At 45.9% G+C, this 70,271-nt stretch overlaps 5 protein-coding genes across 7 annotated transcripts in view; 3 read left to right on the top strand and 2 right to left on the bottom strand.

Moving 5' to 3' along the window:
• The window catches only part of NIPAL4 (NIPA like domain containing 4), an 8,654-nt gene extending 4,971 nt beyond the window's left edge, over positions 1 to 3,683 (top strand). The window contains exons 4-7 of one of the 2 annotated variants that reach the window (XM_057379407.1): positions 312 to 402; positions 1,541 to 1,701; positions 1,799 to 2,382; positions 2,807 to 3,683. In XM_057379407.1, the coding sequence (XP_057235390.1) occupies positions 312 to 402; positions 1,541 to 1,701; positions 1,799 to 2,382; positions 2,807 to 2,818 (848 nt within the window). In that variant the 3' untranslated portion in view covers positions 2,819 to 3,683. The other variant, XM_057379406.1, reaches the window with a different exon arrangement.
• Positions 3,684 to 5,169: 1,486 nt separating this feature from the next.
• Positions 5,170 to 35,581, bottom strand: ADAM19 (ADAM metallopeptidase domain 19). The gene is made up of 23 exons (XM_057379408.1): positions 35,507 to 35,581; positions 34,898 to 34,977; positions 31,705 to 31,775; positions 22,581 to 22,659; positions 21,507 to 21,583; positions 19,758 to 19,950; positions 19,255 to 19,320; positions 17,863 to 17,934; positions 17,112 to 17,278; positions 16,200 to 16,284; positions 15,814 to 15,953; positions 14,521 to 14,698; positions 13,751 to 13,840; positions 12,388 to 12,583; positions 12,040 to 12,148; positions 11,309 to 11,501; positions 10,671 to 10,751; positions 9,824 to 9,932; positions 9,587 to 9,722; positions 9,283 to 9,349; positions 8,589 to 8,792; positions 7,008 to 7,139; positions 5,170 to 6,267 (listed from the first exon to the last, which is right to left on the bottom strand). The coding sequence occupies exons 1-23, from the start codon at positions 35,565 to 35,567 to the stop codon at positions 6,193 to 6,195; spliced, it is 2,661 nt and encodes an 886-aa protein (XP_057235391.1). The 5' UTR covers positions 35,568 to 35,581; the 3' UTR covers positions 5,170 to 6,192.
• A 6,927-nt stretch (positions 35,582 to 42,508) lies between these two features.
• On the bottom strand, positions 42,509 to 49,420 carry SOX30 (SRY-box transcription factor 30). Its single transcript, XM_057379413.1, has 5 exons — positions 48,780 to 49,420; positions 47,367 to 47,606; positions 45,925 to 46,098; positions 44,377 to 44,848; positions 42,509 to 42,936 (listed from the first exon to the last, which is right to left on the bottom strand). The coding sequence occupies exons 1-5, from the start codon at positions 49,381 to 49,383 to the stop codon at positions 42,567 to 42,569; spliced, it is 1,860 nt and encodes a 619-aa protein (XP_057235396.1). The 5' UTR covers positions 49,384 to 49,420; the 3' UTR covers positions 42,509 to 42,566.
• A 343-nt stretch (positions 49,421 to 49,763) lies between these two features.
• On the top strand, positions 49,764 to 54,316 carry THG1L (tRNA-histidine guanylyltransferase 1 like). 2 transcript variants are annotated; one of them, XM_057379414.1, is made up of 6 exons: positions 49,764 to 49,972; positions 50,575 to 50,751; positions 51,194 to 51,363; positions 52,066 to 52,154; positions 52,755 to 52,862; positions 53,442 to 54,316. In XM_057379414.1, the coding sequence occupies exons 1-6, from the start codon at positions 49,788 to 49,790 to the stop codon at positions 53,601 to 53,603; spliced, it is 891 nt and encodes a 296-aa protein (XP_057235397.1). In that variant the 5' UTR covers positions 49,764 to 49,787; the 3' UTR covers positions 53,604 to 54,316. The 2 variants fall into 2 exon arrangements, with proteins under 2 accessions (XP_057235397.1, XP_057235398.1); XM_057379415.1 differs by lacking the exon at positions 49,764 to 49,972 and having other exon boundaries at positions 50,685 to 50,751; positions 51,289 to 51,363.
• Positions 54,317 to 55,870: 1,554 nt separating this feature from the next.
• On the top strand, positions 55,871 to 65,134 carry LSM11 (LSM11, U7 small nuclear RNA associated). The gene is made up of 4 exons (XM_057379410.1): positions 55,871 to 56,314; positions 60,290 to 60,429; positions 61,185 to 61,268; positions 62,707 to 65,134. Exons 1-4 carry the CDS (start codon positions 55,900 to 55,902, stop codon positions 63,091 to 63,093), a joined length of 1,026 nt encoding a protein of 341 aa, XP_057235393.1. The 5' UTR covers positions 55,871 to 55,899; the 3' UTR covers positions 63,094 to 65,134.
• Positions 65,135 to 70,271: the final 5,137 nt, after the last annotated feature.

Raw genomic sequence — 70,271 nt, 5'->3', positions numbered from 1 at the left:
GGGTCCCACAGCTGCCCCTCCCTCATTTCCACCCACAGCAGCTCCCTGGCCGGACTGGGGGTTCATGGGCCATGGGTCAGCCCTGACATGGCCAAGCCCTGGCACCCCCAGCCCTTCCCGTGGGAGGGTTTCCTCCTGCAGTGGTGCCTCTCTTAATCTGGAATAGATTTTCACCCGCTCTCTGCCCCTGTTAGCAGCCCCAGTGTAAAACCCACTCTCCAAGTGACTCCTGACTGGTTTGCAAGCCCCCAGAGAAATCACAGAAAGTGCACTGGGACTCACTGGTATTTATTTTTCTTGTGTTTGTTTAGTGGGTGGAGGGGAAGCTGCCAACTTCGCTGCCTATGCCTTTGCTCCTGCAACTATTGTCACACCTCTGGGGGCTCTGAGCGTGCTCATAAGGTGATTTTTGTGTCTATATTTTGCAATTTGCCTTTTTTTTTTTTTCTTGTTTGCCTGTTTGACTTGTAAAAATAGACTTGAAGGGATGCTAATATGATTTATTCTGCCCAAAGCAAAAAATGTCTGTGTTTTCTGAAAAACACTTTAACCACTGCTGTCCTTTTGGGGGATCATTTGGGAACCATTGAATTAGGTATCATGTCCTTCTGGAAGTGCTGCATGTGGAGGGCAGCCATAATTTAACATATTTTTGCCATAATTTACACTGCAGGTTAAATTATTGCAAATATTTGCATGGCATCATTCCTTATTCCAGCTCTTTAGCCAAGTCAAGATTGGAGGGGTTTTATTGTTTGTTTGTTTTTCTAGTTTTGTTTTTGTAGTCAAGAGTACTAAAAATTTAAAAGGGTCAAAAATACCAGGCTTGCTTTCAAACTACCTGCCTTTTGTTTTATGGGCTTTTAGGGTCCTCTGAAGTTGTAGGGTTTTATGCTTCTGGCTGTTGCCAAAAGGGCTGAAACCCTATTTTATTGCTTTATTTTTAAACAGGAGACTCCTACCTAAATACCTGACTCTGAGTACTTAAGTTTTTAAAGAAACTCTGTTATTGTGAAATGAATAAGCAAACTGAGAGTTMGGACTGCTCTGGTGTCTTGCCCCAWWTTTTTTKGGACAAAAACTAGATATTTTTGCAGATATATCTGTAGCCCTAGTACCTTCAGAGTTTCTGTGATGATTTAGTTAAAATTAACATWACTCTTCTGTTGTTAGGGTCAGKTTTTTTCTCTATACTGATCCTTGARGTAATTTCCCTGARTATTAAAAGCTTCATAGTGCCCAGCAGCTCCTGAGTGATTCTTCAGACACCRAAAGAACATTTCTGAGGATGTGCTAAAACATTCAGCATTTTTACACCTTGCTGACACAAGAGCTGTGATCTACAGGTCACACCTGCACCCCTGCAGGTTCAGCTGTCGGTGGATGCCATGTGATTGTGTATTAACACACTGGAATCCTATTAATTTATACCGAATTTGTGTCCTTGTGTGATATAGAAGCATTTTTAAGTTTATTTGAGGTGCTGTTTCTTTTTGAGAGGACTGAAAAGTGCCGGATGATGTTTTTCTGTCCCGTGCAGTGCCATTCTGTCCTCGTATCTGCTCGGAGAACGGCTCAACCTGCTGGGGAAGCTGGGCTGCCTGCTGAGCCTGGTGGGCAGCACGGTGATGGTGATCCACGCCCCGGAGGACGAGGAGGTCACCACCCTGGAGGAGATGACTTCYAAGCTGAAGGAGCCAGGTACAGGGGCTGCTGGGTTTTCCCTGCCAGGGCTATGAATCTCAACAGTTCCCTGTGTCCCCCGCTCGAGTTTTGGGTTCTTCTCTCCCTCCTGCAGGTTTCCTGGCTTATGCTGCCATCCTSCTGGCTCTCTGCTTCCTCCTCATCCTCTACCTCGCGCCCCGTTACGGCCGGAACAACATCCTCGTCTACCTCACCATCTGCTCCGTTATCGGCGCCTTCTCCGTGTCCTCGGTCAAGGGTTTGGGAATCGCCATCAAGGGCTTCTTTTCTGGCCAGCCTGTGCTGCAGAACCCTCTGACATGGATCCTGGTCCTCACGCTGGTGGCCTCCATCACCACKCAGATCAACTACCTCAACAAATCTCTGGACATTTTCAACACCTCGCTGGTGTTCCCCATCTACTACGTGCTGTTCACCACCATCGTCATCACCACTTCCATCATCCTCTTCAAGGAGTGGGTCACCATGACCGTGGTTGACATCATTGGGACAGTTTGTGGCTTCCTCACCATCATTTTGGGGGTGTTTTTACTCCACGCTTTCAAAGACATGGATGTCAGTTTAGGGAATCTGCCCCAAGTCCTTCAGAACGAGCAGCCAGCGCCGGTCACCAGAGATGACAAAAACATCCTGATAGAGGTGGACAACTCCAGCATCGCCCCAGAGGAGAAACCCAAAGTATTCATGCACTACAACTAACACATTACAGAAGGGGCTAGAGGTTGGGTGGGTGTTATCAATATTCCAGGTGCTAGTGGGAAAATTTAAAAAGGAAAAGCAGAAAATAAAATTGACCGTGTCTTTTCCAAAGCCAGATCTTTCTGTGGGCTTTTGGACAGGATTTTTGTCACGGTGTGGCAGCAAGGGGTGTGTTTAATCCTTGCTGTGCCTTAAATGTGCAGCCACTGGAAACAAAAGTTGTCAAGAAATATGATAGTCCTGGAACAGAGCTCCTCTCAGAGGCCCCTTCCCACCTCTTATTTTTGGCAGGGCTGATGTTTGCCCTTGCACTCCTTCCCCTGGGTGGCCATTGATGTCTTTGTCTCCAGGCCTTGATGGATCACTGATCAGTGCTTTGTGTCTTTTTTTGTTTCCTTTCCAGACACATGCATGAGCTCTAAAATACACACCAGTGTCTCAAGAGGAGCTGAGAGACAAGGATGGAACGGTGCACTCCTGCTATTCACTCTGCTCATCYGTGTTTCATCACTTGCTCTGCAAATAATGGGACAAGAATATTGATAAATATGGCCAAAAAATGGTGAATTTTGCAACAGCCACTCACTCGGGCTCAGTGGCACGACTCAAGCCATGAAGTGTTCTTACAGAGAAATCTTTTCCAGCTTTTTGTCAGGTGCAGGAGTTTCCCTGAAGCACAGAGTTAATTATTTTTATGGGAGTTTTATTTGTTTGGGGTTTTTTTTCCCCTAGCAGCTCTGGTGCCCAGGCCTTGGTGAAGCTTCTGGGGCTGCTCCAGACCCCACCTGAGGAAGGGCAAACCCCATGTCAGGAGAAACTCTGCCACCATCTCCAAAACTTCTGAAAATTTTTTCAGTCTGAAAGACCAAGTGGCTGTAAACATTAAATATTTTTTTGCTCAGGACATATCTTGACCTTGGCAAGCTCTCTCCAATTCTTTGAGCTCCATCAGGTGTCCTGCTGCCATCTGAGATGCTCACCTGGTTAAACCTGTGTCTGAGTAAATACAATATGGGGCTGTGGGAGAGAGGACTATGCAATCTCTAGTTTTAATAACATTTCACTACTGGTTTTTGGAATGTGGAAAGGGAAATAAAGTTTTTTTTCAAAAAAAAAGTTTCAGGTGGATCTGAAATTTTTTTTTGATGATTTTTAATGATTTCTCTGCTCTCACTGGTGTAGCCCTAAAGGATAAAGAAGCTGAGGGAGAGCTGAGTACAAGAGAGAGCAGCTGGAGCAGAGTGAAAYGGCAGCGACCTCCTTTGGTGGCAGAAAATAATCCAAGTATCCAAGAAAATCCAAAATAATCCAATAATCCAAGAAAATAATCACTCGCTGCAGCTTGGGTTTTGGCATCCTAATCAAGGTGATGCTTTATCCTTTTTATTTTAGAAAGTGGCTGTAAATAGGATTCACCTTCCCTCACTCTCTAGAAGTGCATTTCATGGCAGCAATCCTGCCATCCCTGGAGAAATGCCACACAGAAAATGAAGGTTTGCACTGAGGTAATGAAATAATGCACAGTGAAAGAGTATTTCTTAATGACAACCAACAAATTTTATTAAAACTAGGCAAAAGGCACAAWGAATTGCATTCTTCAAGTATTTGCATAGATGCATAGAGAGCATTATTGTAAACCATTAATATGTGGACACAGGAGAAAGTGAGATGTATTTTGTTTTAAGTTCTCCCAAGTAACATTATCTTTCAAAAAAAATCAGTTTTTACCATCTTTTAGTCCTCCTGCAGTTCCCCTGRTCTCATTCACTCAACTTTCACACATCTGAAAATTTTAAAGGACCTACTTAAAACGACTTTTTGAGGATTTTTGTGATATTCCAGCAGTGAARTTTTCCATTAGGGTTTGGGCACGTCCAGTTGTTCTCTGAGCATTGTTTGCCCAGAGGCATTTTTTAAAACCTTGATCCCACATTCACATGAAATGCAATGAAAATAATTTTATTGATTTTCAGTGGCCAKTTGCTAAGGATCAGGGGTGGGAGCAGAAGGGCTGCTGTCCTCAGCGAGGGCTCAGATATGAAATCAAGTTCCTGTAGTTGAATCTGCTACTACAGTGAACGTCCTGCTCCACCTGTGAGCAGCCAAACATGCCATTACATACCAARAAACAACAGATTTGGGGTTTGTTTGAATACACATTTTTATGTGTGATATACCCCAACTATAGAAAAAGACTAAAAATAKTAGAACGCTGTTTTTTTACTTGCCCTCCCTTATTTCAGAAAGGAGTTTTTTAGGTTGGTTTGTTTTCCAGGCACGCAGAAGGTAAGAAAAGATCTAAAATTGGTGAGATAAGGAATAATTGGTGAGAATTTCAAGACACACCCTGTGAACTGTTTCCTTGTGGAGAAAGAGGTAGTAAAGTTGTGAAAACTAATGTGTCTTGAGTCATCCTACAGATACACTGTTACCCATAACTACAAATTTAATGAGTACTTAGGGTTCGTCTGGGGTTTCTTTAACAAGCAGATTGAACAAGACTCTTTTTATTTTTGCCAATAATGCACTTTCTCACATGTGGAGCAGCAGTTATGGCCTTTGAGGATTTATCCATAATAAATCAGACACAAGAGAACWGTTGTAACCACAGCTCCAGATTTCCCTGTGTTTTCCTAGGAAATCATTTCAAGGAAAAGAATAAAAAAAATCTGGCATAACAAAAGGTCTTTTTTTAAAATCCTGAGGGGAAAAAAAAAGAAAAAAACACATACAAAAACCAAACTATTAGGAGAAGAAAAAAACAAATTCATAAGGGAGGGTCCTCAGGGTCAGAATCATCAGCTGCTTAAAGTGCACACAGACAGCTCTCTCTCCATCCATGGCCTGGAGAAAAAGCCTGGAGAAAGAGAGCTGCCCTACAAAAGCACCATGTGTTGTGTGAGTATTTTGGCTGTGTCATCACCTGGGCAGTTTTCAGGTAGTTTTTTCACTGTCTGGGAGAGCAGACAGCCCAGGCTGAGTCACAGCTCAGCACAGAGCAAAACACGTGCAAAAAAACATCTCCTGCTCCACGGTACCGCCTTCCCTGTCGTACCTGGATGTGTCCTGATGCCATGGGTTGGAGCTCACGGGCCATGCTGGGGATGCTTTTTGGGATTTACAGCACCAAGGGAAGACAAGCGAGTGCTGGGGGACGGAAGGGCTGCAACACTCTTGCTGAAAAGGGTTATATGGGGAAAATAGTTGATATCCCCTCTGCTAAAGCTGACCAAAATCCACAGTGGCCCCACAAATCGTATTTCCCCAGTTGGTTGGGGCCYCGCTTGCCCCCCAGTGTAAACAATAAACTGAGGAATGTTGTCAGCAGCTGCCTCCCGCTGTCCCCGGGGGCAGAGGGGTCTGTATAGCACCAATATCCTCCTGCAGCTGCATGGGGGGCTGAGGAAGCCAAAAGGGCTCATGTGAAAACCCATCAGGGCCAGCACCTGCACTCACAGCTTGTTCTCCCTGGCAACACTAAAATAACTTAAAACGACTTGATTGAAAACACGTGAAACCCCCATCGCCCCATCTCTGCGCTGAATATTGCACAACAATATTTAAATACCGTACAAAACGAGCCATCCYGACGTGGAAAAGGCAGAGAGGGTCCAGCTCAGCCTGGAATGTGCCTGGGGCACTCCTGGCTGCAGTTTGGTGGGTCACAGAGGAGACAGGAGGAGAGGAACTGAGACACTGTCCATGGCAGTGGATGTGTGAGTGTGGTTTTGGGTGATGAAGGCCATCCAGAGCCCTGGGAAGGGCAGGGCCAGCCAGGAACAGAAAGCCTCAAGAATGCCCACGGGAGCCTGGCTGCCCCACTTTGAGGTTGTTCGCTGCTCCAGCTGTCCAGGCACCGGAATTCTGGGTGAGATGGAAAAAAGGGGGAAAGAAGAGGAGTGAGCAGTGATGGAAGAGCGAGCGCCATCCTCAGCCTCTCCTGGAGCTGATGTTGCTATCAACCAGGAAAAGCCTGTCTGCGGCACACAGGAGCACAAGTTCCTGCAGTTTTCCCCATTTTTCACAGCTGGCCTGCAGTATATGAGGAGAAAATACAACTGCTGTGTGGAGTGGACATGTTTCGTGGTAAAGGTTTGCAGAGCGCTGAACTCAGTGCCTGAAAGTCCCTTATGAACTGCCCATATTCAGATCATTTTTGGGAAATAATCCCTGCAGAAAAAGCATCTCCTTATTGGGAAATACTCTCTGCAGAAAAAGCATCTCCTTAGCCATGGCTGGAGAGGCTGGAAAGAGTTTTTGTTTCTTACTGGCATCTTCAATTCTTGTGTGAATCTTCACGTTCTGCTGTTCTGGGTCGCACACCCCTCKACCCCATTGCTCTGCCCCCCTCAACAAATGCCTTGCCTGTGGAAGTGTTCAAGGATGTGGAGCACTGAATTCACCATTTTGCTCAATAAACTCAATAAATTCTCAGTATTGAACAGGTAAAAACAGCCCTCTGCAATAAAGGTGACCAACCCCACAGCTGTCCCCACCCACCCTGGGCTGTGCATGAAGGGGTTTTGCAGCTGATATTTATTCCCTTCAGAGGGTTTTTGTGACAGGACATCATGGGGCTTCCCAGCACCACTCTCAGTGCCTACCTGGAGCTGTGCTGGGGCTCTGGGGTGCCCAGGAGGCAGTGGGACAGGGCTGCTCCCCTGCCAGCCCCTGGATCGGGATGGGACGGGATTCGCTGGCAGAGCCCTCTGGGGTGGCCGTGGCCTTGACATGTCCTACAGAAGAAAGAAAAAGTTTGGAATTGAAGCCTTAATTTTGCAACTAACAGGTAACCTGTGTTCCAGGGCCACGTGGCTGGAAGGAAGTTTCACACRCAAACTGTTTGTTTGCCTGCACAATACCTGTAAACACCGTAATGTGCACGTTCTTGTGCCCCTACAAACACAAACACAGACCCACAAGCAGWTATKGTTTGTTTGTGCACACAGCTGTCCYCAATAGGATGCTCAGAGCGTTATATTTTCCATTCATCTAATGAATTTTGGTGGAAAGCATGTCCCAGGGGAGAAGCCACCCCCAAGAGCCAACTGCCTGTTATTGCTTTATTGCTCAGCTCAGTGCTGAGCTGCTGCCTTTCAGGTGTGGATTTAACAAACACAGCTGCACTCACAGTTTGGAGGGCACCCAAAACCCCTGCAGTCTCCTCAGACTATGCCTAAATGCATTTCTTGATGGTTTGGGGATCTATTGCTCTCCAAGGATCTTGCCCTGTGACTCCAGGAAGGACAAGGCAGACTCAATTCTCCCACAGGAACAGCAAGAGAGCAAATCTGGCAGATGCTGCAAACATCTAGGAAGGACACTGGGACTAGCAAAAAGTGACATTAATGATTTCCCCTGTGTCATCTCCAGCTCGTGGCTCTCCACTAACCCAGAAACAGAAAGGTTTCTTGTGGAAATCCTATGGAAAGTGTTCCATCTAGTAGGGCTGCCCAAGACAAAGAGACTGGATGTGKTGGGGAGGGAACACAAAGGAGATCACAGGGAACTTGTCAACAACCAGCTGGGAAGGATACCTATTCCTTATTGACAACACTCAGCTTCCTGCTTTTGTTTGGGTTTTCTTTCCTGCTCGAGTGCCGGCTGTTCACAGGAACAATGGAGCTGGAAACAAATCCCAGTCCCTAAGTTTTTCTTCATAGGGTTTGTTTCCTTTATGTCCCTTAGACAGACTGCCTCAGAGCCAGCCTCCTGCTACCCACTGGAACAACGTCCTTTGCTTCTTTGATGGCCCAAAACTAACAATATATTGGCAAAATATTAGTCTAAATATTTTCTAATATTTAGAATATTCTAAATATAATAAATAAATAATAAATAAATAATAAATAATGAATAAATAATGAATAAATAATGAATAAATAATGAATAAATAATGAATAAATAATGAATAAATAATGAATAATAAATATAGTATTTTAGAATAATCTAAAATAGTAGGGTGAATTACCATCTTTTCCATAATGTGGGGTCCATAATAAGTTTAGAACAAAGCTGCCAGCAGAAGAAATAAATCAATATCCTTCCCTTCTAATCCTCAAAATCACCTTATGGGTAGGAGGCTCACATCAGATGGGACCAGTTTGGGTCAAGACTAACACTTCCCCTAGGGTGAGAGGCTTCACCAGAACCAGCACCCACAGGGCAGCAGCACAACTCCATACCTGAGAGATTGGAGGTTTGGGAGCAGGAGGAGCAGGAGGGGCTGGTCTGCTCGGGGGTGTCCTCCGGGGAATGTCCCTGGGCAGTCCTGGCCCCACTCCACAGCCCTGCCCAGCAGAGAGGGGGGATGGCTGCTGCYTGCTCATCTGGAGCCCCGGAGCTTGCTGAGATGGAGGTTTGGGTGGGATTTCAGGGAAGCCAATCACCTGYGCAGAAGAGCCACAAATCCTTATTTATTTCCACTTCAAACCACCTTTGTACTCACTGTGACACTGCTGAGGATCTACAAGAGGTCTGTGAGCCACAGAGTAGAAAATATTGCCTGCAACACCAGCATGTGCTGTGAATGTCTAGCAGGTGTTGATTAGATGGACTGGACAATTTGGGATCAGGAGGCAGAAATGGAAATCAAGAGAACAGAATAATCCAGGCATTGGTGTGATGCTTGCAAATAAACCCAGGGTTTGCAGTTTCTCCAGTTTTGAGATGGRGGATGTGACAGCAGAGGAGAGACAAGCAGCCACACAGCCCTGCTCAAATCCCAGCTCCTGCCTTTAAGGAATTCACCAGGAACAGCCATGGGTGATGTCCATCTATTTTCCCCATCCTTTGATAAAACCACTCCCTAACTGCAGTTTGAAGGGGAACCACAATCCCACATTTTGCCCTGGAGGTGGAAGGTGACCCTGCCCTCACCTTCCTCTGCTGCTGGGGGGTTCTCAGCTTGAAGGCAGGGTTTGCATGTCCAGTTCCAGAGGTGTCACTGGTGATGAGAGAAAGAAAAGRGTGTTAATATCTTGATCTTAAATTTCTCTTTTATTTCCCTGTATTTTCTATTTTATCTTCTCTGGAATAAAAGAAATGAGCAGCCAATACTGACTGTACCAAAAAAAAACACCCATTTAGTGACTTTCCTCCCAGCCTTTGAAATGTCTCTTCTGTCCTGGCACTGAAGGAAGGAGGGTGGACAAGCAGACAAGGCACAGCACTGACAGCTTACCTGAACTGAGGTGTTTTCTTCAGAGAACAGAGGGCAAATTTACTCCAGCATTTCMGATAATAGAGTAAAAACAAGATCCCAATGAGAAGGAGAAYRGWAGCCAGGATTGCCAGAGCTATCACRACCGCTGAAGAGCCTGAGGGCRAGAAARTTGAGTTTGTTGAATGGAAAACTCTCTGTTCTCTACTAAATSAAGTCCTTCTGARGTGGCAGCACAGCAGAGCTGATCCCACTCACCTTCAGGCAGGGGGGGACCACTGTCCAAACTTCCTCCTGTCCCCTCCTCATTGCAGAACGGGGGAGCCCAGCCCTGGTCACAGTGGCAGTTCTTGTTGTTGTTGCAGACCTGGAGTGGGAATATTCACAGATTTAAGTGGCAGCTACTGGGAAACCTTCGAGTGAAAACAAATTAAGCCTTTGTTGAATTAAACACTAAAGAGGAGACTTTAATGTCTAATGAGAGTTAAGGGCCTGGAAATTCTCTTCTTCAGGGAGTGAAAGTGCCTTTTATTTCCTCAGAAATTCTCCAAAAGAAAAGGGTTCTTCAGCTGAAGTGACAATAACATGGATTCAGGAGAAAAGCAGCATTTAGAAATGTTTTCTCTTATCTCTGAAGGACATGAGTCTTCCCTTTGATGGAGTTAATATTTCTTCTTGTTTAGGCCAAAGAGCTTGGCCCATTGGTATTTATCTTTTCTTTCCATCCCCTGGGGGCACTGCAGAGCAATTTGGGATAAACTTCTAAATGTGACTTTTCACAATATTTTTCCTTTGATAAGTTGATGTATTTTTTAATCAATCTAAACTGGGCCTAGAAGATTTTTTTTAAGATATACCCCTTCTTGTTTGCCATTCATTGCAATTCATATCCCTCCAGCAGACCTCCTTAAATCCTTATCAAAGGGACACTCATGAACCAGAAAATTCATCAAACAGGAAAGAAATGTGCAAATTAATAACCAAGAAGCCAAAATCTAGAGCAAACCTAAACAAGGTATAAGAACTGAGCTGAACAACCAGCCACAGAAAAATGGCATCCCACCCTGCTTCAACCTGGAAGGGAAATGGAAAATGAGACACTTACTCCATGCCCATGGCACTTCTTGCTACAGCTTTCAGAATCAAARATGATGGACATGTTCTGGCAGCGTCCCTCAAAGCAAACCTGCACAGAAAGGATCCAAAAACTCAGTGTTAGTCCTGTGGTTATGTACCATGGCACTGCCTTGGGCTGTTTTGTGACTTGCAGGTCCCAAACACCTTGGAAATACAAGTAATTAATTCCCTGAGCAGAACAACAGGAAATTGAGTTAATTTGGTTCCCAAACAAACAGTTAATGATGAYCCTAAATCCCAGTTAATGTGAATAGAGAGGAGTGGGAGCTCAGCTGGCAATATCCTGGCCATGCCCACGTGGTGAGTCTCTGGACTGACTCACATGTCCTGATTTTTAATTGTGTCTCACCTTTAAGCTACACAGCTTCAATCAACTAGCAAATCCCAGATTTAGCCCTGGCCCTGAACTTCATGTGGCAAAGACATAAAGCCTTTGGTGTGTGCTCTTCCACTGCTTCTCTGAAGAGATTATTTTTCTAACAAACTTAGGAATCTCCTAGAAAGCCCCATTAGACATAAAAAATTAATGGCTTGATAACCACATTCTGGATGGAAAAGTGACACCTTGAGCCTCCCTCAATACACTGCAGGCAGAACTGTACCTACATGATGGCTCCCACACTTTGTTCCTGTCAGCACCAAGCCAGGATCCAGCATCTCCTTCTCCTCACTGTCAGATCTGTACACGTGGGTCCCTCGGCACCGCTGCCTGTTCACYGTGGTGTCTATGGCCACTGCATTGGGCTGCAGGGGCTTCAAAGCAGAGCTCTGGCACTGGATCTTCCCACATTTGGCATCTCTGGTTTCAAAGGAAAGGCTAAAGTGATTATTTCTGGCTTGCTGAATGTTTTGCAGACATGAGCTCTAAATGTAAATTAAAGCAGCGGTGCTGAGTCATTGTTAAATGAGCAGGCACCTCCCAAGAACTGTCCCAAGCTATAGGGTCTGATGGATGCTGGTGGTACCATCCTACAGTCCCCATGGGTGGGGGATGTCCCATGAATGCCCAACCTCAACAAAATCAAACATTAAGACTCAATGTTTTTTCTCAGTTAGAAAGCTACATTTTTTTTTAGAGATTAAAAAAATCCCCCCTCTTCTGCTGCTTTGGAAGAATATCAGCTAGATGTTTGGAAATGCAAAAGGCAGGAAAATGGTGAGCTGAAAGCTTCAGCTGTGAGGGCTCTACATCCTACAAGGATGCAGCTGGTTTCCCAGGAGGCAGAGGGAGGGAGCAAACCCATGCATGGATCAGTTTTATCTCCTGGCCCATAATTTTGTAATATTAAAAAAAACATCTCCAACGAGCAACTCTGGGCTGCCCCCCTGCTCCTCACCTCATCTCACACCTCCTGTAGTTCCCGAAGATGTCCTTGCCACAGTTSCCATAGATGTCCCCAGCAGCATTGACCTTCTCAAAGCAGGCATCTGGCGCTGGCCGTGCTCCTGCACACGAGACACTCATGTGGCTGCTTCCTCTCACTCACTTCAGGAGTGTTTGGAGCATGGGGAATCTTTTTCTGCCCCCTCCACGAGGGTGAGGCAGGAGCAAAGTCTCCCCATGCTCTGCTGATGATGGCAGGTATGGAAGATGCTCCTGCCTTGCTCCCTGAAGAGCAGCAGGGCACCACAGCACATCTGCTGGTGCAGAAAGCAGCGCGTTTTGGGGCAGGCAGTGTCCTTACCCGGCCCCCAGAGCTGCACACACTGGTCCCTGTAGGTGAGGCACATGCCACTGTAGCAATAGGCTCTTCCTCCATCGCAGGGAGCACCATCGATCTGGTAGGAGTTGAGGGGGCAGAACGGGGACTCGCCAGTGCAGTGCTCAGGCAGGTCACACAGCCCTGACCTCTTCCTGCAGAGAGTTCCCGGAGACATCAGCTAAAAAAGAGACAGTGGGGGAAACCCAGAATTAGTGCCTGGCTCCTCTGTGGTTTCACGTCTGCACAACGTCCGCCTGCAGATAAGACAGAACCTTGCGTGTGTCACCTCATCCTCCTTATCTAAGGTTTTTTGAGGTCAGCACTGACTCATGCGCCTCTGGRACTTCATGAARTGGGTGAACTGTGGGGAATAAAATWAATGACTGCATCCCTTCCCCAGGTAGCAATGAGATGAGGCACAGAATGTCCCTCACGGGGACACTGATCCATCCYGCTCTACCCTAGGGTAGGATCTGATTTACCTGAGCCATTTCTGACAGATGTTTGTGTAATCTGTTCTCCAAACCCTCCCTGGCTGGGAGGTTTGTTTCCCTCTTTGCCTGTCCTGTCTGCTGGAGACATTTTCTTAATGCATATCTTTTGTCTCCCTTGCTGACGAGCTTGCTCAACTCATTTTTCTCCTGTCCCCCACACACATGRAGAACAAAGGGCACCCACAGTTCCATCTGAGGGGTTGCTCCAAGTGAGTCCAGGTGGAATTTCGGAAACTATTTTCCGTATGCTCAGGATAGGTTAATAAGAGCACGCAGTCAATGCACAAATAAAAATGAGCTTAAGAGAAAYGTTTGCCTATGCTCATTTTTCAGTTAATTTGTTGTCAAATCTGAGACAATCTTTGGCTCCAAAATCAGAAACACATTTTAACCTGTCTCTATAAGGAGAGCTSAGATTTAAAATCATAGTGTTTGCCAGCATTTCTTCAGCCAGCACCTGAGCTAAAGGAATTCAGCTGCACCTCAGGAAAGAGSGTTTGGAGCAAACACAGCTTAATCCCTGGAGGAAGTGTTTGCACCAAGAGCTCTGTCTGGATTTCTGCTAAAGCCAGTGGAGAGAAATATCAGCTCTGATTCATCCCATCCCTCACTGTTTAAGAGAGGCAGTATCACTTCATTCCACAGCATTCACAGGAGACAATTTAATTAATCAGCCAGAAGGATGGACCCCACCAGTTTGACAACACTCATAGCTAAAAAAAAAATCAAACTAGGTGAGGAGTTAAACTCAGTATTTGGCTGTGTTTTCTCCCCTTCCACCTCCAGCTTTCAGTCTCACATTTCCACCCCCGTTTTCCCCTGTCCCCTTAGGAAAACCCAGAGGTTCCCACCTTGCACTGATGGCAGCAGCTGCCATGGGCACATTCAGCACCCGGTCTCAGGGAGCAGGTCCTGGGGTCACAGCAGGGATTCCTGCACTCCTGGAACACAGGGAAATGCAGCAGAGTTTACAGGGCACATCTGAATGGCAATGAAGTGTTCTCACATCTGGAGAGTCTGGGCTGCTGGTTCCAGCTCCCTTTTTTCTTATGAGGCAAAGAATGGATGTGGAGAAGTGAGATGCAGTGCTAAGMGAAGGTAAAGTGAGCTTGTACATGAAACTGCAACATCTGGGAGAATTCCTCCTGGCTGGCAGGRAGGATTTCTTCACTGAGAGGGGTGTTAAGCATTGGGCTGCYCAGGGTGGAGTCCCCATCTCTGGAGGTGGTCAAGAAACATCTGGACATGGCACAGAGTGTTGTGGTTTAATTTTAATTTAATAAGGTTGGACTCAATCTTGGAGGTCTTTTCCAACCTAAATGACTCTGTGACTCTGTGACCTAAAATCACTTTTTCATCTCTTTTTTAAATGAAGTTTTAATCACCTCTGTGCAGCCTTGGACCACACCATCCCTGAGTTCTGGAATGGATTGTRCTACACACTGGGAAATCAGATGTGGTATTTTAGAACCCTGATTTACATTTACGTACAGGGAGGGCGTGTTTGTCTCCTGCACAAAGAAAAGCTGATTACAGATCGCACAACTGCATTTGCAAAAGAAATAATTAAAAATTTCTGTCCCACTAAACCCCAAAATGGTTGGATCTGAACAATTGTTACCTCCACCTCTCCACAGTCACACTCCTCCCCCTCTTCCAAGTAGCCATTTCCACATTTCCCTCCACCATACATTCTTTTGGTGTCTGGCATGTTGGAGAGGCACATCCCTCCGCCAGACTGCAGATACTTCTCCAGCTCTTGCCTGTTGCACTGGTTGAACACCTTGGGGAATGGGTGCCTGAACACAGACAGGGCAGAAAAACATCAAGACAGATCCGGGCAAWGGCACAGAGACCCAAAAAGGAGCACATGCAAATTCTGACAAGTGCCAAAGCACACAGGGGTCCCCCTGAAATCTGTGGAGCTGTGCTAAAGCAGTTTTTGATTTCCCGTGCCTGCATTATGCTTGAAGACAAGGTGGGACTGCACAGCAAGGCTGCCCAGTAATAATAGCCTTACAAAATAAACTTTATAGAACCAAAACACCTTGAGTTACATGGGGCTGTGATTGCTGACAAGCATGGCTGTCCTTATCCCCTCAGTGCTGGAGCTGTGGCTCATTCCCAACTGCTTGAACAATCCTGGGAATCCAGCACTCAGCCTGTGAATAACTGCCTGCTAAAAATATTTAATTTCTCCTATCTACTGCCTCATGTTGAAGAATGTGAATCTTTTCTGTGACATGAACTATTAATTTCTGTCATTCCAATGCCTGTGCACTCCATGTGTGACTGTGCATGTGTGGGAATGTTGTGTGCTCTGCTGTGTGCCACTACACTTTCACTTCTCACCCTGAGGGTTTTCCTTGGAGGAAATGACAAGCACGAAAGAAGATGTCCATGAAAAAAAATCCATTCAAATAGAGGAAGGCTTTAGAAGATGGTCACTGTGGCTTAAAGCGAATGGGTTCGTCCGGTATGTTTCGTGACTGAATTACGGGGATTCTTATGTTTCCTCATCCAAAATCAAATTTTGAASCTCTTTGGGCTTCTAGAGTCACTCCTGCTTCCCCTTTCTCTCAAAGACTTCTTTCCTGTTAAACACGGGCTCTCAGAAAACAAGGAGCATTCTTAAGAAAAGGGAACAGGAGAATTTTCCTTTTGCCAGACAGTTCAGTGCTCCACTTCTAAATGCAGGTCCCTGCAATMAGGCCAGTCTCAGGCAGGAATCAGTTCATTGGGAATTTTGCAAACTGCTACTACTCCATGACACAGGGTTTGTCCAGCAGTATTTTTTCTAAAAACACTGACTCCAGCAGGCAGCACAAACCCACTCTCACTCTACATTTCTAGAGGCTCTTGTATAAAGCCCTTTGCACTTTTCCCTGAGACCACCCATGCAAGATGAACTCACCCCGTTGCAGAAGCCATGATGCAACCCCCATCTGCTGCAGGGGTGCTACAGCAGCCAGCAGAATCRTGGTTCATGCCAAAATTGTGTCCCATCTCGTGGGCAATGGTAGCAGCAACACCAATGGCRTTATCAGAGTGATCCTGTGCAAGGTCAAAGAGGGATGTCAGTGTTTTCATCTGTGCCTGTCCTGTGCACCTCTGGTTCAGAGGGGTGGGGGAACTCCTCATTAGTGCATGTGGAAAACACCTACTGAAGGTATTCCTGCCTGTAAACAGGTGAGTGGAGAACTTCACAGGAAATATTTTCTCCCTGGGCTTTAGGAGGCCTCTATCTTATGTATTCACTGCTGGTAAGAAATTTTATATTAGGTGTTASCAATTACTTACCATGTTGACTCCTCCTGACTGGAAATCAGAGCACATGGCCATGACAGGAGCCAAGCCAACCGTGGTACCTTTGAAGGGCACACCCCTGCAATGAACCCAGAAAGAGCATGAGAGGGCACTGAGGCACGGGCAGAGAAATGCAGCCTGCAGTGCACAGCTTCTCATACAGTGTCAGTGGGACAAATTGTCTTTATAGCATCTTCAGGAACAGGACATCATAGCAGAGCTACAAAGCCTTAAAGTCTGYTTATCTTGGACTATTACTCTGTTTTATGGGCCAGCCAGACAATCCTATTTTTTTTAATGGTTTGGTTCCAAAAAGTGCTCCTGCTGAGCTTTGCAACAAGCACAGAAAAGACTATTTCTGGATGCTTAACTGAGTACTGWTTGTGAATATTTAATTTAACATAAGCCTGACATTTGCCAGCTTGGCATTCAGGGACTGGACAGAGTAGTGGGTAACACCTTTGAGGTGCAGCCACGCTCTGCTCCCACCTCTGAGCTGGAATTCTGCACTATCCTGACAGCATGTTTGAAATGGGAACCCTGGAAATTGTGCTCAGGACGTGACCAGATAGAGAGGAAATAGAATAATGTTAAATGGAAAAAAAAATAACCAAAGAAAACTAGGGAAAAGCTTTGTATCTCTGCATTTCAGTCCTGCAGGTCCTCTGACTCATCCTGGTGGATGAATTACCACGGAAGAGATAAAGAGATCTGAGAGCTGCTGAAAATTTTTCAGTGGGCCATCAGTCACAGGCCACCATCAGCCATCTCCCAGCACCAGGACTGTGTGTCAGAGGGATGGGTTAGGAGTGGATGCTTTCCACAAAGCCACTTGGAATCTTGGAAGGATATAACCTTACAAACGGATTTCCCAACACTTGTCAGGAACAGAAGAAATGAACTTACGTGATCAGTTGGGCATTATCGTGTTTCCTGTGAAGCCTCTCTTTGCTGCTCCAGGCCAGAAARGACTTGAGGGTGGAGTAGGGATTCTCTGTTACATCACATTTATTCCAGTCGCTCCAGATCTCCAGCCCCACCAAGGCGATCCGGATATTCATGGACCTGTAAAACTAAGATACAGAAAAGAAAAGAGATAATAAAATGAGCACCACAAAGTTATTGTACTGTGTTTTAAATCTTGAATATCTATCCTGCTGATTGCTGCAAGAGAGCTGTATGTCCAGAGAAGATGTTCCCTCTGGAAATGCATTTCAGCTTAGTGCTGAGCTCTGCAGACAGAAATCCACAACCACCCACAAACCTAAACTCSACTGAAAGAGAGACACTGAACTTCCATTTTTGAATGAATGGTGAAGACATAATCTAGAGAAAAAAAAAGACTGGAGACTGACATCATGTTTTATCTTCTGATATGTCAAAATTCCTGGAAAGAGGAAGGGAATAATCTTCTGCCCATGTCAAGTACAAAGAGGAAAAGCGTTCATGGGTAGCGGGGTGAAGGGAGTGGCGGAAGGAGTTCAAGGGGAGCAGGAAGGGAGTAGATCTGAAAAGTAAGGATGTTTTACTTTCACTGGGGAGAACTGCCARAACATTTTTCTCTGTCCYAAAAAGCCAGCCTTCCTCTGTCCCRATTAATTCTCRTATTTCATGATCTGGGCCTTGCTTTCCTCCTTTCACACACACCCGATCTCACCTTATCTACGTAATTGGCAGCCTCCACCAATTTAAGCCTCGTTGCTTCCACACTGAAGTGATGTTTCTGAAACTGAACAAAAGGGACATGTCAAGCAGCAAAAAAGGCAACTACAAATAGCTGAAATGTGTTAAAACAAGTCACATTATTCTGGAAATAAGAAGGTAGCAATAAAGTGAAATTTCTTTGCACTGTACATCTGACTGTCAGCCCACCTGTAACGAATATTCAGGATTCATCCCTGGCACCCCATGGCAGTGATGCTACTGAAGCAGTGGCACAGCAGAGCACCCCAAATTTATCAGTGCCCCCAGAGCCTGGGGCTGGCAAAGAACTGGTAAATGTGCCAGGGAAAATGTGTGGTAACAGCAGTTCATGTCTGAGGTCAAGGCTGCTGTAGCTCTCACCACATCCCACTCATCCAACCAATTTGCCTATTTAAACCATTTGACAATTAATGAGTCAATTTTAGCAAACTGTTTGGTTCAAAGAGTTAAAGTGGCAACATTTTTAGATTTTTGTTTAACAGATGACAAAACCTRGGACTTTTCTTCTGATGAGGGACACAGCAAAGAAAGGGCAGTTAACAAAAACAGCACTGTGAGGCTCTGTCCCAGTTTGYCTGATCAAATGGTGAACAACATATGGCAGTTCCTGGATATTGTGTGTATTCTCTGGTGTCCTGCTGCCTTASAGAGAAACCAAAATAAGTTCTGCCTCTTTAGCTTTGTTCAGAATAAATTATAGCCCAGAGCACTGTGTGGTTTTCYGTTCTGGAGTTTCAAGTTGTAAATTATGGATAGGACCAGCCTGGCTCCTGCCTGGGCTGCAGATTAAACAATCAGTAAAACACTGTGTGGTTTGCACTGTCAGGGTGTCTGGCCTGCCGTCCAGGCTGGGGTTGGGGGAGGGATTGCTGACTTCACTCGGCTCCTTCCAGACCTGTTCTGTGATCTGGAGCCTTAAAAATGTCTATTTATATATCTGCTACCAGCTCAGAGCAGAGCTTAACCACGGTTATCTTCTCTAGAGATTAAGTGTACTGCTGAGTTAGCAGCACATCACTGCTGGAAACCCCCAAATTTCCCTGGTCTGAAGGCAGACTCTCCCAGCCATAATTAGGATCAACCACTGCTACCTTGGGAGACCAGAACTGATCCTTATCCCTCAYCCAAATCACAACCTGCATCTCTCCCTGGGCCAACAGCGGTTGATGCTGGTGGCAGAGGGATAAAAGCGACCAAGACACAGCTCTCCCTCTCTGCTCTGGACCACTGGGATGCCAGGAGGAAATCTCAGCTGCCCTCCCTGCCCCAGGAGATGCTGCAGGGGAGATGCTCTGTGCTCAGGGCTCTGTGGATATAAACATATAAACACAATCCCATTTCTTACCTCGGCATAATCAGCCACGAGCAGGAGCTCCACGTACTTCGTGGTCTGAAGGGTCTCCCGTTTCACCTGCAGCAGCAGCAGCAACTCTGGGTTATTGGGTTATTGGGTTATTCCGCCAACATTCCCCAGGAAACTCTTCAAAAACTTATATATAGATATTTTTTCCCAGTTTGTTTCTCACTGGCCATTCACCCCATCCCATCCCACACTGAGAGCTCCAAATGTGATTGATTTAGAGCAACCAAAGTCAGTGAAGCTCCAGCAAGTTGCCCATACGCCTGTTCTCAGCCCACCTTTTGTTCCTGCATGAGATGTAGGAACAGCTACATCCCACCACAGTCCCTAACACTCATTTATTTCCCTGCTGGAGCCCCTATTTCACATCCAGCTTGCTACAAACCCTCTTAATTATTCTCCATTTTCCTTTCTGAGCTATCTCCTGGAGAACAGCAGGGTTTGGAACAGATGGGATATTTGGAGCATCATGCACAGACCCTGCTCACCCTCTGGCCTGCCGGTTTCATCCCAGTTGTGAAATCCCTGAGCCAATCTTCAGCAGCATCCCCAGTGCCCTGGTAGCCACAGACTCCTTTCTGCAGCCTCAGGGTGTCTGCCCTGTAAATCAGGTGCTGGTTTGGGTGGTCAGGAGCTGGCTCCAAGATGTAGCTGGAATTGCTGTTCAGTATGATAAGTCCTCTGTTGAAAGGGGAAGCAATAAAACAGAAAGTTAATTGCCATCACAGCAACTGCAGACAAATCCTTCTGCTGCTGCTGARCTCCCATCTGACTCTGGCAAGACATTTATCCTTATCAGGCCAGTCAGTTCGTTAATAAAAAGGGTGGGAGTATTTTGAGTCCAGAGGGGAAAACCCCTGAGCTTCCATAGATTAAAATCTATTCAGTGGGGCTCAGACATCGAGGGGCTGTTGGAGCATGTGCTACAACCTCAGAAGTTTAACACACAGAAGTTTAACACACAGAAGTTTAACACACAGAAGTTTAGCACACAGCCTGTTCTTTAGGGGCAATGGAAGCTTTTCAAACAACAGAAGAAATTTGCCTTTAACAGAACTGACCTGGAAAATGCAAAGATTTTGTTTGTCAACAGGAAAAACAGAGTTCTCTCTGGGTCGTGCACATAACCAGATGGTTCTGGTTTTCTCAATGAGCATCTCACAGCCAGGAGAGCTGGAAATCTGTTTGTGGTGCCCTCCAGAAGATGTGTGGCTCGATGGGCACCACTCATGCCCTGCAGGCTCAGAGCAAGAACAGCCACGTGTGCTCAGCTCTGGTGCCTCCCCAGCAGTTAGAAAAGGATGTCAAAGAGCTGCCAGCAGACACTGACAGCTCAGGGGTGCAGGAACTCTCTGCACAGGCACCAYTGAACATCTCAATCCCTCTGGAGCTGGAGGCAGAGCCCAGGAAAACACAGGCTGACAGAAACACAGCACACCTGCGGCTGCTTTTGCTTTTGGGGTATTTATTGCAAATGCCACAGGTGGCTGCGCTGTCCTGTTGATCTCACTGAGCYCTTTGGCCTGTGCTACACTCTCTGAACATCTCTCAGGTTTGCTTTGGCTGGGGCTGTTTCCTGGCTGGAGCCAGGCCCATCAGCACAGCAGCCTGCAGTGGAGCTCCAGAGCAGATGAGCACTAATGTCAATAAAGCCCAGTGATGTTTTGGAAACAAACTCAGAGCTGGTGTAAATGAATGCAGCTCCCTGMTCACAGCRAGGAGGATACAGACCTCAGACACAYAGACCTGGCTGAGGATTCAGAMCCCTTTTTCCAGCCAAAGACTCCATTCCTCCCAAAACAAAGGTTTCACACACCCCGCCCTGGCACCACTGAGGAAGAAAGCAGAGAGCAGGGCTGCCAACCCAGGAGGGAGCTCAGGCTTGAAGACTTTGCCCCAAAAMACACACACAGATTGCCAGCTGGGAGAGACTGGGAGCAGGAGCTGTTTCTGCACTGGTCTGGGACTGGTGAGTGCTGTCTTTTTCTCCAGTGCACTCGAGTGAAGCTCAGCCATTGCACAGTCCACGCTGCCGGCACACAGAAGCATCCAGAGCTGGTTGGGAGGCCATGGCTACTAATTTTTACCCCAATTTCTGCATTTCCCCCAACATGCCCCTGTTTATGCCCAATCTGGGTGGCCTCTGAGAGCARGGGCAGCCAGCTGGGAGCAGAGCCATCCCCAGGGGCGTTTCCAGAGCTATTCCCAAATTGCAGCATCCCCAGGCACTCACTCACCGCAGCCCTCGGCAGGTGCTCAGKGTGACGCTGGAGCTCTCCCAGCCCCGCACGACCCCGTGGTAAAAGCAGTGGTCCTGGAAGGCAGAGGGAGGCAGGGTTGGTAGAGCACTTCTGGGATGGACACGGGACATCCTGTGCTATATTTAGGCACCACAGAGCCCCGTGCTCCATGAATTGTTCCCTTTCCACTGATTATCCCCGCAGGATCTCCGTGACTCTGCAGCCAAATGTGGATTTTCAGCTGCTGTGCCTGGCCTGTGCCACAGCATCAAAAAGCTCCTTGTTGCCAGTAAAAACTGAGAGCTTTGAATCCCCAAGGAAATGATTGGGATTGGCAATAGGGCTGCCCCAAAGCTTTCTGCCCATAACAGCAGCTGGCCTCGGGAATGGCCCCAAGGATGGCTTCAGCCCCGGAGAGGGTGACACCGTGGGCATCTCAGCCCCCATCTCAGGGCTGCTGGKGAGACAAAGGCAGCCTCTGGCTGGGACAAGGAGGCAGAAAACACCAACATATTCATTGCATCCCTTCCCTCACCCCGGGGCAGCAGTAGGAACGATGATCTCATGGGGATTTTCTCTTATTTTTTGCTTTGTGACCAATGCACATCTTTGTGCTGCTGCAGCACAGCCAGCCAAGCCTGTGTGAGATCAGTCATTTATGGGGTTTTTAATGAACGGGAGCTGGCTTATAGGGGCTCTTTTTCCAAAAAGTCCCCGGAATGGAAAACCTGGTGGCAAAACTAAAAGCAAGAGGGTGAGCAGTGTGAGGAATAAACAATTCCCCAGCACCCAGAGAGAGGGGAGCAATGCTGGCAGCCAACTTTGGCAATCATAGCACAGCTCAGGCAAAACAGAAAGATGTTTTTACCATTTTTGGGGGATGGARCAGCTTTCCCACTGGAACCTCCCAGATCAGAAAGCAGAACTGCTCTCCCATTTAGCTTAAAGCTATGGGGATCTGTGCCCTCAAAAAAAAAAAAAAAACAGCTCAGGAGGAAGAGATTCCCTGCTTCTCCAAGGCCCAGGCTGGTGTCCCCTGCAGGAACAGGAGGGGATGATTTCTGCACTCACCGTGTGGGTCAGAGGGGTTTTCTGGGCTTGGCCACTCTGGCTGTAGTGGGTCTCGGTGTAGCCTGGTGCAAAGAGGTTTCTGCAGACACAGTGGAGGGAGGGGGTGAAAGAAAAGCAAATTAAAAAAGAAAGATGGATTTCTGTTTCTTAGGGGTGCTGGAAAATCAGCTGGATCCAACTCTTTCTGAAGTCAGTGTGAATATTCCTGCTGCTGTGGGTTTGGGGCAGCCACTGCTTTGTACCCACAGTGTGAAACCTGCAGAAGCCTGGGAGGGCAGGTGACACACAGGGTTCACATAGCTGGGCTCTGTCTGCACTCTGCTCTCTGCCAGGCACTCACAGGGGAGCAGAGGCAGCTCCTGCTGGCCCAGTAGCCCTCAGATCCATGGCAGGAGCATCACCATGAGCTGTGCTGCCCGTGCAGAGCACGCTGTGATGGCACAGGGTCAGAAGGTGGGAGCACAACTGACCTTGCCACATCCATCTCTCTGCTGCCCTAAGGGGCTGAGCACTTCTCACAGAGCACACCCGCTCTGGAAGGGCCCCACAAGCCACCTAAGTGCTCTTTCAAGCCATTTATTAAATTAAAACAATAACAGAGAGCCTGTGCCTGTGTTCAATCAGATCACCCACATCTCAATTTTTACATGAGGATTTAAAAAAAACCCAGAACCCCAACCTCCTCAGTGACCCTTAATGGCTACAAGTCTCTGTGCAGAGTTTTCTTTCTGTTGCCAAGTTATGCCYCAGATATACTGGATTAGATTCAAAGCACCAAGTGCAGCCTAGCAAACACAGCACAGGCCAGTTCAGGACACATCTGGGCACTGGTGTGAGTCCTCAGCTCAAACCCAGACTGTCTCCACTGCCCAAATCTGTGTACAATCATAAATCAATCTGCATCTGCATTTCAACTGCTGCCCAGAAGCCAATTCACATCTTTGTTACGGGAAAACGCTGATTCCCCAGTTTGAATTTGTTCATGTCATCCCCATGTACACAATATTCTCCCTGTCTTCAGCCCAAGATCRGACCAAAAGTCTATAAAAGGAGCTCCTGTGCACTGAACAGAAAGCATTTTGATTTTGTTCCAGAGGAAACAGCCTTCTCCTCCTCTTGAAACATCTGCATTTGCTAAACAGTGATGTAAAAGAGTRCAGCAAGTCAAAATCTGGGTCAAAGCAAGAAGGTCATATCCTGTGGCCATCTCAGCAGCCATAAAATGTAGGTTTGAAGCAATGTTTTTAAAAACAATAGTTGGACTCGCAAAAATTTGGAGAAGGATCACAGAACATGCCCCACGGATGAAACACACTCCTGCAGCCACCCCACGGGGCTGTGGGGCCACCAAAGTGCCACTTTGGCCATCCAGGAGGATGCCACATGCACCCTGGACTATTTGCTGTCAGATGAAACTGCAGYTCAATCCCTTTGCATCCCTGTTTAATGCATGTCCAGCATCAGATTTTAGAGAGATTTTCTTAGTAGAAGGTAAGGGAAAAAACCCTTTTCTTCTTTTCTGAAGGCCTGATTTCTTAAGGCTGGATGAAGAAAGCTGTATCAGCAGCAAACACAAAGATTTTCACATCTGCCTTGGCAGCCAGATCTTATCAACCTTGAAAACACCTCAGTTTAAAAAAAAGGGATTGGGCGCCTGTGTTATCTAATCAAATTACATCAAAACAACAGGAAACAAAACTTTGTACCAGTGCTTGAAAATGCCCCCTGGCACCCGAAGGCTCAGACACCGAACTGGCACCCACACCTTAACGACAGACACGGCCCTGTACCGCTGCTGTGTTCGATAGCATCGCATCTCAGGAAAACAGCGCCTTTTATCTGCACTTTCAAAGCTCAGCACAGCCCTGAAAAGCTCATTTCGCCTTTTTCTGATGTGTTAATTCTTATCACTAGATGCTGTCGGTGATTAGAAAGCGACGATGCTGCGTTCGGCTGTCCCAGGTCTGTAAACCCAAGATAAGCAACATTCCCCCAATTCCCTTCATCTCCCTGGCTGCGGCAGCTTGCTCAGCAAGGGCGCAAAGAAACAAATATTAATTTAAAAAATTGCATTAACTGGCAGGAAATTGCCTCTGGCAGGTATCTGGTGTGTGTCAGGAGCAATGTGGATCTGTTCTGCTGATCCTCTGTCTGGGATCTGCGCAGCCTTGCCTCATTCCCAAACAAGCACKCTTGTGTTTTCTGCCTGCTCCTTTATTCTTGGAAAGCATCAGCTATGAATAGCCGCTTGATTTGCCCTTCTGCATCGCCGGAGAGGCTGCTCAGAGTTGAGATTCCTGCCCAGCCCCGGTGCTGAGCACCAGAGATGGGTTYCAGGGCACAGGATGAGCACAAACAGCTCACAGTGTGCACAGCCCTTCCTGCCTGCACACTCCAGCCCCTTCTAGAATGGATTAAGGAGCTCTGCCTGAATTTTTAGGGAGCTGCTGCTGAGCTGGAAGCCAGTGTCATTTCCATGTTACAATTTCCAAGCCTCTGCCCATCAGCTGGCTCCTACTCTGCACCACAGAGTCCCTGTGAAGAGTCCAGTTTCTTATTCTGAGCTTGAAACTATTTTCCTATTCTTCCTATTTTGAAGACAGGGAAACCCTGCAAGGTTCTGGGGCTCTTGCAGCACTGCTAAGAAGGGCTCTAACAGGGGATTGCACAGTGTGTGGTGGGGAGGGCAGTGAGGAAAGAGGAAAAACAACAGGACATCTTGCAACACCAGTGGGGTCCTGCCTTATTTTGAGCCTGTAAAATTTCATTCCCCAGCCCAACTCACTTCCTCACCAAGCTTTCCACCAAACTGTAAATAAACAGCAAACAAACYTTCTTTCCACCAAAAGTGCACCAGMGTTACCAGYTGGTCTTGGCTCTYTTTTCCATTTGTCCCAGWTGYTGGATAAACAGCAGAGAGACACSCACACCCCCAAACCTTATCTGCCATCATTTCAGGACAGCATCCCTGCCAGGCTGAACAGCTGATTCCAGGGGAGCTGAGCCCTGCAAAGCACTGATGGAATTACTTCACTGTTTGCAAAAGAACACAGAGTTCACCTCCTTGCTGGAGATGGGAAGTCTGGAAAAACCAGCACAATTTGATTTTTTCTTCTCAGTTACATTACAGCCTCRGTGACCACTTCTCCAGCAGCTCACGCTGAAGCTGCAAAAGTCTGGATGCAAAATAACATCACTCAAAGGCTTCTGAGATCCAGTCAGGCAGCTGGCAGATCACTAGCACACATCATCTTCCTAAAAGGCAGCRCAGAGCCTCTCATTAGAGGAGTTATCAGCATGAAGAATTGATGAAGTCAGAGAAAAAGCTGGTTTGGGGTGGGAGCACCCTCCTTTTGCTAACCCTTGACAGCAGCTGCAGCCGGTTTGGGGCCAGGGAAAGCTGCACACGAGCCCTGGGGATGCTCTGGAGAAACCTCACACCTTYCCTACAGGGACAGCTTAGAGCARGATCAGCCATTCCYCAGGATCCAGCTCAGCATCCAAGCTCAGGATGCAACAGCCTGCTCTTGGCAGGATTTGTTCCCCGGAAAGCCTTGGGAGCCGGGTTAAACACAGGCAAGGAAGCCAAAGGCAGGGAGAGTGGCTCGGTGCCATAATGTACAGATGGCCCGGGACTGTTCCTGCTGTCWGCCGACGTGGAGCAGCCTTGGTCCYGCTCCAGCCTGTCAATGATATCATTGTTTGACACACAGCCCTCCTCCCTGGGCTGCTCCCTGCAAGGACCCTGCGTGCAGAGCTGCCAGGACAGGGCGGCATGGCTTTGCCGGGGCACCGTGCCAGGGAGGTCACCACTGCACTCGTGAGCTGAGATGGGTCTCAATGGGAGAGACAGGCTGAGGGGATGGGGCAAACCCAGCTTTCCTGGCAGGCAGCTGCCCCTGTGGCACTTGGGGACGTGGCTTTCAGCTCATCTGGCCCCTGCTGAGGAGCRGAGATGCAGCTGGGGAAGAGGGGCTGCACGGCACACCCAAACACTCCCMAAAACAGCCCAAGGAAAGCTGGGCCCTGMTTRACCATGTCCTCTTGAGGGAATGYACATRTCCCAGCTGCTCCAGGGAACCTCACCCCTATTTTCCTGATAAATGGGAGCAGTTTTGCCTGTAAAACATCACTTGTTGGCACCAGCCTCAGAGGAGCTCAGAGCCCTCCATGCCATGAACACACTCAGTTGCACCAGCCTGGGATCACCCCCAGGCACCCAGAGAGCCCCAGCAGCATCCTGATGCTCTTGCTAATTAGAGCAAGAAGGACTTTTAATAATTTGGTCCCATCAGCAACCTCGTTTGGGTTCATTTTACAGAAGGGCTGTTCTGCATGGACAGCTGCCAATTTAGATGGACATGGTTTTTATTTCCTCCCAAAAAAACAAAAGCCAAATGGCCCATGAGGCTCTCGTGAGAAACATCAACATTGATTTTTCAGTCATGGGACCAAGAAAAGTGAAGCCTGCAGTCTCTTACATCTCTTTCCCTGTCCCTTCCCTCAAATCACAATAAATCTGTCCAGCCAGGCTGCCAGCATCTGGGGGAGGGGGAATTGATTTTCCCAAGAAACTGTAGACATCAGATTTCCATCTACAATTTGTGGTCCCACTCCATTGCCTCTCAACAGGATCCAAGCAGGGTAAGAAGGGGAATGTGAACTCCTGCCTCTCAGTCACTTGAACGCTCCCTAAAGCCAGAATTCATTATCAAAACCTGAAGTGGCCCCATCTTGAACACCACCAGCACATGACTCATGATAACACGAGCAGGCAGGCCAGCTTTCTATATCCACCACTGGGATATTGCAGTCAAAAYCTGGCACTCCATAAAACCAATGAAATCCAATTTTTATTTTCTTGGTGAGTTCCATCCAGATGAATCCTGGAGCTCTTAAGCTCCCTTCCTCAAGAGCTTTTGCTAAGAACATGTTTGTTGTGTAAACAGAGCAGTTTGGAAGGAAAAAGCAGCTTCTCAGCTATTGAGGWGGAACTAAAAAGCCATTTGTAGGGTCTGGGAAAGCTTCACAAAAACTCTCCATCCCCTTCTCCCACTCACATCATCTGTGACATTCATTGTGTAAATTATGGTACAGAAAGATTTGTCACATAGACCCTTGGCTTACCAATGGGAACCATAAAGGTTGCCCGGAGAGGAAAAAGGAAATAAAATAAATGGAAAACTGGCTGRTAATGAATCAGTGCACAAAAGATTTAAAAAGGCTCCATTTCCTGGTCTCTTCCTCTCTGCCCCACAAAGARGAATCACTGAATATCCCAAGGGAATCAGGAGGCTGAAAAGCAGCTGTGGCTTTCCAGGTCCCACCCCTGTTTTTCTGTTTTTCTGATGATTCCAAGAGACAGTAGAGCAGGATAAACTCAATTTCCCTCCTTTGCATAACCCTTAACCCCTGCCCATGGAGGAAGCCCATTAGACATTGATGATGTGTAGCCCATCAGTGGAATAATCTCATATATCCTTCCTGCTCAGAAACAGGCAGCAACTTCCTCACTTGGTGGGTAGGAGAGGTCCTGGAAATGTGCAAAGGCAGGAAACACTAAAATACGAGTGACACACTCAATCTTTTACTGCACCACTGAGAGCATCAGCAGGGTGGGAACCTCCTCACCCAGGTGGGGCCAGCAGAGATTGGAAATGATACTGCTGCTTATCAGAGGGGCCTGAAAACAGCTGAGAGGGCCTTTCCTAAGTCTGTTCTTCCCATGAAAAAAACACAAAGAGGAAGAGGAGAGGGAGGAAAGTCATAATGATATCTGCACTGAGGTGAGAAGACAAATTCCATGCAGGTTTCTGCTGTGCAAATGTGAGCTCTCCTCTTCAGTAAGAAAAGGCTCACAGCAGGCAATGCTGCCACACACATTGAGAGGCTCTCAGTCTCTYCCTGCTTGGCTCAAAGCTGCTTTTTATTAACAAATGCAAATGCCTTTTAAAAAAAAAGTCACTTTTCATCCAAGGTTTGCAAGTCAGATTCTTCCGCTCCTAAGCCCCAGCCAAATTTAAAGCTGCTTTATAGGCAACTCTCCATATATTTGTTGTTTGTGCAGCTTTGAGCTTTCCAGTCYCACAGCTGCAGGACATGATTTTGAGTCATTTAAAACAAGCCTGAGTCGTATTCTGTCGTTATTCTGAAATGTTAGTGTGTCATGAACTCTGCTTGGAACTCCAGYGTGGTTCTGCCTTTTTATCAAACTCCTGACAGGAAATAATGCAATRTTATGTTCACTGCTAATGCAATAATTGTATTCACAGATATATGAAGCCCAAATGCAGATGTGTGCTGAGCTTATTACAAAACATGGGGTTGTGCTCATCTCTGAAGCAAGATGTGCAATAATTTCTSTGTTTCACCTCTGTGGATGAACACAATGTCCTTTGCAAAAGGAATATGAAATCRGATGGTGTGAACATTTCTTCCACATATTAAAAATAGAATGATTGTTCCAAAGCTAGTTCATCCCCACCAAATTACGGATTATGACACTTCCCCCACTTTTGAAAGCAATTTTATCAGTTGTCTGTCCATAAGGAGAGTGGTGAATGATCCACCGAGAGCATCACCTGAAGCAGTTCCAGCAGTTTGGYATATCTCCTTTCTAGTTTTGGGAACCATTGGGTAAATCATAGCCCAACCAAACCCAATCATTCCATGCTTTCYTTGAATGATGGGAGTCTGAGATGTGGATACAAGAGTAAAATGGGACCAGGTACATTCCCACCCCTGTGCTGAGCCCAGGGACTGRGGGGGAGCACAGCACCAACCTCAGCAGCAAAGCTGGTTTCCAAATTGCTCCTCTAAACTGCAAACATTAARTGACCAAGTACTCTGGGGCTTATTTTCATTTTAAAAGCCTCAAGCACTTTCCTTGAAGTTGCAGTTCCCTTGTGTCCACTTTCCTGTAAACCTGAAACCCAGAGCAGACAGGTTTTGGACAGCTTTGAGGGGACACTTCCCACTTGAGGGATTTCGCTTTCTCTCCTGCTTCCTGAGCAATAAATTATTCCCACAACAAGTCCTGGATGCTGCAGTTACTCAGTACCCCAAACCTAAGCCAGGACCTCATCATTCCCTGTAAAATAATCAAGAGCAGTGATGAGCTCCTGATTGCTGTGGAGCAGCCCCAGGCTGGGAAAGCGAGGAGCCAGGCTGGGCTCTGCCTTGCCATGCTCTTTAGTAAGGAGAAGAGCTTTGCTTCCACTTGAAAGTGCCCTACAAATGCTCATAAATTCACTGGGTTCCCAGGGACTTCATCGTTCCTCTTTTAATTTAAGTCTCTAAACTACTTCTGCACTTTCACAAGTCTCTGAGAGCTAATTGCCTTCCCACTAATTGCATTTTGGGACTGCACCATCRCCTTCCTTGAGCAAGGACTTGAGGCCTGGCAAGACTCCCACATGAAGCACGGCTGTCTATGAATCACCTGCATTGTCCACAGGGAATAAAAATTCAAAATCTCCAAACCAGTTGCTGTATTTCATCAGCACTAGTAGAGAATCTGCAGTGGAACTGTGTGCACACACTTAAGCCTGTGTGTATACATCTCAATGAATGAAAATGCATTTCAGGAAATAAACACAATGGAAACCTTCTATTATTATAACTCTGTTTACTAACACCAGCAATGGGTTTTTCTGGGCTGGAAATAGCACAGCACAGCTCCCGCAGGCACCTGGAGGTGACATCACCAGGCTTGGAGCACAAATGGATCAACTCAGCAAGGATCCTTCTGCTGTGCCAGAAATATTCACCTTTGGATAGCAACTGCAGAATCAGCAAGGTCTGACAGTCCTGGAAGGAGACCCCCAGCAGCATCAGAGCTTGTGCTGCTTCCAGGCTCAGCTCAGACCTGGCACGGTACCACTGTCAGCAGCAGCAGCTATTTCTCCAGCAGGACTGACTTCATGGTGTTTAAAGTGGCTGGTCTTATTTTCTCAGCTGAAATATGCTAAAACCCTCAGGATTTATAGCTGTTTCAGCTTAGTTCTGCACAGGTGTATGATTGCCTGTGAAAAGCATTCAGCTTTTGCAGCACTGGAACTTTGTGACTTTTTACAGAAAACACCTCATAGGATGTATTCACCTTTCATCAGCCATCACATTTCAGCCTTTATTGAAGACAGTGACAAAAAAAAACCAACCCTGGTTTGTCTCCAAAACACCCTGAACATCATTTAGGTTTATGCACTGCCATCACAATTAATAAGATTTACCGACACTTCACTCTTTCAGGAGGAAAGCTGAGCCCTCAGTCTCTGTGTTTGGGATGTCCATACAATACATTTAAAATATAACCAGGGTCATTAGTCTGAGGTTATTATCCCTACTGATTCTAGCAGACAAACATTTGGTTGTATTTCCAYACATAAATCTTCAAACCCATTTAAAAACAAATAAAACGCCAACAGTGCAAAGAGCAAAGACAAAAGCTTCTTGCAGCTAAATCCCCAGCTGCTATTCCACCACTGGAAATTAATGTACTCAGAGGGGAGAGGGGCTCTGGGGTGGCCTCCAGACCAGAATCCTTCTCTCTTAATCTCCTGCAGTTTCAGCTGAATTCAACATGCAYCACCCTCTATGATACCACACAGCTTTGGTCACACACACCTCAGAGGAGGCTGCATTTCACTTAATGCAAAACCAATTTTTCAGTCTATTTTAGCATGAAGGGCACTAATGGAATCRAAACTGTCAGATCATTTCTCCCAGGAAGCAGAGCAGGACCTCTTTGGATCACAGCGMATGAAATCCTCATTAGAGTCACGCTGACTCCAAAGCACTGAGCCATTTGGTAAATGGGGAGCTTCATATCAGAAACATCTTCCACTTAATGTAGGAAGAATTATGATGCAAAAATAAGTTTACGCACTGAGGGCCAGGTCACCATCTGTTTTTTGCTGACAAAGACAAAGCTCTGCCACAGTCCGTGCTGCTTGGCTGATTAACATCTGAGGGGACTGAGACTTGGAATAACCTTGAAATCCAGAGAAGGATTTCCTCATCCTGTCYTTATCAAGCCCCTGTTGAAGTCAGTGGATGTTTTCCTGTTGATCTCACCGTAATCCTTATTCATKATTTAAGTGGGATCACAATGCAGGGCACTTACCTATTTTTCTCCAGTTCCAAGACGAGCTTCTGGCCTTCTGCCTGTACTGTAACTTCAGCTCGGAGTGGATGCTGTGTGCAAGAGAGAGGGTGCCTGTTACTCGTGCATCACCCACAAACACAAACTGCTCCCCTGGAAACTGCAGCTGACCTTAAACCACCCCTTGCCTTCATCCTACATCAGACTGGAGTGATGGGGAAGGGAAGGGATGTGCCACATCCTACATCAGACTGGAGTGATGGGGAAGGGAAGGGATGTGCCACGGTGGCTCTCAGCTCCAGGAGGATCCCTGCATCCCACAGCACAGCCATGCAGAGCCAGGAGGCAGAGCTAGAAACACCTCCTGGTGTCTCAGGAGGAATAATGTGCTCAGACAAGGCAACAAGTCCTGGGTTTGGGGTGCTTGGTGGTGCAGTTGGGTGGGAAGAGTTCCCTGCACCTCCTTCTCTTGTMCATTGTGCTCAGCACCACATCACAGCACATCCCAACTCGCCCCAGAGGCTGAAGAGTCAAACATCTGAGCTGGTTAACCAAAGCTTCCTTTGTTGTCACAGCAGAAAGACATTTTTAGGAGCCTATTTCAGGAGGAGAGGAATCACGCCTCTCAGAGATTTTCACATCGTTCCTTTGCTCACAGAAAGTGCCAGTAAAAGGCAGCAACAGTGTCCCTCGGATGCCTCCAGACTGCAGCAGTATTTCACAGCTGTTGTTGTTTTAGTCCCAGGGAACCATGACAGCACTCTGCACTGTGTTCAGACACACACCACAGCCCTGGTTTSCAATTTGGCTTCACAGCAGCACACAGGAAAGCCATAGCCTCCCCAAGCTCTGCTGGTTCAAACAGAATGCACCTCAATTCCTTGGTGCAATGGCAAATGCATGCACTAACCCCAATATTGAAAAAAGAAAGAATTTTTCCAGACACTGAAAGCTTAGAAAATAAGATTCTTAGAGGATCAACTAGAAGAGGCACTGCAGTTTATCTTCATTTAAAGCAGAGCCACTGCCTAAAGTCAGCTGGGGTTTCTGAGTCTGAATGCTTTCTCATAAAGAAAGGGATGAAAATATTCCCCGGGAAAGAAATAATTCATATTACTGTACCAATGTGCTTCTCTATTCATCTGAAAGAAAAAAAAAATCATGAGGGCTGATGAAATTGTTAACCCATGGTATTTTCTAAATCWGCGTTGGAGGAGACTTTGCAGAACAGAACACTGAAAGTGAAATAAAGCAAGGCTGACTGAATGGCACTTTCTGTCAGGCCAGAGATATGCTCACTTGCCATTTCATCAAAAACAAATGTCTCTTTTCATCAGCTCCCTGCTCAYATTCTGGGTTTTGCTCATCCTTCCATCGGTTTCCAGGATGTGGCACCAGGCCCACACAGATGATGCAAAACAAGTTAATACATTTAGGGTATACAATAAGGGATAATTGCAAGAGSCAGAGTTTCATTTACTGAATCACAGGTGCTCAGTTCATCTCAGGGCAGGTCTCTGTTTCCCTAAAATGAAAGCACAGGAGTTTGCCTTGCCCTTAGCTGAGGGTCTCCATCATCACAAAAGTCTCTTCACAATGGTTGTGCAAACACATTATTATTAAAATCACCCTCCCTTCTCCTTCAGTAATCCCACTGCTTCAGAATCCATCAATTGCTCTGTAAATGAAATATCCCAGCTGCATAGAAGCTTTGCTAACACTCATTTCTGAGCCAACAGGAATTGCCTAAAACAAACCAAGTGCGACCCCTGAGACTCAACAAATTTGTATAAGGGGAAACGCTGTGCAGATGTATTTGCATCACCATCAATAACAGAACCCAAACTTGCAGCAGCATTGCAAGAGAATTGAGATCATGAGAGAATCATTGTAGCTTTCTGCATGTGTAATATGACACAATGATGAGTTTTAGAAAGTCTCATCATAGGGAAAAGRCCCATTCATCCCAAATAACACCACTTAATTCAAGGAAAGTGCATCTCTCCATAATGCTCTAGCTTCCCTTTTTTTTTGTTCTCAGCGTCAAAAACACTCTCTGGACTTTCCTCTTTCACTTCATCATGCAACTGCAATTACTTCTTGATTGCAGCAACACCAACCCTGAGAAACTGAACTCTGTTTTGTGTTTKATGTTGCCTGGACCCCAGTGATTGTGAGAATTTTTGAGACTATTGACACATCACTTCATCCATCTATGCAACAGCAGCAGGGGTGAGATCTGTACTGACAGTGACACCGGAGCTGCTGGATGGCTTTGCTTACCCAGTGAAGCCTCACAGCTGGGATTCACAGAACYAGAGAAYGRTTTGGGTTGGAAGGGRTCTAAAAGATCCTCTCATCCCCATGCCAATGGGCTGGAATACTTTCCATGAGGAAAGATGGCTCAAAACCCTTTCCAGCCYGGCCTTGCWCACATCCAGGGGTGGTGCTTCTCTGGGCAACCTMTTCCAGGGCCTCACCACTCTCACAGTCAAAAAATCTATTCCTAATATCTAATGTATACCTCACCCCTTTCTCTCTTGTTCTTGTGAAAAGTCCCTGTCTGGCTCTCTTGTAGCTCTTTTAGGTACTGAAAGGTGCTACAAAATCTCTCCAGAGTCTTCTTCAGGCTGAGCAACCCCAACTTTTTCCATCTGTCTTCATAGGATGCTCTCATAGGATGCTCTTAGAGCATCTTCACTGCCCAGCCCTGGCCTGGCTCCAACAGGTCCATGTCCTTTCTGTGCTGTGGATCCTGGACACAGCACTGCAGTGGGGCTCACCTGACCAGAGCAGAGGGTCAGGACCCTCTCCCTTGACCTGCTGGTCACACTTCTTTTGATGCAGCCCAGGACACAGATGGCTTTCTGGGCTTATCTTCTGCAGCAGATCCTTCTATCCAGCGAGCCCTAAATGCCACTGATTGTACAGCCCTGCTCCCCTTTCACAGACACAGATTCGGTAGATACAGAGCCAGGCTTTAAAGCATGGCAGAGTGCAGGGTGGATGCAGTTCCCAGATCTGCCAGCCAGCTCACACAGCCTTTCCTGGGCTTTGGAGGAGCTGCGGCGCCTCCCGGCTCATCCCCGCGCCTCATCGGCACAAACCCCAAACGCGCATCGCCGGGCGCGGTGCCACCCGCGACATCCCCTTGCCCCAGGGAAGGTAAATCTGCAAAAAACAAAACACAAAAGAAGCGCTGGGCGCGACCTACCTTGGGGCTGTCGGGGCCGCCCGGGGCTGCCCAGCGCGGCACCACCACCTCGGGCTGGAGCTGCATCTCAGCGGCGGCGGCTGCGGAGAAAAGAGGAGCGGCTCAGCACCCGCGGGCCCTCCGCACCCCGGGATCGGGCAGCACCAAGCCGGGGTGGGAGAGGAGAGGGAGCTTTGTGTTTGCTGTAAGAAAAGCAGGAGGATCCCCCAGTCCAACCCATCCATCCATCCATCCATCCATCCATCCATCCATCCATCCATCCATCCATCCATCCATCCATCCATCCATCCATCCATCCATCCAACCCCCCTCCCCGGGCGCTCCCGCAGCCGGAGCTCGGGCGCGGGGCTGTCGGGGGCCGGGAACCCCGCACTGAGACCGAGCACCCCGCAATCAGAGAATCCTGCAATCAGAGCGAGCACCCCGCACTCAGACAGAGAATCCCGCACACAGATAGAGAATCCCGCACACAGACAGAGAATCCCGCACACAGACAGAGAATCCTGCACTCAGACCGAGCACCACGCATTCAGACCGAGCACCCCGCATTCAGAGAATCCTGCAATTAGACCGAGCACCCCGCACTCAGAGCGAGCATCCCGCACTCACGGGGCGGCGGCCGCAGCAGCAGCGAGAGGGCGATGCCGCAGAGCAGCCCCCGGCCCCGCATGGCTCCGGGCAAGGACCGCGCTCCGCCGCCGCCGCCGCCCTATAAACCCGCCCTATAAACCCGCTTTCTCCTCCCACCGCTCCGCGTCCGCCCTGCAGCCCCCTCCTCTCTTCTCTGTCAGCTCATGCCGGGATTGTTCCCGGTGCTCCAGAGGCTCTGCCCTGCGTTACGGGGCTGCGCTGGGCTCTGTCCCCGCTCCGGGGAAGCCTCAGCACCTCCCTGGGGCTCCCTCTGCAAACCCCCCCTTCAGCGCCTTCGCCAGCACGGAAATCCATTGTGCCTCCAAAGCTAGGAAAGAGGGGAGAGCTGCGGGAAGGAAGGAGCTCAAGAGGCTGAAGAGTTGTTTATTTATTTGTTTGCTATATTTATGTTCACTCTTATAATAGCTGAGTCCGTCGTTCAGAGACATCTTAAATCTCTCCACTCCTGGGAAATGCATTACTCCCGGAGAGCTGAGGGGATACCGGGTAGATTTTTGTGTGCCTGTAAATAAGGGCAGAAGCAAAAGGATGTTCACTGCCTCTCCCCGATGGTCGATGGAAGGGCAAGGCTTGAGGAAGGACTTGGGAACACCCACAGCTCATATTCCTTGTGCTGCCCATCAGGGATATCCACTCACTGCCCCGAGGCTCCCAAAAGAGCATCCCTGCCTTCTCCTGCTTCCTTCAGGGCTGAGCCATGGCTTGAAGCCCACAAACAATCTCTTTGCTGGATCTGTGCCCTTCAGGGAGCCCAGCACTAAGAGCACTGCCCGGCTCTGTGTCTCACTGCTCAATCAGCCTGCGGGCTCAGGGGTGCAGGAGAGGAGAGCCCAAATTAATGGGGCCACGCTGGGATCACCAGCTGCAAACACTGGAGCTCCGAGGTGCTCTAGAAGCTCCTTGCACATGCTGAGCTCACAGAAAATAACTGCATTCCCCGTGTCAGTGACTCCCAGGCAGTTCAACTGCAGCCCCACTCAAGGGCTGACTGACAGGGATTTTTATGGGGTCAGCTCCGAGTGGCAGGAAGTGCCATTACCTCTTAGCCCTACTCTTCAGACAGACATTGATCTGCTTTGTGCATTCAACCCTTCCCATTCATCTCTATAGTTAAAGTGGTTGTGTTGGTAAACCACCAGGGAAATGAGAAATGGGGAGAATTTGCACCTGGATAGGTTTCAGAGTGTAGCAGTAAATCAGCCTGGTAGGAAATGAATACTCCCTTTAAAGTAAAGGTTTGCCAGATAACAGCAATGATTTTGTCTTTTGTCCAGAGAATTATTTATGCTATTGAAACTTCTAATCTCTCTTGTTCTGAAGGTCTTGCTGGCTCCTGCCATGGCTGCCCAGAGGAAATGTGACTGTTTCCATTTGCAGATACCGTTTTGGTCCACAGTTCACACATGCCCCCTTTGTGCCCCCTCACTTCCCACACTGAACACCTCNCCATCCATCCATCCATCCATCCATCCATCCATCCATCCATCCATCCATCCATCCATCCATCCATCCATCCATCCCTCCTCCCCGGGCGCTCCCTCCCCGGAGCTCGGGGGCGGGGCTATCGCGGGCCGGGAACCCCGCACTGAGACCGAGCACCCCGCACTCAGAGAATCCTGCAATTAGACCGAGCACCCCACAATCAGAGAATCCTGCAATCAGAGCGAGCACCCCGCACTCAGACAGAGAATCCCGCACACAGAGAATCCCGCACACAGACAGAGAATCCTGCACTCAGGCCGAGCACCCCGCACTCAGAGAATCCTGCAATTAGACCGAGCACTCCGCATTTAGACCGAGCACCCCGCATTCAGAGAATCCTGCACTCAGAGCGAGCACCCCGCACTCAGAGCGAGCACCCCGCATTCAGGCCGAGCACCCCGCACTCAGACCGAGCACCCCGCACTCAGACCGAGCACCCCGCATTCAGAGAATCCTGCTCTCAGACCGAGCACCCCGCATTCAGGCCGAGCATCCCGCACTCAGAGCGAGCACCCCGCACTCAGAGCGAGCACCCCGCATTCAGAGAATCCTGCACTCAGGCCGAGCACCCCGCACTCAGAGAATCCTGCACTCAGGCCGAGCACCCCGCACTCAGATCGAGCACCCCGCACTCAGATCGAGCACCCCGCATTCAGAGCGAGCACCCCGCATTCAGAGCGAGCACCCCGCATTCAGACAATCCTGCACTCAGAGCGAGCACCCCGCACTCACGGGGCGGCGGCCGCAGCAGCAGCGAGAGGGCGATGCCGCAGAGCAGCCCCCGGCCCCGCATGGCTCCGGGCAAGGACCGCGCTCCGCCGCCGCCGCCGCCCTATAAACCCGCCCTATAAACCCGCTTTCTCCTCCCACCGCTCCGCGTCCGCCCTGCAGCCCCCTCCTCTCTTCTCTGTCAGCTCATGCCGGGATTGTTCCCGGTGCTCCAGAGGCTCTGCCCTGCGTTACGGGGCTGCTCGGGGCTCTGTCCCCGCTCCGGGGAAGCCTCAGCACCTCCCTGGGGCTCCCTCTGCAAACCCCCCCTTCAGCGCCTTCGCCAGCACGGAAATCCATTGTGCCTCCAAWGCTAGGAAAGAGGGGAGAGCTGCGGGAAGGAAGGAGCTCAAGAGGCTGAAGAGTTGTTTATTTATTTGTTTGCTATATTTATGTTCACTCTTATAATAGCTGAGTCCGTCGTTCAGAGACATCTTAAATCTCTCCACTCCTGGGAAATGCATTACTCCCAGACAGCTGAGGGGATACCGGGTAGATTTTTGTGTGCCTGTAAATAAGGGCAGAAGCAAAAGGATGTTCACTGCCTCTCCCCGATGGTCGATGGAAGGGCAAGGCTTGAGGAAGGACTTGGGAACACCCACAGCTCATATTCCTTGTGCTGCCCATCAGGGATATCCACTCACTGCCCCGAGGCTCCCAAAAGAGCATCCCTGCCTTCTCCTGCTTCCTTCAGGGCTGAGCCATGGCTTGAAGCCCACAAACAATCTCTTTGCTGGATCTGTGCCCTTCAGGGAGCCCAGCACTAAGAGCACTGCCCGGCTCTGTGTCTCACTGCTCAATCAGCCTGCGGGCTCAGGGGTGCAGGAGAGGAGAGCCCAAATTAATGGGGCCACGCTGGGATCACCAGCTGCAAACACTGGAGCTCCGAGGTGCTCTAGAAGCTCCTTGCACATGCTGAGCTCACAGAAAATAACTGCATTCCCCGTGTCAGTGACTCCCAGGCAGTTCAACTGCAGCCCCACTCAAGGGCTGACTGACAGGGATTTTTATGGGGTCAGCTCCGAGTGGCAGGAAGTGCCATTACCTCTTAGCCCTACTCTTCAGACAGACATTGATCTGCTTTGTGCATTCAACCCTTCCCATTCATCTCTATAGTTAAAGTGGTTGTGTTGGTAAACCACCAGGGAAATGAGAAATGGGGAGAATTTGCACCTGGATAGGTTTCAGAGTGTAGCAGTAAATCAGCCTGGTAGGAAATGAATACTCCCTTTAAAGTAAAGGTTTGCCAGATAACAGCAATGATTTTGTCTTTTGTCCAGAGAATTATTTATGCTATTGAAACTTCTAATCTCTCTTGTTCTGAAGGTCTTGCTGGCTCCTGCCATGGCTGCCCAGAGGAAATGTGACTGTTTCCATTTGCAGATACCGTTTTGGTCCACAGTTCACACATGCCCCCTTTGTGCCCCCTCACTTCCCACACTGAACACCTCTAATCTTGTGAAGGTCAGGTTATTCCTGGTATCACCCTGGCACAGGAAAGTTAGGGCACTGTAGGGATGCCTAAAGGGAATAATCAGGGTGAGAGGGCCATAAATAACATTTTAGCTGACCCACAGAAAGGTCATGAATTTTCATGACACAAGTAAATCTCGTTGTTTCCCAGAACAAAAATACAGGGGCAAAATTTCAGCTCTTTTCTAATCATATGGAATATCCTGAAGGGAAATTTTGATTTTTTTTTTCCTGTGAATTCCCCCACTTATTTATAGCTGCCTGTAATATAGAAAAAAACAATGGCACTATTGTGCATGTCCATATTATAAATAAGTAAAAATGCAAGCCAAATTTAGACACAAATTTAGCTACTCTGCTTTCATCCCTGGATAAAATTTCTATCTACCCAAAGGAAAAAAAATGAAACATTTTGATGTGGAACATATATGCTTGTACTAAAAGATTGTCACAAACTTTCTCAGTACAACAAATCTTCAAAGGGACTGCTTCATATATTTCTCTAAAAGCAAATCAGCTCAAAAAAGCATAAAATATAATAAAAGAAGCATTGTTTTAAGTTTAGTAGAATATTTAGGCCAACAACTATCTGCTTCTTATGGTTTTCAGCATTCAAGTGTCATAAAAATAAAATATGTGCAATATTTGCATTTGTAGTATAATGATATTTATATCTTTGGATCTTGTAATATGAGAATTGATGTCTTAATTTATAATCACCAGAAATCCCCTGTATAAAAATATAACGACAGGCTGTGCAGTGGCTATATATAGGTTAATATATAAATATATATATCAGGTTAATATAAATATATATACATATATAATTTACGTTACTGAGACATTGTTGCATGGACAGATTCAGGATTATTTGCAGTGCTTATTAACAGCACTTAGGTGTTGTGACACTGCTTCTGGCACAGGGTGAGTCAGATCTTGCCCTGTGCCCACCTCTTCAAAAAGCTCTTCCACATTTGCTGGATTTCACAGAAAAAGGTCAGACTTCTGGCTATCTAAAGATTACACAGGCTCAGACTCATTTCCTCCATGATCCAAACTGCCTGATTAAAAGCATCAGCTGAGAATTTGAAGTCTGCTCTGTTCCCTCATCTGTTACATGCCCCGGGGCCAAGGCATGGAGCAGCATCCTCTGTGCAGCACCTGCAGCAAGGGTTCTTCTTTAGGCTCGACAATGAGGTGTTTCAGCCTCCCCAGGGCACAACTGAGCTTTTGCAAAGGGTGCTCTGCACTTTCTTGACCATTTGCAAGATGATTTAATGCTGTTGCTGTTAGCTGGAGAGCAAAAGGTGATGATTCTCCATTTTTATTCATAATAAATTAAGAATTAGGCACCTAGAAGGAAATGGAGCTAGAGAGGAGAATGCCAGTTCAAGAAACAGAGTTGAGCAGAGAATGACTTGGACGTGTATCAGAGCTCCCTAATATTTCATTGGAACTCTCGTCAGAGATAGGAAAGGTTGTGGAACAAAGTGCTCTGAAAAGATTCCTGCTGACACTGAAGGAAACGTTACCCAGAATCAAAGTCGTGGCAGGAGAAGGGAGAAGACTGTCCTGCCTAATTTCTGCATTACAGACACTCACTGATGAGAGAAATGTCAGGACTTTGGCTGGCTTGAGTGGAATGGGAAATCTCCCATCTTACAGAACATTCTTCTTGTTCAGATCATTTGAAATGATCMAAGGAGGGAGGCTGTGAATCCGTGRGGGAAACCGGAGATTTAACAACATTCTGCTTTACCCTGAGCCTTCACATTTAAGAACAGCTACAGCTGACCCAGAATACTCTGTTTAGCTCTGGTTTTCCACCACCCATGTGGGACAGCAGGAACATTTGGAAAGGCCCTGGAACAGCTGTCCTGCCAAAGAGGGAGAAGTGCTGTAAGATGATCAGGAGCTAGCCAAAGGCTTGTCCCGATGTGCTGATAGCAAAAGGGTATCAAAGCTCTCTCTGGGCTCCTCTGAAATGGTGGGGCACTGCTACCACTTTCTGCTATGATTTTTGTTTCATTCCTACAGGCAAGTGAACTTGAAGGTTTTATCTGCAGACACATCTCCAACTGTATTTCCACATGAGAAATGCTGTAATCCTCCCTGTGCTGCCTGTCAAACTTCTAAAACACAACGGGGATTATACTGAAGCAGCTCATTCTCATAAGAGAAAGGAAACAGGTGTATCAGCACATGGGCTTTTAATAACATCCAATCCATAAAAATCCAGTGATTTTGGAGAAGAAAGTTGTCTCTATAAATGGAGGAAAACAAATTTTGTAGAGAAAATCTGCACCTGTTTTTCAAGCTGAGAAGGATGAAAGGTGGTTTTTAGTTTAGATTAAGGTAAACAGTAAAGAAGAAAATAATTATAAAAGAGTAGAACATGTCCCTCTTATCTCCCAATTACCCTCTGCACTGCTGTGAAAGCTTGCAGGAGGGCACAGGGTCACCAAGGGAGTGGCTCTGCCCGTGCTGGCCTAGACTGGCCACATCACACATTGCAAGAGGAGAAGRAATCTGCATTTAGAAGTTTGTAGGTGAGCTGAAAATGACCTAGAAATGGAAACTAAAAACCTCTTCTATCATATTTTCCTTGCTGCAGAGCTGCCAGAGGATGCTGAAGGATGATGCAGAGGAAGCCACGTTTGAGTGAGCTGTTTGTGTAATTTTCACTTCTGTAAATGAGACATGAGAACCTCCAAGAGACTCAGCTGAGGGCTGACTCCAGGGACAGACCTGCAGACACAGATCCCTGACAACCAGCCCAAAACATCAGCTCTGGCTGGGAGGAAGAAGGGATCACCCTTACATTTAGTTTCCCATTAGTACATCCAGGATGTGTTAAACCATCTTCCTCTGAGCCTGGTAGAGTTAAACACAACAGTTGCTCTAGATTCTGGTGCACTAAAATATGTCTCATATCCTACTCCACAGGGTATAAAAGGAAAGGTGGGAGAAGACAAAACTTAGATTTAGAGAATGATCCCACAAACAGCTGTTTTATACCCGGAAACATACTTGTGGAGGAATTAGTGCATTTGGCCMCATGCATTCCTGCAGGCCAGATCAGCTTTCAGTGAGAATTTAGAAATGAACAGGCATTTTCTACTATTTATAAGACTTTCCTCTTGTCCAAACAGCTCATCAGACTCTTCAAAATGACCTGTTCAACTTACTAAAGCCACCTGGGTTTCCCACTGAACACACTGACTGAAAAGGTGGTGTTGAGGAAAACATTTATTTCCCATTTCATATCTCTATGGAATAAAATCTGTTCTAAAAATTACAATACTTGAAAAAGCTTTACTTCTTCTTCCTCATCACTATCAGTTACATTGACAATGTAAGTGCTGGAAGGAGTAGATGGGGGGGATGGCAAAACCTCCTCGACCACTTCCACGTCCAGCTGTGGCAGGGGGCTCAAAACTCTCTCCTCGCTGCAGGTGCTCTGACAGGACACAAGCCCAGGGCTCTCACACACGTGCTGGTTCTCACGCAGCCTCTCGTCTGAGTAGGTCCTGAAACGATAGTCTTCATCCAGAGTGGAAAATATCACCTCCTGCCTTTGGTTCCTCTCTTCGTAAAAGCCAAAGCACTGAGGCACTGAGCTGGAGAAATTCCCGTAGCTGAACGGAGCTCTGAGTGGGAATGTGCTGCAAGGAAAGAGATTCACAGTTGGGTTTCAGAAATGCAGGACTGCATAAGGACCCTGATCTTGTGCTATTCAGCTTATCCTTATTTATTTTTTAAAACATACAAACTTTAAAACCATGCCTAATTTCAGCACTAGGATCATACAAGCGTCTTCCAAATTCAATATCTGTGCATAAGCATCTCTTCAACCTCATACACACACGAGGTTGCTTTGAGAACAAAGATAAACCCCACTGTATTTATCAATAAAATAATGGATAAACCAGCCTGCAGTGAGTTAACCAACATAAAAAATGAATAAAACAAATAATCAAAAGTCCATTTGTGTAATGTCTGTATAGCAAAATTTGTGACAGACCTGTGGTATAACGCTCTTATTTATTATTTTTGGTGAGCTCTTGCATCTGTTACACTGTAATAAACAGGACAGGGAATCCTTGTGMCCAATATGTGGTTGGCAACGTTAATATTTAAAGAATGCAGTGATAAATTTTTAAAAAGTAACCACATAGTAGATTGCAGGAAGTTACTATGTCAAATGGAACTGTATTCCTCCAGTGGCAGATGCTTGAATTTTTATTCTGATGCAGAATGACACAGGGATTGTGATTTACAGTGTTTTAGAGAAATTCATTGTGGAGAAAACAAAATATCTGAAGAAGTAATAGAACTGTACAGTGCAGACATGGTAAAGGCATTGACACAATATCTATCGAAGTTTCAAGGGGACTACTCATCATTCCAATCTAATATTTAAATTTTTATTGCATACATCTGCACTTTCAGTTCGGAAATCATGGTTCTTGTATGCAAGAAATGAATTTATAGGATAGTGAACTTATAAATTATTGTATTATAAAGACCCTGGCATTAGCAAAGCGGGCAGCTTTCAGAAGTCCATTAATGTATGAAATCACGAAAGTCTTTTATGCTGCAAGAACACTCCTCTCTCAGAGGTTGACTGTTCAGAGACTGAAAAGGAAGATCTAGAAATTTCTACTTACATAAGAATTCTGCAGACACTTCCCACCAGGCTGGATTTCAGAAATACTAGCACTTCTGGCCATCATAGTTTACCCAGGAGACCATCTCCAGGATGCACCTACTTTAATTCTATCTGACCTTTTTCAAAATACATTTACATTATCTCTACCTAATGCTCTTCTGCAGAAATCAACTGCACTTAGACCCATAAAGTGGAAAGAACATACTTCTGTTTTCCATGGCCTTGGGAGTGCCAATTACTGCAATAATTCTACGGAGCCTTCAATAACTGGGCACCTATTACGAGCAGCCTGAGGCCAGGGGGTCACACCACACAGCAGCTACAGGAAGGTAAGAGCTCTTTTCCTTCTGAATGCTCCATCTGCTTTCTGCAAATCAAAAAACTCTCTGCCTTTCAGCATTTRTTCTTACTGGTATTGGAATGGTTTCGTTACCTTGAGGGGAAACAGCGAGGTCCAGGTATAAAGGAAGGGTGGCAAAATGGAAACTGAGGAGTTCCTCCAAACAGACTGGCTGGTTGTCCAACGGGAGCTGACACGTAGGCGGATGARGGAATAAAAGGGGTAGCCTGGGGAAGAGCTATGCCTCTAGGAAAAACAGAAATCCCTGGAATCTCACTGTTAGACACAGAAAACCTGCCACCGGTGTTGCTTGGGTTTCTGCTGCTGAAGCTCTCAGCGAAAACRGGCGCAGGTCTCTTCAGGGAGAAATTGAGCCCAGACGACGATACAAAAGCTTCTGTCTGAGCAGGTTCTGCAAAGTGCTGTGATGAAACCACAGGGCGCAGGGGCAGGGTTGGGACTGCAACAGCCACTGAGGTGGTGCTTGCAGCCGTGGTCTGGAAAAGAGTCATGGGYCCAGCGTGCTGGATGGAAGAAGCTGGCAGACGGATGGCAGAAGACTCACCTTCAGGAAACAAAACAGTTATTTTATCAGACATGAAACAGAGTTYCAATAAACAGCAGCACAGAGCAAACCACAGCACTTCTGAGCAGAAACAGAATAATCTCTTKCCAGCTGTTTCCCAGCAACTCATGTCATGTAACCAATATGTGGATTTGGAGCCCACATGTTAAAGCTTCCTTCCACAGAAACTCAAAGGAAGTGGAAGTGGCTAATGAGTGTTAGTGCTGTGGGTCTGGTGAGGGCTATGTCTTGTCCTTCAATGCCTGAAGCTCAGAAGTTCTCACAAGTCTACCAAGTTGGAGTGAGCTGAATTTGTAATAAATCTGCATGGTGAGGAGCCTAAACCACCYTAATCTCCAATAAAAACACCCTAATCTCCAATGTTTCCTTATTTCACCAATGAATGTAACCACTAGACAATCCCCCTTTGAAATGTTTTACAGAGCACAAACTTCAATGTACACTTTCAAATCACACCTCAACAGGGCTGCCTTTACAGGAAAAGATTTCAGAACACGTTGCCTAAGAGTTTTCAAACATCACTAACTCAGAACTTCACCAGAAAAAGCTGAGTGGTCTTTTTTTTTTCTTAATATCTCCAAGTATTACCATACAGCATAATCAGGCATTTCATWTTCTTGTCTCATTGTAAAGAAAGCAGCCCTTGTCAGGATCCAGATTGACTGGATTTGAGTTACTTGCTGTTGAAATCCACTATCCATGGACTGAGTAAGAGCTCTTTCACAAAGGGATACACAGATCAGCTCTTACACTGGACTGGAGGCCCTCCCACTACACCCCAAATCACTGCCAGTAGGGACTTCCTTGTAAAAAGAAAGATCCTTCCAGTGTGAGGTGGAGAAAATGTTGGGCAACAGCCACAGCTTCTCTTGGCAACCTGTGCCAGGGCCTCACCACCCTCACAGCAAAGTGTTTCTTCCCAAAATCTGATCTAAAACTCTTTCAGTTTGAAGCCACTCCCTCTTGCCCTGCCTCTACATGCTCTTGAAAATACAAACTCCTACTAGAACAGGTAMATTCTGAATCTTTAAAACAATTCACTACTGAAAACTCACAGACTGGACGTCCAATACCGTTCTTAACRTTGGAGTTGACAAAAGAGTAAGTAGGTGATGAGAAGGGAAGGGTGCCAGCTGGATTTGTAGTGATGGTACTCTGGGAAGTGCCTGAAAATGCAGCAGAACCAGGCGGTGGAGAACACTTTTTCTTGTTTGGCTGATAAACCCAACCTGTCAGAGATGAAAAGAAATTCAGACACCAAATTTTTGGATGGTCTTATTSTTTATCTAAAGCTATGTTATCTTTAATTCTGAAGGATCTGATAAGACAAGTCCAAAAGCTGCTCCTATAGGCAATGGCAATGCCACTTCTTTTGGTGAGCTGGAAATGGGGAATTTTACTGCAGATGGGAATGAAATAGGAATATTTGGGAATTGATGAAACGTTACCAAGTAGTACTTGCTTGTGAGATAAAGAAATACAGAATAGTGGGCAGTGACGTGGCCCAGCTGAGGAAAGCACATTAAGGAGAACATGATACTCACTCTAGCGTGAGCTTTCAGTGTGGAAGAAAACCACAGCTATTCAAAATTTGGATCTTTCCTCATTGTTTCCTTAACCCCTTAAAGTCTCACAAGAGAGAGAGGTTACGAGACATAACAGAAAATATGACCCACTAGGAACCCTGGATAGATTTTGGAAGAGTACATTTGCCTTTGTCTGACAACATTAATCACACACTAACAGACATAAAAATACATTATAAATTTAAAGTGGTTTCTTACACAGGTTAATTCTTAATAAAACTTTAAAGAAATACTTTTTTTCTTCTTTTGAAGGATGCAAGGAAAAAGGGATAGAGGGAGAGTGATGCTCTTTTCCTTGTTTAYGACAGATTAGACAAGATCATGAACTAGCAGCATTATGACAACAGAAAGGATCATTACACCTGGTATCTCCACAGCTTTTTTAAAAGTGTTCAAAGCACTTATGCTCCTTTACCTTCTGGATAAATGAACTTCTTGAGTACGAATTTTTAACACTTGACAAAAGACTGGGAAACAACATTTTCCACACCATTATTTGGGAACCCCAAGTCTACACATTGAAGAATCCCACAGAATACAATGCTGTTTGTGCTTCCTGTGACATTTCCCTTTCCTGCTTTCAAGGAATGGATGCATGTGTCACCACAGGCCACCTGGGCAGCTCCTTCTGGAGCAAGGAAACTGATGCAGCTGGTCGTGTTCACAACAAATTCATTYTCTGGCCATTAGACTGCTAAAGTATTCAGAAGAATTTCTGTAGCTGCAGTATTCTAAGCACCATCATTTTGAATGCTTTAAAAAATTAAAATGGTTTCAGGCACACGGGATTGTGCGTTTGATATAGCTGTAATTTTTTTTCCTATCTCTGCAACTTGCTATAATGCAAGAGATCAATTTTCCAAAAAGCCTTGCACTTCTAAAGCATTCGGGTAAATAAATAAGATGTTTACCAGGAAATTCCTCCCTGTGCCTCAGTTTTATTTTGTTAGCTTCCTCATAATAGGGCTGCTTCTGCTCTTCAGTGAGTTTGCTCCACTCCAGGCCCAGYTGGACACTGATCTCTGCATTGTTGGCACCCGGGTTGGCTTTGGCCACGGCAGCGCGGTGGATCCGCGCCCACACCATGAACGCGTTCATCGGGCGCTTCACACGGCCACTTTTGGTCTTGCTGAATGGAGTGTCTGGCATCCCTGTGCAAGCAACAAGGCAAGGAGAGATCGTCATCTTCCAGGGAATACAGCAGGTCACATTCAATATTACATCCAGAGGGTATTTGGCAACAGCATCAGGAGAGCTTTGGAAGAGATGAAACTCAGTGCACATTTGGGGAGCAGTTCCTACAAAATAATGAAGGCTGAGTATGCCCTATGGCCCTTCACTGAGTCACTGCACAAGGAATCAGTTACTTGGCTTTTATTACATATAATTTTAAAAAAAGCAAGAAACATGGGACTGCTAACACACCAGTTTGGATTTCAGTTGGCTTGTTTTCTTATGAATTTATAAACTAAACGTTATATAGCAGAGACCACATCACTGCAAATTTGTTATCCCCACCAGAACAATGTATCCAAAGCCCTAAGGATGCAGGGTCTAGCACTAAGGACGGTAGGGYTCTTTAGTTCCACACCTGTGCAGTCCCTGCCTTTTCAGCAGAGGTTGTTGCTGTTTTGGGTTTCTGTTTGCATTTTGTTGTGTTGGTTTGGGGTTTTTTTTTCCCTTTCTTGGATTTGGACACTCATTTTGTTGGAAGAACCGGTGCTCCCAAATGATTGTCACATGATATGTAGCTTTGGCTCTTTGTAAACACAGGCTGCACTTAAATAGAGCTGGCAACATGATAAATCCCCAGGCCCCTTAAAACTGATCCCTGAGCAATCAATTTCCTCTCTGGAAAAGGTTTAGAAATTAACTCTTTCACACCAATAAAGGGAAAAGAGACCTTGCTCAAGAATTTAATTTTGAAAGTTTAGATACTTTTTTTTTAAAAAAGCCTCTAATCCAGATGTTTCAAAATGCTCTTCATTAAATATGTCCAAATTTTCTCAGAGGTGTAACACTACTTTGTAGCTTTAAAAATCAAACAGATTCCTGAGTTTAAAACTGCAAACACAACTCAGTGCAGTTCTGAACATTGTTCTAAGGGGTTTCATGCAGACAGGGAGCAAGTGGACAAAACTGCATTGATTGTAACAAACCACTACAGAACTCTGCGCTCCGTTTGTATCTTATGCTGTGCAAGTTGTGCTAAAGCCAGCCTATCCAAAGGGATGGTTCTCTAACATGACCTTTCTACTCAATGTTCACCTGATAACCTGTCACATGTGTGAAGTGGACCCTTSCAAACTCTCTGACCATAATACCTGAATCCGAGGGTAGGACTGTGAGGGGAATGTTTTTCGTTTCAATCTTGGGACGCTGCAGTAGAGGCTGCAACTGAAGTGGCATTTGTTTTACTGGCACTTGTTTTACCGGCACCGGAGTCACATGCATCAGCTGCGAGGGCAGAGSGCCTTGGAGCTGTACGTGGGACCTGGAAGGTAAGGACTGAAACAASACCGGGATATTCTGCTCCTGAGGAGAGTTCCCAAGCTCGCACAGGGATCCAGCMGAGATATCGCTCTTCTCCACTTTCACTGGGCGGGCCTCAAAGGTCACGCTGGGTCGCTCTGTTTGGACAGCAGCTGTTCTCCAGGGTTTATTACCACTTTGCTCCAGGACCTTCTCGTCGTTCTGGCGGTCCCCGCTGCCCCGTTCTTGGTCCCTTTCTCTCCTGATGGCGCCGCGGGCCTCCTTCTCAACCGCCGCCGGAGCCGAGATGCACCTGCTCTTCTTCACTGCTCCTTCGAGCCGGCTCGGGTGCTCCTGCACTTGGACACGCAACCCTCCGAGGGGGCCCATGTGCCTGGGGGGCGACGTGGGGCTCGCCCGGGCGCGGAAGCGGCAGTGGCGGATCCTGCGCTCCATCCCTGCGCTGCCGCTCCCCGACCGCCGCCGCCGTTGCGCCAACGCTCCCCGCGGCCCCGCGCCGCCGGCGCGCACCGAGCCCGCATCCCGCACCAACCGCGGGGCGCGCACCGAGCCCCAGCCCCGCCGGTTCGGGGGCGCTGTCCCCGCGTCCCGCGCCCACCGCTGGGGCCGCCCCGACCGCCCATCCCGTGCCCGTTGCTCGGCGCGCTCGGACCGGGGCGCACGGGGCCATAGTCGCGGCTCCGCGCCCCGCGGCAGCCATGGGCACCGTTGCCGGAGCCACCCCGCGCTCCGCCCGCCGGTTCTCCCCGCCCTCTGCCGGCACCACCGAGCGCTCCTCCTGGCCGCCCGGAAGGGTTTGGCGCCGCTGTCGCTGGGCTCTTTCCGCTTCCGTGCCGGCCATGCTGCGCTGCTGCCGGGCGGCTGTGGCCATCGCTGCCGGCTGCGCTCCGCGCTCCCCGTGCGGCCGCCGCGGCCCSGCCATGGCCAAGAGCAAGTTCGAGTACGTGCGGGACTTCGAGGCGGACGACACGGTGCTGCCCAACTGCTGGATCGTGGTGCGGCTGGACGGCCGCAACTTCCATAGGTGCGGGCAGCGCCGGGGCGATCCCGCGCTCCGCTGGTGCGGGGTGGAACGGGAATGGTGTCCCAGTGCTTTATGGAGGGACAGCAGCTGGTGTCCAGGGATGTGTGTTGGTGTCGGGAGTCAGTGTCTGTGTGGCATTCACTTTCCCTCGGGATAAATAGAACTGTGTCATTCACAGTTCCCTGGGCCGGTAGTTGACACAGGTTCTTACTGGGATATGATCTCTGGTTTTGGTAAAGCTCTTGAGTTTTGACAAGTTTATTGATAGTGTTGCTTTTACTGAACTGAATATTAAACACACTCTGTGTAAAAGGGAGTTTACAGAAAGTAGTATTTGTTATGGTTTTCCTGTTTAAATACATAAACCAGCTGCTTTGAAAGACTGGTTAGGGTCGGATACTGGTGGGAAAGAGAATGGGTTATCCAGAGCGGCTGATGAGGATTTCTGTGACTGTTTTTCATACCTGGAAGGAATTCTTTTGTCAGTGTTGACAGGATATTGGAAACCAATATTCATATAAAACAAATATGAGGAAAATGAGCGGGTTAGCATTTTTAGTAGCTTTTTAAGGGATTCTTACACAAATCTTTTTGCTTTGAAGGTTTTCTGAGCAGCACGAKTTCAAAAAGCCAAATGATGACCGTGCTCTGCAGCTGATGACCAARTGTGCCCAGACAGTGATGCAAGAATTGGAGGATATTGCTATTGCTTATGGACAGAGTGATGAATACAGTTTTGTTTTCAAAAAGAAGAGCAGGTGGTTTAAAAGAAGAGCAAGGTAACAGCTGCTTTGATATTGAAGTGAACTTGTTTCTAACATCTCTCTATAATTCTTCTTTGGATTTGCCTTTACCTGCACAAAGAGTTTAGGAGAAGGGCTGGTGCTTACACTGCACTTAGTTCAGGTTTTTCATGTGGATTCTTTATATGTGATTTTTCAGGAAAATATGCTCAATAATACAGAGATTTAAAAAAAGTTGTATAAACAACTTATTATATGAACAATCAAAACATCATGAACAGACATTATTTTAAGAAAATGTTGTAATTTCCAGTGCCTATGCTGATCAAAAGACTGTGCCATTGCTCATCCTTTTGGCCACTATTTAAAAAATGCTGCTCTCCCCTAGAATTATCACTACTGATACCTCAGATAACCACAGATATATAATCACACTCATGTATTTCTTTCCTTTTTTCTCTTGTTCTGTGTTTGCAAGTAAGTTCATGACTCATGTGGTCTCCCAGTTTTCCTCAAGTTACGTGTTCTATTGGAAGGATTACTTTAAGGACCAGCARCTTCTGTACCCACCAGGATTTGATGGACGAATTGTGTTGTATCCCAGCAACCAGAATTTGAAGGATTACCTCAGCTGGAGGCAAGCAGATTGTAAGTGTTCCTAAAAAACAGAGATTTGTGCAGTTGAGTTCACTTCCTCGGAAATGCTCTTTCTGCCAGTGTGTTTGTRTAGAAAATTTTCAGTGAAAGAACAGCAGGTAGGGTGATAATTTTCAATAATATTACAGTTGGTCTGGGCTTTTTATGGTTACAGAAATACTGGCTGAAATTTGGAGTGTTGAGACTGCAACTAGATTTACTACATCCTGAGAGTGAGTTCAGCACAGGAAACATTAGAACTGCTAATAGAATTAATAAATTAATTTTGATGTCCAGAGTTGGCTTAGCCAAGGTAATCTTTGTTAATGAAGAGATGTGAATATTCATATTCACAGCAGGTAGCAATCAAAAGTGCTGAGTATTCCATGCTAGAACAGACCACTGGATTTACTCTCTAGAGCTTTGTTAGTACCTAGTTCCTGAAATGAAAATAATTTACATTACACATAAACACCCTTCACCCTCTGCTCTGTCCTTTTCAGTTGTAATAAAATCTGTCTTCCAGTTGTGGTGTGCAGTACCTTAAAAATGGATCATAAACATTGTATGCTCTTTAGAAACTGATTATATTAACTCCCCATTATTCTTGGCTRTTTCTTGGATACAATTCTGGAAATAAAGCTGTTTTTTCTAAGCAGTTCACTCAGATTTGGTAAATAATCTTCCTCACGCTCATTTCTATGTTTTCTCTAGGCCATATTAATAACCTTTATAATACAGTGTTCTGGATGCTTGTACAGCGAGGTGGTTTGACACCAGTGCAAGCACAGGAGAGGCTCCGGGTAAGAGTCTGCTGAAATCACTTTTTTTACAGCTAAAAATTATATAAAATTTACAGAATATTTTGCCTGCCCAATAGCCCTGGCATATCTGTTTCGACTGTAATAATGTTGTTGCTGTAGAGTCAACAACTTCTTTGATTGCACAGATATTAATACTATTAATAAGCAAATAATGTATTCTTGGTCAAGTATTAGCAGCGTTTTAAGTTCTTAATTAGCAAATTYAGAAATCTTAGTAATGTCATAAAATGTCCAGTATCCAAACACATGTGCATAGTGGCAGAATTCAGGTCCTGTTGATTGCCAGTCCCTTGTGTTTTGTCTCCTTGTGCAGACTTTAGCAGATTATTCCTGTTTTCTTCTGGAATCTGTTGACTGTTTTCCATTTGTCTTGAAAWTGTAATAAAAACTCTCTCATTTTAATGCTTGTTTGGCAGTTGGAATTGATTCCTCTGTTGAGAGAAGCAATTAAACCTTGTGACTTAARGGTGAAAACCTTTACAAATGTTTGCCTTGCTTCCAATATTTGCCCATCCTCAAACCCTAGAGATACAATTTGTTTATTTTCTGTAAGAGTATTTTTCTTTTCCTGTCTTTCAGGGAACTTTGGCTGGAGATAAGAATGAAATCTTGTTTTCTGAATTCAACATCAACTACAACAATGAACCTTTGATGTATAGAAAAGGAACTGTCTTAATATGGCAGAAGGTAAAAAACTGTATTGCCTCTTGCTTTGTGCTCATATTGTAAATAGTTACACTGTGCCAGACAGAGTGCACTGTAAGAGCACCACATGTGTGTCAAATGTATATCTAGGCATAAATATATTTTTAATTAATTACCTTTGTCATATAATGACGTGTAAGATGACTCATTGTTTTGGAGATGTTTTTGAGATATCTGTTTCTATGAGTATAATATAAAAAAACAGTCTCTGAAGTCTGTTTAGATACAAATTATGACTATTGAGATGAAACATGTATCAGCAGATGACAATGTGTATATCCTCAGGGCCAAATCCTTCCCAGGATTAGGTCCCAGGTATATCCGTGGCAAAGGGATTACAAACTTTTTTCAATAAGGTAGCTCAGCTCATAGTTTGCTTAGCTCTTTTCTGCTTTAAAGGTAACKTGGAAATATTCATCCTTCTAGAATTACATCATTGATCCAGAATTAGTGGAAGAAATTCCTGTCCTGTGTTTTTTTTTATTAATTTTTTTTCTATTAGAATTTTTGAATCCCCTCTGGAGCCTTATATGTCTGCTAATATGCCAACTATATTTTCAGGTTAACGAAGTCTTCACTAAGAAAATAAAACTGCCAAAGGAAGARGAAGAAAAAGAAGTGGAAGTGACCCGGACTAAGACTAAAGTTGTTCCCCTGCACTGTGACATCATTGGGGATCAGTTCTGGGAGGAATATCCTGAGATTCTGGCTGAGGATGGTTGATGTCTCTCATGAGTATAACTGGTRGTTCACGTTTTGCTCTGCTTGGGTTGTTGGCAAGTGAGGAGTACGGATGGTGGCGGCTGTAACCCTCTTCAGCAACTGCATTGGGTTTAGCACTATTGTTGCCTAAAAAGAAGGCACTGGTGCTGTCTGACATACARGGATATGCCCATATGGAAAGCTGAAATCATACCCTATTTTGAATGTTAAGAACTTATGAATTAAGACTGTTCCTGCCTTGGACATGTATATTTGTAAAAAGAGTGTATAGAAATTTCCTGTATTTCTATAGCATTTAAATCATGAGATATTTTACCGAACAGCTGAACTATAAAAAAGCTTGCTTATCTGAGYAGAAAGTTAATATTTTGATTTTCATTTTCAACTGAGATGGACCAGAATACTTCARTTGGGATCTAGTATTAAGTTTCAAGGCTGGTGTGTTTAGTCAGTCAAGTGACAAACTGTTCACCTGSCTGATGTCTGATTCTTACTGAAAGGAAATGAAGTGGCTCAGCCGTTTCCTGTAGCTCGTTAGAAGTTTTTGTCAGATGTACAGGATTTTTATACTTTAAARAAGTAAAAAYAATAGTATCTTCCCTGCTGTGTTTTATCATGTGGCCTTTCTCATTCCTAGGACTTGTACTAGTAAGTGGTGAAAGTTCCAAACAGTGAAATTAATAATAAAGATTCCATACAGACTGGAATTCTGTTAGGACATGGATAGACATCTTTTCTCATATTCCATGGTCTGGGAATTCGCTTTCTCTTACTGTGTAGGAATGACAGGGAACAACACAGCAGAACATTCCAGGTGCCTACAAAGAGGGAGCCAACAACAGTTAGTGCTGGTGTTTTCTGATTGCTCTGGGAATGACACAGAGCAGTGTCATCCGTTAGAGTGAAGGAAGGAATGTGTTTTGCCTGGTCTATGTTCTGTTCTGGTTTAACTATCAGTTAAGACCCTTTGTCAAAATCATGCAACATCTCAAAGCAGAAATATTTCTGCTAATGGATAGGGTCTTGTCCCAGTGTAATGAATTYGAGGGAAATAACCTATTTCAATGTAGAAATACAGCTATAATGATGGGTGTTTATAAGGCTGTTACTGCTTCTAACCAAGCTGGTTCAAAAGCCTGGTCTCAGAACAGTAATTGGGCCAGTTGTTGCTAATGGAGAGTCAGCAGTTGGGACTGGAGATAAAAAGAAAGGATCAAATATGACTGAAGAAGGTCAGTACTGAGTTAGATTCCAATGAATTCACATATCAGCTTGTTCTGTTTCCCCTTCCTGCAGAACTTACACATTGGTGGTTTGTTTTTTTTTAAAAATCCCCACTGGCCAGTACCGATGTAAACTACAACTTTGTGGGTTCTTCGCAAGAACAGGCAATGAGTCTGTGAGTTTATAATAGCATAGGGCTTCCGCCCTACTTCTCTGTATTAAGTACATGCAGTAAGAGAATGTGTTTAAGTTTTAGTTTTTAGAATGGGCTGCATGATTCCTAAGAAGAGAATGTAAGTGACTGTGAGGTAACGATTCTGAAGAATCACTGCACCAGTCATTTACCCCTAAGAACTTCCTATCTCTRTCTTGGCTCTTTGTCTTAGTTTATGGCGATTGCTCCTCGTCCTGTCACCGGGAAGGGTTTGGCACCATCCTTTTGACACCCTCTTTCGAGTCTTTAGGCTATGCAGATGCAGCTCCCACAGTCTCTCTCATAAAGGAGAGACAGTGAAGACCCAGTATATCTTTGTGGCCTCCYCTGGACGCTCTCCAGCAGCTCCTCGTCTCTTGTACCGAGATGCCGGATGCGGCAGTGCCCGGGCTCCTCCTGGGCTCTCCCCGGTCCCTTCCCCTGCTCTCCTGGGCCCCTCCCGTGCTCTCCCCGGGCCCCTCCCGTGCTCTCCCCGGGCCCCTCCCGTGCTCTCCCCGATCTCCTCCCGTGCTCTCCTGGGCCCCTCCCGTGCTCTCCCCGGGCTCCTCCCGTGCTCTCCCCGGGCTCCTCCCGTGCTCTCCCCGATCTCCTCCCGGTCCCTTCCCCTGCTCTCCCCGTGCTCTCCCCGATCTCCTCCCCGGGCTCCTCCCGTGCTCTCCCGGGCTCTCCCCGGGCCCCTCCCGTGCTCTCCCGGGCCCCTCCCCTGCTCTCCCGTGCTCTCCCGTGCTCTCCCGGGCTCCTCCCGTGCTCTCCCCGGCTCCTCCCGCCCCGGCGGCCGCTCCGCCCTCAGGCCCGCGGCGTTGCGCGTTAGCTCCCCCTGGCGGGGTCCAGGGGCGGTGCGGCCGCCCGCAGCCCGGCATGGAGGAAGACGAGGCGGGCGCGGCGAGCGCGGAGCCGCGGGGCTCCCGCCGCCGCTCGCCCAGCCCSAGCCGCCTGGACGTGAGCTCCAGCCGCTTCGACCCGCTGCTGGCGCTCTACTCGCCGCGCACGCCGCTGCCCGTCCCCGCCGCGCCCTGCTTCAACAACCTCGCCGAGTACGAGAGCTTCCAGCGCGGCCTGCGCCGCCCGCGCGGCCGCCGCGCCGCCCCCTCCCGCCGCGGAGCCTCCGCCGCCCGCTCGTCCCGCCGGGGCCCGCCGGCCGCCGACCCCGAGCGCATCCAGCGCCTCCGCAGCCTCATGGTCAACGCGGGCCCCGAGCAGGAGGGCGCTGAAGGCGGRACGGCGACGCGGCGGCGGCGGCGGGCACCGCGCAATGTCCTGACCAGGATGCCCCGTAAGGCTGGGCGGGCGCGGGGAGCCGGCACTGAGGGGGAGGCGCAGGGTGTGAGGGCCGGCCCAGGGCCGCGGTTGTCCTGAGGTGGGTCGAGGGTCGCGACTGGGCCCGGCGTGGAGTTGGGATGGAGTTTGGGTTAGTTTGGGGTGAGAAGAGAGCGGTGGCTGGTGGAAGCGGTTGAGTGACAGCGGGGAAATGATTTTGTTCCGTGGGAAATGGTTACTTGGGTGCAGAGGCATTGGCACAGGTTACCCATAGAAGATGTGGCTGCCCCATCCCTGGAAGTGTCCAAGGCCAGGCTGGATGGGGCTCTGTGCAGCCTGGTGTGGTGGAAGCTCGTTAGAAATTTTTGTCAGATGTACAGGATTTTTATACTTTAAAAACCCGACTTTAAAAGCCCGAGACAGGGGGATTGGAACGAGATGAGTTTTAAGGTTCCTCCCAAGCCAGACTGTTYCGTGATTCTCTGAAATAGTGTGCAGGAATGAGGAACAGCATTTCACAGAGCTGCTCACGCAGAARTGATTCTGACTGTTGCGGTGATGTCCTGCTTTGATAATTGGTTAATTACATACATCCTCTTAGTTTTAAGGAGAAAAAAAGATGAGACACTGCTGTATTCTCAAAAGCACTATTTTAAGCCAGGACTGATATGTAATTCAGTCCAGTGTGTAGTTATATCATAACCACAGGGWGAGTCTGTAACGCACTGCTGTTACTTGGTTGCTAACCGTATATCCTGCAGGCAGAAATACTGGCATTTCTGATAACATGATGGTCGAACAGTGGTTTGAGGTGTGAGACAGCAATGATGTAGCTAAATCCATCAGCTGTACTGGTAGTGCAAATTTCTTGTAAAATGTGTGTGTGTAGTTAGGGTAAATACACCCTAAACATGAAGAGGTGTGATTTGTGCACCCACACCAAGAGTCAAATGGCATTGCTGTCAGGTGACATGTAATTTTAGTGCACTTTAATTAAAAAATACTGGGGGCTTTTTGGAATCAAAGTGTCTCTTCACCACCATCACCTTAATTTCTTTTTTTCTTTTTTTTGTGAAAAGGTAAAGCCCAAAATATTCCACTCTGAATGCCCAAGGCAAAACATTTTTCTTGCTTAGACACTAAACCACAATGTATTCATTACTATAGGTTCTGCATGATCATAAAAATCACATTTGGTGTTCTGCACAAATGCAGAGGTTTTGTTGGCACAGGATTTCCAGAAAACTGACCTTAAATACTGATTTCTGATCTTCATTCAAAGTACYTTGTTTTGCATTTGTGATGGAAATTGAAAAAAAGAATCCTGTAAAAAATTAAATATAAATCGAGAGATTTATAGCCAAAATAGTGTGCATTCCTATAAATAGGGCATTTCTGCACCACGGTGCTTGGAGCTTGGACTCTGAGGCAGRGGCAGCCCCTAGAATTGACCAGATATGATGAGTTTCTTAAGTTCAATGGGTCAGAAATGTGAAATGAAGCTACAATATTACCTGTCAGGACACAAGATTGCAGAAGCTCCATAAAAGTTGGAAGGAARCTACTTCAGCAGTGCCTGTGTTGGATCAGTTCAGGGGGAGCTATTTATTGTTACTTCGCATTCACTGAGTAGCAGAGAATTCATGTGCAGGGCAGGTGGAAAGGTGTGTGACAGTGTTCCAAATTATCTCAACTGTTCTAACTTTTCTGTTGTGATTTTTCTAATCTTGCTTCTTAATAGAGTGTGCCCTGAGGACAAGGACTTGAACTTAACCAGAGTTTGGATCTTTATTTTCTGTGTCCTGGGGTGCTTACAGTAGTTTTCTAGTCTTTCTTCAGAATCCTGGTATTAAGCATGTGCTTATTTTATACAAGTAGGGGGTAGATTTTCAATACCAAACCAACTAGGCAACACTTTTTCTATCTACTGAAAAGTTGTTGATGCTAGTACTTAACAACACAGAAGGCACAGGCAGATTTAGCTGCATGCACAGCCTGCTCGTTACAGCCCTTGGTGCTTGCAGAGGAGGTGTGTTCCAAAAATAGATGCCTTGCGTTGCTGATTCGGTTTTTTTTCTGAGAATGTCAGATGGATGAAGGGTTTTTGGATGATGTGTTCTGCTCGTTTGCTCAGGTGAGGCTGGAGGTTTGCCATGGAGGAGCCAGAATCTTAGGCAGCAAGGAAAAAGGAGCAGAATGATTTTGTAGAGCTGTGTAAGATTTTCCAGGGTGATGAGAGGCAGAGACATGGTTGGAAATAGGGTTTTATGTGGATTTTTGTAAGAAATTGCAGATAAAGTTCCTGTGTAAAGGGTACATTGAAATTTTAAGTCTAAAAAAGAATGCTTGATTTTAAATTACGATGTCAGTTTTCAGGGTTGGTTAGAAAAAAATACTGTTTTCTGATTGCAAGCATTAGTTTGATATGGTGATGGTGTCATCTGTGGTTCCTGTGATGGAGCTGTCAGTCCAGAACATAAGTTTGTTATCAGTTCAGCTGAAGGAGACAGACTTGTGGAAAGACCCCCTAAGCAAGGCTGGGAGGTGCTGAGACAGCTTATGCTCTGTGTGAAACYAATTTCCTCCAGTTATCCAGCTGGAGAGCGCTGGCAAGAAGACAATGGATCTCAAAAAATAAATGTGATTAGGTTAATTCAGAGGAAACTGATTTAGATTTCCCTGCTGTGRCCACGAATTACCCTGCAGCCCATCCTACAGATCAGCTGTTTTACAGTCACTTTACACTCAGAGGGAGCATTTTCTGGTGTGCAAATCAAACCTGAATACGTAGTCCCTAAGGCACAAGGTGAGAGATCATTCCTGGCTCACATATTTTATTAATATGAAGAACTGTSTGAGATTTTAGACTAAGTCTTTTCCCTGACTCTTAGRAATTGTACAGCAATGTCTTGTRTTTGCACACAAATATTTCTGGTGTRCAGACAAGGCTTGTGTGAGCCAGGTAAGCTGTATGTTTTACTGAATTCCTTCACTTTTGCCCTGGTTAAGAGCATTACTGTCCTGGGGTTTAGCATGGTTTAATTGCCAGCTGCTTCTTAGAGTAATTTTATTTCTTTGCCAGACACTTGTATGACTTTAAAAGATGTTCAGCTGGCTGCTGAAGTCTTAGCTGAAACAATGCATTTTCATCAGTTCAAACTGGTCCAGTTTAGTAAGTTGAAGGATTTTGAGTCATTCATTGTTTCAGAAATCCCCTTGTAAAGAAAAGGAACACATCTGCTACAATTCTTTATTCACAAAGAATACTTACTAGTTCATAAGTAATCTGAGGTAGCCATAACCAGGCATTTGTCTTTTCTGTGGAACTAACTGCCTCCATGAGCTTTCTGTTCCTTCTCAACCACTTTTATTTACAATTAGGATTACTTGRCATGTTTTTGAAATGTAGCAAAAAGATTTTCAGCTACAGCTGATTTGGCTGTGGGCTATATAAAGCAAAACCTTCATATCTTCTGAAGTCTTGGCTGTACCCGCTGTAAGAAGAGTTTTGGTGGTCTGGTAATGGCAGCCACAGTGTGTTACAGTGCTTGGGGCTTTTCACTGCTATTGTTGTGAACACAAGTGTTGTGCCAAGATGTGCCATACTTGTACATTGAGTGGATTTCTACATCTTTTTTAGATAGATACTGAAGAAAGAGTTTTTACAAGAATATGTAGTGACAGGAAAAGCAGGAAATGGCTTCAAATTGAAAAAAAAGTAGATTTAGATTAAATATTAGAGAGAAATTCTCGGCAGTGAGGGTGGTGAGGCACTGGAACRAGTAAYCCATGGAAGTTGTGGCTGCCTGTAAGTGTCCAAGGCCAGGTTGGATGGGACTCTGAGCAACCTGRTCTAGTGGAAGGTGTCCCTGCTCATGGCAAGRGGTTGGAATGAGAYRAGCTTTAAGGTCCTTTCCAACCCATTCTGTGATTCTRTTCTATGAGTCTGTATATTTTGTTGAAGGCTGGTGATGTTCTCTTTCYGTTTTAGTCCATGAAGGCAGCCCACTGGGGGAACTTCATCGCTGTGTCCGAGATGGTGTCAGAATTAATGTTCACATCCGCACTTTCAAAGGACTTCGTGGAGTCTGCACAGGGTTTTTGGTTGCATTTGACAAGTTCTGGAATATGGTAATTAATTGTTCCAGCCCTTAATGTAGAACTGTTATATTGAAAACTTGAAATTTATGACAGGTTTAAGCAAATGACATATGGGGAAGGTTAATACGTTTTTGTGTCCCACAAATCAATTTGCTCTGGCACTAAGTGCTGGGTTTGAGATGTAAGTGGTGCTTGGTGTTGGACTGATACAACTGGGAGTTGCCCAACCATCATAGAGAGGTTTTAGGTGAGAGAGAAGCTTTGAAGAGTTCCCAGCATCTTCAAAAGTTTTGTATGAGAACCCAGGAAGGTAGAATATGAGGAATATCAGAAGCATTCAAAGCTTTCTTTGCAAAATCCAGTCTTTCTATAGTGGGAAGTGCTTCTCTGTTTTATTTTGCTGGTATCACTGACTGTCAGTGACAAAAGCTTTTCCTGTGTTCTACCTTGTGAAGAGCTTAAAGAAAGTGGATGGAAAAGCAGCTGTTAAGTATTTGTGAGCCTGGAGGTGTGAAAAGTTTGGAAATGGGGAGGGGAGAAGGATTTTGCAGGCAAGGATCACAGAGATTTTGCAAGTAATGCAGAATAAACGCTAGACTTTGCCGCTGCTTTTATACCTCAGTACAATTTAGATGATTAACAAACCAGCTCCAAAGCACAGCTTGTTCCTGAGATGGATTTTCTTTCAAAACATAATTTCATAATGCTTTGACATGGAGCTGGTCCAAAGGTGCTTCATGTTTTATTTTAATTTTGACCTTTCCATTTCTTTTATCTTTTTCTAGGCCCTGACAGATGTGGATGAGACTTACAGGAAACCAGTAATGGGCAAAGCCTTCTATGCAGAACCTCAGCTCTCACTGACCCGGGTAGGTGACAGCTCCTGTTTTCTTTTTTATTAGGATCTCCTTTTTCAAAGTAGTAAAAGAGGAGCATTGATTGGGAAATCATTATTACATTTGAAATATTTTATCTTCTTTTATTATAGATGACTCTAAAGTAACTTGAATTTAGAAAAAAATACCCAAAACCTCTTCTGACCTTTCTGRAAGTTTAGTTTGTAGTTTAGTGTTACTAAATCTTCACTTGAGAGTCTAGATGCTCACTCCATGGTTTTTAATATACTTGCTCTGTGTGTTTTTTGCACCTGTGACTGATCAGATCCACACTTGTACTGTCAGGGGATGTGGCAGAGCATCCTCCTGGTACCAATATTCCTCATGCCACAGTCTGTGTCTGCAGCCAGAGAAACAACACAGYTCTGTGGTCACCAGAGTTTCCAGTCTGGGTACTGTGAAGCCCAGGGTCTCCAAAGCTCTCCACTGTCTAGGATCCAGCTGCAAATAGARTTGTTTACCACACTGACAATTGAAGAGATGATAGATGAACTTCTGAACAATGAAGGGAAAAAAATGTGATAGGGCTGTGCCCATTGAATGGCAACAGCTCTGGGCTTTCTGAACATCAGAGAAGCATCACARAAACATTTAAACTGCTTCATTGTGAGGAGTTGCTTTCAAATTCTTGCCATTTAAATCTGTTTTCTGATAGATCCCACCCTTCCTTTTTTTTAAGATTAGTTAAAAATAATCAAGTTGTCATTGTTCCTTTAGCTCACTCTCACAGGGATTGGCTTTCCATCCTGTTGCTGGGAAGAGAGAGGCTAACCAAAATTTCATTTGTCATTATTTCATAAAAGCTTGTCTGCTGCCAGACTAAAAGCAGTTTCTTTTCCAGTTTCAGCACCATGTATTCTTAGATTAATGAGTTCATACAGTGCTTTGGGTCTGCTGCTGTAGCTTTTATTATTTTCCTGTTGTTTGTGGTCTGCTCACCTCCCAGAATACCCACACAGCATCTTTTAATTTGTTTTGGGGAAYACAAAAGGTCCCTCAGTTTTTCAATGTACAGACTTTGCTAATGGAGGCTCCTTGTTTTAGGGATTCATGACACAAGGATGGAAATCTCTTCAAAACAGTCTGACAACATTAAAAGAGTAGGGGAAAAGTGAGCTATAGGAGCAACTTGGCATTTCCATCACTCCTGACCAAAGTTAAATGCTAGCACACAGCAGTGTGGTTCCCCAAATTAAATTCCTTGGTTCTCACATTAAGACAGTCATAAGCATCCATTCACCTTCTGTTTGACTTTGGTAAGGAAACACGGTCTTTATTGCTGGTGAAGGTTTGTCACTGTGTCTTGTGAGCTCTGGTTTGGGACTGCACATGAGAATACAAGGTAGAAGTGAGGAACAAGTGACCTCTCTTGTTTTACAATGTGGTCATAGACACAAATGTCATTTTACAGCTGTTTGACAGACTCAAGCTGCAGGAATCCTCGGGGAAAAAGGGAACTGACTCAAAGACTGCCTCAGAGGAGCTGGCCCTGACAAAAGACTCTCAAACGCTGAGTTTGAAGGTTGGATCAGGACGAGGGAGAGCAGAAGAGGAGCGTGAGAGGCAGAAACACTTGGGCAGAGCTGGAGACAAGAAGACCCCAGGTGACAGAAGTGAAGCTGATGTGGGCAGCAGGACTGCCCACACAGAGGGGGCCAGTGCTGGTGGGGCCCGTGCAAGGAGCCAGTCCCGGAGGAGAAGGCGGCCCAAGGTGGATTATCAGCAGGTGTTCACACGCCACATAAACCAGATCTTTATTCGAGGAGAGAATGTCTTGCTTGTCCATTTAGCACATTGACTTGGCTGAGCCTTTGTTGGCGTATTTATTTGATAGCATGACTTGCTGSTGCAGCTCCCATTGCTATTTAGACTTGTCATTGAGTAGGATGGTACTGTGGCTGGTTTCCCACTGCCACAATAAGGTAGGGGAAAGAATTGTAACCTGAGCATCCTGGGCTTGATGCCAAAGCAGCCTCCTTAGATCCCTGCTGGGGGTCTCAGGAGAAGGTCAGCAGTGCAGTTGTTTCTATGATGTGAAGGAGTTCAGCACAGATAGTACTATTTCTTAAAAAGAGGGGTGGAAGAGAATTTTGGTGTACTCTGTTACAGGAGCTACKTGTGGCACACATTTAAGGATAAGATCTCCACCTGCAATAAATCAGCAATGCTCTTTTGCACATCCTGAGTAATATCAAGAGGAAATTGCTAACGAAACCAACAGTTTATCTGCTGCTGCTACATGGGTGTCCTCTTTTCCTGACATAATTCTGACAGTAATTTTGAACTAGTTTATAAAACACTGGAATCACATCCTGCTGATGGCTAGTGGCCTTTTTGCCATAGTTAGCTCTGTAATGCCCCACATGATAGAAAACCTCTTAACTGTAAACTACTCTTTTAGTGKGAGTGATGGCAGGACTGTAACTTGTTCCCAGTATCAAAATTTAGGCTCTCTTTGTAATGCTGTGCTTTGGCCCTGTGTCACCAGCAGGCAGATGATGTAGCTGATCCAGATCCCTGTTTGGAGTTTATCTGTGGGTGAAGATGAAACCTATCCTTTTTTATTTCACCCATTTSCTACTTAGTGTAATAGTGAAGCTGGAAAATAGAGGGCTTTTCTCAGTTGTGTTTGTGCTGAGCACACTTATCCTGTATTTAAGCACCTTTCAGGCTCCCTCTGTTGAAATTAGAGGTGCTCAGACTCCAGCAGTTCTAATGGAGCAGAAATCTTCATGGATCTTTCCTGTCCATGTGAGGGATGCATCATCTAATTCCAGTAGAGCTTTAGAGATGTGCCTGAAAARTATGTAGAAGTATAGAAGTCTACTCATCAGTGTTTCATTTTAGCAAGGCTGTTAAATTATTGCAGATCAGGCCAGGGTTCTGCAGGTATAAACTGCTTTCTAAAAAACCTGCGTGCAGAAGTTTGAAGGTAAATGAAGCTGTTCCATTGTGTAGCCTGTTCCCTTTGTTGTCCAAGGAGATTTCATGCTGCTATTCTGTATTCATCTCAACTGCCTTGTGCTTTGCAGCAGCTCTTGTGTGTTTAAGCTGAAGTTGGGAATTGCTTTATAGCTGGACTTACATTGCACATATAGATGTCCTGAGTTCTCAAACTGAGTGGCTGTGCTGTGGGTGACATGGATTTCTGTTGCTGCAGATGCAGCATTCTGCTTGCTTTGTCGTTAGGGATATGTCTGGTGTTTGGGTGAATCAGAGAAATCATTTAGCAGGCATTCTGGACATACAAAGCAGCTGTTTGCCTCTGGGGGAGCCTGAAATTTATGTCAGCATTTCACATGACATGGGGCTCGATGAGCTCAGCCACTGAGCTCAAACCCAAGTTCAGCCTGGGACGGAAAAAAAATACCATTGAGGCAGAATAGTTTTGTCAAGGGTAAAGAAGAAATGAAGAAAATGAATTACTCTCTACAGCTTCTTATGAAATATTGTTTTACTGCAGCAATCCCATCCTTCTGTGAGCTGAGACTAGGCACTGAAAAGACTCTTCTTGTGGAGGTTCGTGTTTCCCCTCTGTTCTTTACTGTTCTTGTTTGTGGTCATGTGCTCTGCAGTTTTTCCCTTTTTTTTTTTCTCCTTTTTTCCTCCTCTTTCTCCTGTGAGTACTTTGTCTCTTCAGGACATTCTAAACTCTGGTTTTACAAAGACTGTTCTTCTTRTCCTGGCTTTCTGAACCCTTTCCTGGTTGGCTTTCTATGCACTAACCAGAACCCTCACAAATTACTGGAAACAGRTGAAGCTAGAAACAAGGTGCTCTTCTCTGCTCCTGGCTTCCCAGCAGCTTTTATTGCTAGTGAATATTTTCTTCCTTATGCTTTGTGGGGATTTTCCTCACTATATTCTGACAGCTTTGTTTTTATTTCAGTTGCTTGGGATGACTCCTCTCTGCCTTTTCCATTATTAACCAAAGGCCACTGGTTTTGACCTCTCTTCTTTCCTTCATACTTGACCAAAGGGCATCAGACCACCCTCGGGCTGATATACAAGGACATCTCGCTGAATTCTTGTTTTTCTTCACCTCATATTCTTAATTCTGTTTGTCTGCCTAGTTTGTATTGCCTTGTGCATTAACTAAGATACAACTACTATGAATGTTTTTGTGGCTGTGCTGCCCTTCCATGTCAATTGACACTTCCSCAAGTTCTCAGTTACTGCTGGAAGTCTCAGTGTTTCCTTTCATAAGAAATTTTTCCCCAAAACCTTACAGGTGTTTGTTGCTTCACATCTACAAGTTTCTTTGTTTACATTTAACGAAAAGTGCTGGTGCTTAGACTTGAGTTTGTGCCTTGATTTTTATATCATCCCTGACCTGTTCCTTCCAGAATCATCACCTTGGTGAGCAAACCTGGTTAAGGATTATAGTTTGTTTTATAGGATTATACCTTTTTTTGCACTACCTCATTATTAAAATGTTCCTCCTGTTACCTGTGAAGTTGGTTAAACTTCTCTCTTCCAATTTAGATTTAATGAATTATTTGTTGGTTCTTCATTTGTTTCCTACTTTCCTGTYCACCTTTCTCATTATTTCCAGGCTCCTTCCTAAATACTGCTGCTTCCTCTTCTACAACTTCAGATCTTCCAAAATGTCTTCCTTTTCCCACTTTCTCTGGAACTGTATCTTTTAAAAATGCATTATTAAAATGCTGTCTTACGGATTTTGTCTCTTCCAAGCATCATGATTGTGATGAAGCAAGTGATCCTGTATGTGTGTTGTCACTTGCATGTTTAATACTTCAGATAATGTTGCTCTTTAAATAAAATTGAATGTCATGTTCTGAAATGAATTCTTCTACCTCAATGAAATATTTACCTAAATCTGTTAAAAAAAAAGAAGAAGAAAACAACCTTTGGAAACTAGTGAGCTTTGGGCTTTTTATTTAATTGTTTCTGGTTATTTATTTCTATCGTTTCCCAAACTCAGCATAAAATTTTTGATCAAAAAGCTGTCTGTTCCCAGCCCTTCTTCTCTTGCGGCAGTGTCACAGAGATGCTGTGAGCCCAGACACACCAAAGTCTTTCTGCTAAAGAATGAAGAATAAGAAACAGAGAGCATGAAAGAATGAAAAAGCTTTGGGCAGATATGAAAATGTCCCTGGAAGGTATCCACAGGTTCTCACCTGTCCAATATTTCTAGGATTTTGCTCAGCCTGGTGCTCAGCAGTGGTTCCTGAAGTGTGTTTGTGGTGAGGTACCCAGTTACTGCAGGGAGCAGTTTTCTGAACTAACTTTGAAGAAGCATTGGGATAGGTTGAGAAAGGGTGAAAATAATCTGTAATTTATTGTATTATGTTTTAGAAATGTTTTTGCACAGCTGCATCCTTTTTATCAAACACTTTTTAGGCTGTGATAGTAGAAAAGGTAAGGCCAAAAGGAGCTTGTAAAAAATTGTGGATTTAGTTCCTTCTCTCACTTGATTTGTCCAGGTTGTTAATTGCCTGGAAGGTTTTTTTCTGACCTACAGTGAGGTGCTTAGCATGTCCTCCACAGGCAGTGACTGAATTAATCAGTGAGTGCTGTTTTCCRTCTGCTTCTTACCCTTTGGTGTTTGGATTCATTGTTTCTTTCATAGCATTCTCTCAGCAGGGCAGTGTCTCAGCAGGAATAGGCCTGACTGCCCACAGGTTTTTACCCTTCCCTAAGGAATGTTACCCTTGATTTTCATACTGTTCTCTTTAGATTTTTCGAATTGCTTGGCCAGAAGAATTATTATCTTGGATAATACCACTTTCAGAGTAAACTGATTTTTTGAAACTTTTGAAAAATAATTTTGTTATTTATTTTCCTTCACAAACTGCTAGGTTTTCCTAGCTGTTGCAGTCACCCACTTGCACCTATGAATCTCTGGGTGAAGAGGTGTGCAGGATAAATAGAGGCAGAGAAAAATGATGTCTAATTTTTATTGGATTTGACAATTCTGTCCAACATGCTGCTCACACTCACCCTTTCTGTTCTTTGCTGGCACTGACCTAAGTGAGGTAGGTAGAAATTATTTCATCCAGAATCTTGAAGGAAAATGGAGCAAGGACAGCAAACRGAGAACACCGAGTTTATGAAGATGTTTATCTCCAGGTAAACTTCCTGTCCTTGATTAAACAGATCAGAATTAAAACCATCAACTTACACTGCAAACTCTGCCACTGGGTAAAATTGGGAAGCCCACAGTCCTGCACCTTTTCAGAGGTGATGCAATGATTCCCTCAGCCAGGCCAGCTCTTCCCTGAGAAGCTGCTCAGTTATATGCCAGTGTCTGCCTCAGAGCATAACTGCAAATACTGCCAATTAATATGAGGATGTTTTCTCTCCTGCCTGCACTGCCAAGTGTAAAATATAAATGCTGAGGTCAGCAGCATCTGCAGCCCCAAACTACTTCTGTTCATGCTTTCGCTTCTTGACATTGGCTTAAAAATTGCAAATGTGTACTAACAGAAGTCCTAAGTCAGTCAGTTAGAATATTAGGAAAGGCTACTGCTTACTAGAAACAGTATTGGAAAAGTAAGTTTTTTACAGAATTTGTGAAATTCTGATTGTAATTAAAGTCTTGCAGACCAGGAAARGSRCTGAGAATTGGGATTGTTCAGCCTGGAGAAGAGAAGCTTTGGGTGASCTAAATGTGGCCTTCCARTACCTGAAGGGAGCTGACAAGAAAGATGGAGAKACTATTTRCAAGAGCCTGGAGTGACAGGACAAGGGAGAATGGCTTCACACGGACAGAGAGTAGGGTTMGGTGGGATATTAAGGAAAGAAAAARGAGGGGACCAGAATTACTCAGATGGTGATARCTCCTTGACATGGGAAGGGGCTTTCTAGCCTGTGCCCTTGGGCACAATCCAGCCAGCACTGGGCAGTTTGGCTCTGTAATTGAAGGGGAAGGATGCAGAGGCAGCTCTTGAGTGCAGCCTCCCTTGTGCTGTGAGCCTTTCACAGCACCTGAACTGCCCCTGGAATCTCTGCCAAGCTCCATTCCTAATGAGTGACACGTTTGATCCTGCCTCTAAGATTTTGCAGAGGAAACCAAGTCCGAGATAAAAAAGTAAGCAAATTTGCCCTTTTGAGGCAGGGATGGAGGAGGCTGGGTTTTTCCTTGTTGGCTTCTGGGTGGTGCAGGAGGAAGAACTACTTTAGTGGAGAAATGGCAGAGATGCTTGTCTCACGATGTTTACAAGTCCTTTCAGATGTCACTGTAAATGCTCTTCCTCTTAGCTGGTGGAAGTGAAGGCTTGTCAGAGAAGGAAGATGCCTTCTGATGTTACTGGATAACTATCTTATCAGCTTCCAGCTTTGTGGTGTACACTTGGATGACTTGGTTGAAAAAAATTATTACACCTGAGACTTTCAGTCAGTCTTGTATTCATTTAGAATGAAAAGTAGTTTGATCAGTTTGTGTGAAAACATATCCATCCCTTTTTCCTCTCAAAAGATCAGTGCTCTCCCTCAGGAAAGAAATGAAAGCTGCTGCTRTAGCAATTGCTTCTGATTTCCACTGCTTCAGAGCAAAGTGCAGCTGTGTCAAGGTGTCTTCAGCTGACACATTATTCTGAGAGGACAAGATGAGAGAAATGTTTGGTTTCCCTAAAACTAAAATGGGCATTACAAGGGGGACAGATCGGTTGACCTCTTTTCAAGTGGTGCACACACCCATTGTAGTTGCACAGACTGGGACTTGTTWACCAATGAGTCACCTGTGAAACTTCCTTAGGGAACCACAGAGGAGCAGCGTCACCCACCAGAGTGATGTGGGATTGAAGTCAGGACTGACAAATTCTGCTCTCTCTGCTGCCTCTCGCTCACTCTATGGCCTTGGCAAGTCACTTCCATCCCTCTCCCTGATGCTCCACAGCTGTAATACACTCAAGAGCACTCCTTGCCTGTCTTGCAAGGATCTGGGGAAGTGGTAAATGCTATACAAATGCCAAGTGTTGTTATTAAAACTCTCTTTGTCAGGTAATGSAGATACATCGACCCTCTGCCCTCTCCAGGCTCATGACTGTTAGTTAACCTCACCTTGGCACATGATGATCCTGTGGGGAATCAGGTACAATGACACACWCCAGTCTTGAAATTTCTGATGTCTTCAAGGTCACATTTGGTGACTTCAATATCTGTTTCACAGCTGCAGTTCCGTGTTTGGGTCAGRTGGTGATAAATGAGAATGTAATTAATTCGTAATTCCTTCTCTGTCTTCCTAAATATTTTGTTTCTTAGGAAGCTGATGCTGCTATGAACATATTGAATAACACTGAATTTGCAATATTTTGCTTTCCAGATGTAAATGTTTATATTTAAAATTGCTAAGACTACAATGCAATAAATACATCTGTGTAACAGTTCGCCTCAAAACATGATTTTTTTTTGTGCTCTGCCAATACAGTGATATGTATCATCCATGGAGGAGCTAGGACTGCTGTGGTGAGGACAGATGCTGGATGTGGACCCCCAGGTGTGGATAAAGCACTGCTATCTAATCACATTATTTGGGGACWAACCAGTCATTTGTGTGTTCAAAAGGGTATTAATCTACAAAATACGAATGTCATCATACTCGTCTTTTAGAGATGCAGAAGGGAAGTAAACTCCATGTTGGTGAATGTAAGGGCCATTGGCCTGATCACTCAAAGGTCTGTTACCTTAGTGTGTGGTCTTCCACGATGCCATCCAGAGATGGTTTTCCAGGATCTGGGGAGGTCCAGGACAAGCATCCAGGCATCTGCTCCAGTGTGTGCATAGCCGATGGGGAACCTGACTTCCACAAACCTTWTTATTTTTATGGTAAGTGATGCTGATCATTCGGATCAGAGGGGTTTTKTAGGGAGAAATTCTTCCCTGTGAGGGTGGGGAGGCCYTGGCACAGATTGTCCAGAGAAGCTGTGGCTGTCTCATCCCTGGACGTGTTCACRGCTAGGTTGGACAGGGCTTGGAGCWAACAGGTGTAGTRGAAGGTGTCCCTGCCCTTGGCTA

The sequence above is a fragment of the Malurus melanocephalus genome, unplaced genomic scaffold (assembly GCF_030028575.1).
Source record: "Malurus melanocephalus ecotype Western Australia unplaced genomic scaffold, MMel_1.1 scaffold_404, whole genome shotgun sequence".
Lineage (NCBI taxonomy): Eukaryota > Metazoa > Chordata > Aves > Passeriformes > Maluridae > Malurus > Malurus melanocephalus.
The sequence above is the reverse complement of the archived record's forward strand: the minus strand, read 5'-3'. Positions and strand labels throughout refer to the sequence as shown.